This window comes from Triticum urartu, chromosome 7A, assembly GCF_056163025.1.
Source record: "Triticum urartu cultivar PI428250 chromosome 7A, HENAU_Tu73, whole genome shotgun sequence".
Taxonomy (NCBI): Eukaryota; Viridiplantae; Streptophyta; class Magnoliopsida; order Poales; family Poaceae; genus Triticum; species Triticum urartu.
Window position 1 is genome coordinate 702011372 of NC_141879.1, and position 72089 is coordinate 702083460.

A 72089-nucleotide genomic window follows, 5' to 3' on the forward strand; every position below is an offset into this window, starting at 1 on the left:
TCAAATAATTTTACACTAGAGTTGAACTAGCTGTATAGCCTAGTACAAATAATTTTACACTAGAGTTGAACTAGCTCTATAAGCTAGTTCAAATAATTTTACACTAGTGTTGAACTAGCTCTATAGCCTAGTACAAATAATTTTACACTAGAGTTGAACTAGCTTATACAGCTAGTTCAACACTTGTGTAAAATTATTTGTACTAGGCTATGGAGCTAGTTCAACTCTAGTGTAAAATAATTTTAATAGGCTATAGAGCTAGTTCAACTCTAGTGTAAAATTATTTGTACTAGCTTATAGAGCTAGTTCAACTCTAGTGTAAAATTATTTGTACTAGGCTATAGAGCTAGTTCAACTCTAGTGTAAAATTATTTGTACTAGGCTATAGAGCTAGTTCAACACTAGTGTAAAATTATTTGAACTAGCTTATAGAGCTAGTTCAACTCTAGTGTAAAATTATTTGTACTAGGCTATACAGCTAGTTCAACTCTAGTGTAAAATTATTTGAACTAGCTTATAGAGCTAGTTCAACTCTAGTGTAAAATTATTTGTACTTGGCTATAGAGCTAGTTCAACTCTAGTGTAAAATTATTTGTACTAGGCTATAGAGCTAGTTCAACTATAGTGCAAAATTACTTGTACTAGCTTATAGAGCTAGTTCAACTCTAGTGTAAAATTATTTGTACTAGGCTATAGAGCTAGTTAAAGTCTAGTGTAAAATTATTTGAACTAGCTTATAGAGCTAGTTCAACTCTAGTGTAAAATTATTTGTACTAGGCTATAGAGCTAGTTCAACTCTAGTGTAAAATTATTTGAACTAGCTTATAGAGCTAGTTCAACTCTAGTGTAAAATTATTTGTACTAGGCTATAGAGCTTGTTCAACTCTAGTGAAAAATTATTTGAACTAGCTTATAGAGCTAGTTCAACTCTAGTGTAAAATTATTTGTACTAGGCTATAGAGCTAGTTCAACTCTAGTGTAAAATTATTTGAACTAGCTTATAGAGCTAGTTCAACTCTAGTGTAAAATTATTTGTACTAGGCTATAGAGCTAGTTCAACTCTAGTGTAAAATTATTTGTACTAGGCTATAGAGCTAGCTAAACTCTAGTGTAAAATTATTTGAACTAGCTTATACAGCTAGTTCAACTCTTGTGTAAAATTATTTGTACTAGGCTATGGAGCTAGTTCAACTCTAGTGTAAAATAATTTTAATAGGCTATAGAGCTAGTTCAACTCTAGTGTAAAATTATTTGTACTAGCTTATAGAGCTAGTTCAACTCTAGTGTAAAATTATTTGTACTAGGCTATAGAGCTAGTTCAACTCTAGTATAAAATTATTGGTACTAGGCTATAGAGCTGGCTATAGAGCTAGTTCAACTAGAGTTGAACAAGCTCTATAGCTTCCTACAAATAATTTTACACTAGAGTTGAACTAGCTCTATAGCCAAGTACAAATAATTTTACACTAGAGTTGAACTAGCTCTATAAGCTAGTTCAAATAATTTTACACTAGAGTTGAACTAGCTGTATAGCCTAGTACAAATAATTTTACACTAGAGTTGAACTAGCTCTATAAGTTAGTTCAAATAATTTTACACTAGTGTTGAACTAGCTCTATAGCCTAGTACAAATAATTTTACACTAGAGTTGAACTAGCTCTATAAGCTAGTTCAAATAATTTTACACTAGAGTTGAACTAGCTCTATAGCCTAGTACAAATAATTTTACACTAGAGTTGAACTAGCTCTATAAGCTAGTTCAAATAATTTTTCACTAGAGTTGAACAAGCTCTATAGCCTAGTACAAATAATTTTACACTAGAGTTGAACTAGCTCTATAAGCTAGTTCAAATAATTTTACACTAGAGTTGAACTAGCTCTATAGCCTAGTACAAATAATTTTACACTAGAGTTGAACTAGCTCTATAAGCTAGTTCAAATAATCTTACACTAGAGTTTAACTAGCTCTATAGCCTAGTACAAATAATTTTACACTAGAGTTGAACTAGCTCTATAAGCTAGTACAAATAATTTTATACTAGAGTTGAACTAGCTCTATAGCCTAGTACAAATAATTTTACACTAGAGTTGAACTAGCTCTATAAGCTAGTACAAATAATTTTACACTAGAGTTGAACTAGCTCTATAGCCTATTAAAATTATTTTACACTAGAGTTGAACTAGCTCCATAGCCTAGTACAAATAATTTTACACAAGAGTTGAACTAGCTGTATAAGCTAGTTCAAATAATTTTACACTAGAGTTTAGCTAGCTCTATAGCCTAGTACAAATATTTTTACACTAGAGTTGAACTAGCTCTATAGCCTAGTACAAATAATTTTACACTAGAGTTGAACTAGCTCTATAACCTAGTTCAAATAATTTTACACTAGAGTTGAACTAGCTCTATAGCCTAGTACAAATAATTTTACACTAGAGTTGAACTAGCTCTATAAGCTAGTTCAAATAATTTTACACTAGAGTTGAACTAGCTCTATAGCCTATTACAAATAAGTTTACACTAGAGTTGAACTAGCTCTATAAGCTAGTTCAAATAATTTTACACTAGAGTTGAACTAGCTTCATAGCCTAGTACAAATAATTTTACACTAGAGTTGAACTAGCTCTATAGCCTAGTACAAATAATTTTACACTAGAGTTGAACTAGCTCTATAGCCTAGTACAAATAATTTTACACTAGAGTTGAACTAGCTCTATAGCCTAGTACAAATAATTTTACACTAGAGTTGAACTAGCTCTATAGCCTAGTACCAATAATTTTATACTAGAGTTGAACTAGCTCTATAGCCTAGTACAAATAATTTTACACTAGAGTTGAACTAGCTCTATAAGCTAGTACAAATAATTTTACACTAGAGTTGAACTAGCTCTATAGCCTATTAAAATTATTTTACACTAGAGTTGAACTAGCTCCATAGCCTAGTACAAATAATTTTACACTAGAGTTGAACTAGCTCTATAAGCTAGATCAACTAATTTACACTAGAGTTCAACTAGCTGTATAGCCTAGTACAAATAATTTTACACAAGAGTTGAACTAGCTCTATAAGCTAGTTCAAATAATTTTACACTAGAGTTTAGCTAGCTCTATAGCCTAGTACAAATAATTTTACACAAGAGTTGAACTAGCTCTATAGCCTAGTACAAATAATTTTACACTAGAGTTGAACTAGCTCTATAAGCTAGTTCAAATAATTTTACACTAGAGTTGAACTAGCTCTATAGCCTAGTACAAATAATTTTACACTAGAGTTGAACTAGCTCTATAAGCTAGTTCAAATAATTTTACACTAGTGTTGAACTAGCTCTATAGCCTAGTACAAATAATTTTACACTAGAGTTGAACTAGCTCTATAAGCTAGTTCAAATAATTTTACACTAGAGTTGAACTAGCTCTATAGCCTAGTACAAATAATTTTACACTAGAGTTGAACTAGCTCTATAAGCTAGTTCAAATTATTTTTCACTAGAGTTGAACAAGCTCTATAGCCTAGTACAAATAATTTTACACTAGAGTTGAACTAGCTCTATAAGCTAGTTCAAATAATTTTACACTAGAGTTGAACTAGCTCTATAGCCAAGTACAAATAATTTTACACTAGAGTTGAACTAGCTCTATAAGCTAGTTCAAATAATTTTACACTAGAGTTGAACTAGCTCTATAGCCTATTACAAATAAGTTTACACTAGAGTTGAAATAGCTCTATAAGCTAGTACAAATAATTTTACACTAGAGTTGAACTAGCTCTATAGCCTATTAAAATTATTTTACACTAGAGTTGAACTAGCTCCATAGCCTAGTACAAATAATTTTACACAAGAGTTGAACTAGCTGTATAAGCTAGTTCAAATAATTTTACACTAGAGTTGAACTAGCTCTATAGCCTAGTACAAATAATTTTACACTAGAGTTGAACTAGCTCTATAGCCTAGTACCAATAATTTTACACTAGAGTTGAACTAGCTCTATAGCCTAGTACAAATAATTTTACACTAGAGTTGAACTAGCTCTATAAGCTAGTGCAAATAATTTTACACTAGAGTTGAACTAGCTCTATAAGCTAGTTCAAATAATTTTTCACTAGAGTTGAACAAGCTCCATAGCCTAGTACAAATAATTTTACACTAGAGTTGAACTAGCTCTATAAGCTAGTTCAAATAATTTTACACTAGAGTTGAACTAGCTCTATAGCCTAGTACAAATAATTTTACACTAGAGTTGAACTAGCTCTATAAGCTAGTTCAAATAATTTTACACTAGAGTTTAACTAGCTCTATAGCCTAGTACAAATAATTTTACACTAGAGTTGAACTAGCTCTATAGCCTAGTACAAGTAATTTTGCACTAGAGTTGAACTAGCTCTATAAGCTAGTGCAAATAATTTTACACTAGAGTTGAACTAGCTCTATAGCCTAGTACAAATAATTTTACACTAGAGTTGAACTAGCTCTATAAGCTAGTTCAAATAATTTTTCACTAGAGTTGAACTAGCTCTATAGCCTAGTACAAATAATTTTACACTAGAGTTGAACTAGCTCTATAAGCTAGTTCAAATAATTTTACACTAGAGTTGAACTAGCTCTATAGCCTAGTACAAATAATTTAACACTAGAGTTGAACTAGCTCTATAAGCTAGTTCAAATAATTTTACACTAGAGTTTAACTAGCTCTATAGCCTAGTACAAATAATTTTACACTAGAGTTGAACAAGGTCTATAGCCTACTACAAATAATTTTACACTAGAGTTGAACTAGCTCTATAGCTTCGTACAAATAGCTTTACACTAGAGTTGAACTAGCTCTATAGCCTAGTACAAATAATTTTACACTAGAGTTGAACTAGCTCTATAAGCTAGTACAAATAATTTTAGACTAGAGTTGAACTAGCTCTATAGCCTATTAAAATTATTTTACACTAGAGTTGAACGAGCTCCATAGCCTAGTACAAATAATTTTACACTAGAGTTGAACTAGCTCTATAAGCTAGATCAAATAAATTTACACTAGAGTTCAACTAGCTGTATAGCCTAGTACAAATAATTTTACACAAGAGTTGAACTAGCTCTATAAGCTAGTTCAAATAATTTTACACTAGAGTTGAACTAGCTCTATAGCCTAGTACAAATAAGTTTACACTAGAGTTAAACTAGCTCTATAAGCTAGTTCAAATAATTTTACACTAGAGTTGAACCAGCTCTATAGCCTAGTATAAATAATTTTACACTAGAGTTGAACTAGCTGTATAAGCTAGTTCAAATAATTTTACAATAGAGTTTAGCTAGCTCTATAGCCTAGTACAAATAATTTTACACTAGAGTTGAACTAGCTCTATAGCCTAGTACAAATAATTTTACACTAGAGTTGAACTAGCTCTATAAGCTAGTTCAAATAATTTTACACTAGAGTTGAACTAGCTCTATAGCCTAGTACAAATAATTTTACACTAGAGTTGAACTAGCTCTATAAGCTAGTTCAAATAATTTTTCACTAGAGTTGAACTAGCTCTATAGCCTAGTACAAATAATTTTACACTAGAGTTGAACTAGCTCTATAAGCTAGTTCAAATAATTTTACACTAGAGTTGAACTAGCTCTATAGCCTAGTACAAATAATTTTACACTAGAGTTGAACTAGCTCTATAAGCTAGTTCAAATAATTTTACACTAGAGTTTAACTAGCTCTATAGCCTAGTACAAATAATTTTACACTAGAGTTGAACTAGCTCTATAAGCTAGTACAAGTAATTTTGCACTATAGTTGAACTAGCTCTATAGCCTAGTACAAATAATTTTACACTAGAGTTGAACTAGCTCTATAGCCAAGTACAAATAATTTTACACTAGAGTTGAACTAGCTCTATAAGCTAGTTCAAATAATTTTACACTAGAGTTGAACTAGCTGTATAGCCTAGTACAAATAATTTTACACTAGAGTGGAACTAGCTCTCTAAGCTAGTTCAAATAATTTTACACTACAGTTGAACTAGGTCTATAAGCTAGTTCAAATAATTTTACACTAGAGTTGTACCAGCTATATAGCCTAGTACAAATAATTTTACACTAGAGTTGAACTAGCTCTATAGCCAAGTACAAATAATTTTACACTAGAGTTGAACTAGCTCTATAGCCTAGTACAAATAATTTTATACTAGAGTTGAACTAGCTCTATAGCCTAGTACAAATAATTTTACACTAGAGTTGAACTAGCTCTATAAGATAGTACAAATAATTTTACACTAGAGTTGAACTAGCTCTATAAGCTAGTTCAAATAATTTTACACTAGAGTTGAACTAGCTCTATAGCCTAGTACAAATAATTTTACACTAGAGTTGAACTAGCTCTATAAGCTAGTTCAAATAGTTTTTCACTAGAGTTGAACTAGCTCTATAGCCTAGTACAAATAATTTTACACTAGAGTTGAACTAGCTCTATAAGCTAGTTCAAATAATTTTACACTAGAGTTGAACTAGCTCTATAGCCTAGTACAAATAAGTTTACACTAGAGTTGAACTAGCTCTATAAGCTAGTACAAATAATTTTACACTAGAGTGGAACTAGCTCTCTAAGCTAGTTCAAATAATTTTACACTACAGTTGAACTAGGTCTATAAGCTAGTTCAAATAATTTTACACTAGAGTTGTACCAGCTATATAGCCTAGTACAAATAATTTTACACTAGAGTTGAACTAGCTCTATAGCCAAGTATAAATAACTTTACACTAGAGTTGAACTAGCTCTATAGCCTAGTACAAATAATTTTACACTAGAGTTGAACAAGGTCTATAGCCTAGTACAAATAATTTTACACTAGAGTTGAACAAGGTCTATAGCCTAGTACAAATAATTTTACACTAGAGTTGAACTAGCTCTATAGCCTAGTACAAATAATTTTACACTAGAGTTGAACTAGCTCTATAGCCTAGTACAAATAATTTTACACTAGAGTTGAACTAGCTCTATAGCCTAGTACCAATAATTTTATACTAGAGTTGAACTAGCTCTATAGCCTAGTACAAATAATTTTACACTAGAGTTGAACTATCTCTATAAGCTAGTACAAATAATTTTACACTAGAGTTGAACTAGCTCTATAGCCTATTAAAATTATTTTACACTAGAGTTGAACTAGCTCCATAGCCTAGTACAAATAATTTTACACTAGAGTTGAACTAGCTCTATAAGCTAGATCAAATAAATTTACACTAGAGTTCAACTAGCTGTATAGCCTAGTACAAATAATTTTACACAAGAGTTGAACTAGCTCTATAAGCTAGTTCAAATAATTTTACACTAGAGTTGAACTAGCTCTATAGCCTAGTACAAATAAGTTTACACTAGAGTTGAACTAGCTCTATAAGCTAGTTCAAATAATTTTACACTAGAGTTGAACCAGCTCTATAGCCTAGTATAAATAATTTTACACTAGAGTTGAACTAGCTGTATAAGCTAGTTCAAATAATTTTACACTAGAGTTTAGCTAGCTCTATAGCCTACTACAAATAATTTTACACTAGAGTTGAACTAGCTCTATAGCCTAGTACAAATAATTTTACACTAGAGTTGAACTAGCTCTATAAGCTAGTTCAAATAATTTTACACTAGAGTTGAACTAGCTCTATAGCCTAGTACAAATAATTTTACACTAGAGTTGAACTAGCTCTATAAGCTAGTTCAAATAATTTTTCACTAGAGTTGAACTAGCTCTATAGCCTAGTACAAATAATTTTACACTAGAGTTGAACTAGCTCTATAAGCTAGTTCAAATAATTTTACACTAGAGTTTAACTAGCTCTATAGCCTAGTACAAATAATTTTACACTAGAGTTGAACTAGCTCTATAAGCTAATACAAGTAATTTTGCACTATAGTTGAACTAGCTCTATAGCCTAGTACAAATAATTTTACACTAGAGTTGAACTAGCTCTATAGCCAAGTACAAATAATTTTACACTAGAGTTGAACTAGCTTCATAGCCTAGTACAAATAATTTTACACTAGAGTTGAACTAGCTCTATAGCCTAGTACAAATAATTTTACACTAGAGTTGAATTAGCTCTATAGCCTAGTACAAATAATTTTACACTAGAGTTGAACTAGCTCTATAGCCTAGTACAAATAATTTTACACTAGAGTTGAACTAGCTCTATAGCCTAGTACCAATAATTTTATACTAGAGTTGAACTAGCTCTATAGCCTAGTACAAATAATTTTACACTAGAGTTGAACTAGCTCTATAGCCTAGTACAAATAATTTTACACTAGAGTTGAACTAGCTGTATAAGCTAGTTCAAATAATTTTACACTAGAGTTGAACTAGGTGTATATCCTAGTACAAATAATTTTACACTAGAGTTGAACTAGCTCTATAAGCTAGTTCAAATAATTTTACACTAGAGTTGAACTACCTCTATAGCCTATTACAAATAAGTTTACACTAGAGTTGAACTAGCTCTATAAGCTAGTACAAATAATTTTACACTAGAGTGGAACTAGCTCTCTAAGCTAGTTCAAATAATTTTACACTACAGTTGAACTAGGTCTATAAGCTAGTTCAAATAATTTTACACTAGAGTTGTACCAGCTATATAGCCTGGTACAAATAATTTTACACTAGAGTTGAACTCGCTCTATAGCCAAGTACAAATAACTTTATACTAGAGTTGAACTAGCTCTATAAGCTAGTTCAAATAATTTTACACTAGAGTTGAACTAGCTTCATAGCCTAGTACAAATAATTTTACACTAGAGTTGAACTAGCTCTATAGCCTAGTACAAATAATTTTACACTAGAGTTGAACTAGCTCTATAGCCTAGTACAAATAATTTTACACTAGAGTTGAACTAGCTCTATAGCCTAGTACCAATAATTTTATACTAGAGTTGAACTAGCTCTATAGCCTAGTACAAATAATTTTACACTAGAGTTGAACTAGCTCTATGGCCTAGTACAAATAATTTTACACTAGAGTTGAACTAGCTCTATAAGCTAGTTCAAATAATTTTACACTAGAGTTGAACTAGCTCTATAGCCTAGTACAAATAATTTTACACTAGAGTTGAACTAGCTCTATAAGCTAGTTCAAATAATTTTTCACTAGAGTTGAACAAGCTCTATAGCCTAGTACAAATAATTTTACACTAGAGTTGAACTAGCTCTATAAGCTAGTTCAAATAATTTTACACTAGAGTTGAACTAGCTCTATAGCCTAGTACAAATAATTTTACACTAGAGTTGAACTAGCTCTATAAGCTAGTTCAAATAATTTTACACTAGAGTTTAACTAGCTCTATAGCCTAGTACAAATAATTTTACACTAGAGTTGAACTAGCTCTATAAGCTAGTACAAGTAATTTTGCACTATAGTTGAACTAGCTCTATAGCCTAGTACAAATAATTTTACACTAGAGTTGAACTAGCTCTATAGCCAAGTACAAATAATTTTACACTAGAGTTGAACTAGCTCTATAAGCTAGTTCAAATAATTTTACACTAGAGTTGAACTAGCTGTATAGCCTAGTACAAATAATTTTACACTAGAGTTGAACTAGCTCTATAAGCTAGTTTAAATAATTTTACACTAGAGTTGAACTACCTCTATAGCCTAGTACAAATAATTTTACACTAGAGTTGAACTAGCTCTATAAGCTAGTTCAAATAATTTTACACTAGAGTTGAACTAGCTCTATAGCCTAGTACAAATAATTTTACACAAGAGTTGAACTAGCTCTATAAGCTAGTTCAAATAATTTTACACTAGAGTTGAACTAGCTCTATAGCCTAGTACAAATAAGTTTACACTAGAGTTGAACTAGCTCTATAAGCTAGTTCAAATAATTTTACACTAGATTTGAACCAGCTCTATAGCCTAGTATAAATAATTTTACACTAGAGTTGAACTAGCTGTATAAGCTAGTTCAAATAATTTTACACTAGAGTTTAGCTAGCTCTATAGCCTACTACAAATAATTTTACACTAGAGTTGAACTAGCTCAATAGCCTAGTACAAATAATTTTACACTAGAGTTGAACTAGCTCTATAAGCTAGTTCAAATAATTTTACACTAGAGTTGAACTAGCTCTATAGCCTAGTACAAATAATTTTACACTAGAGTTGAACCAGCTCTATAAGCTAGTTCAAATAATTTTTCACTAGAGTTGAACTAGCTCTATAGCCTAGTACAAATAATTTTACACTAGAGTTGAACTAGCTCTATAAGCTAGTTCAAATAATTTTACACTAGAGTTTAACTAGCTCTATAGCCTAGTACAAATAATTTTACACTAGAGTTGAACTAGCTCTATAAGCTAATACAAGTAATTTTGCACTATAGTTGAACTAGCTCTATAGCCTAGTACAAATAATTTTACACTAGAGTTGAACTAGCTCTATAGCCTAGTACAAATAATTTTACACTAGAGTTGAATTAGCTCTATAGCCTAGTACAAATAATTTTACACTAGAGTTGAACTAGCTCTATAGCCTAGTACAAATAATTTTACACTAGAGTTGAACTAGCTCTATAGCCTAGTACCAATAATTTTATACTAGAGTTGAACTAGCTCTATAGCCTAGTACAAATAATTTTACACTAGAGTTGAACTAGCTCTATAGCCTAGTACAAATAATTTTACACTAGAGTTGAACTAGCTGTATAAGCTAGTTCAAATAATTTTACACTAGAGTTGAACTAGGTGTATATCCTAGTACAAATAATTTTACACTAGAGTTGAACTAGCTCTATAAGCTAGTTCAAATAATTTTACACTAGAGTTGAACTACCTCTATAGCCTATTACAAATAAGTTTACACTAGAGTTGAACTAGCTCTATAAGCTAGTACAAATAATTTTACACTAGAGTGGAACTAGCTCTCTAAGCTAGTTCAAATAATTTTACACTACAGTTGAACTAGGTCTATAAGCTAGTTCAAATAATTTTACACTAGAGTTGTACCAGCTATATAGCCTAGTACAAATAATTTTACACTAGAGTTGAACTCGCTCTATAGCCAAGTACAAATAACTTTATACTAGAGTTGAACTAGCTCTATAAGCTAGTTCAAATAATTTTACACTAGAGTTGAACTAGCTTCATAGCCTAGTACAAATAATTTTACACTAGAGTTGAACTAGCTCTATAGCCTAGTACAAATAATTTTACACTAGAGTTGAATTAGCTCTATAGCCTAGTACAAATAATTTTACACTAGAGTTGAACTAGCTCTATAGCCTAGTACAAATAATTTTACACTAGAGTTGAACTAGCTCTATAGCCTAGTACCAATAATTTTATACTAGAGTTGAACTAGCTCTATAGCCTAGTACAAATAATTTTACACTAGAGTTGAACTAGCTCTATGGCCTAGTACAAATAATTTTACACTAGAGTTGAACTAGCTCTATAAGCTAGTTCAAATAATTTTACACTAGAGTTGAACTAGCTCTATAGCCTAGTACAAATAATTTTGCACTAGAGTTGAACTAGCTCTATAAGCTAGTTCAAATAATTTTTCACTAGAGTTGAACAAGCTCTATAGCCTAGTACAAATAATTTTACACTAGAGTTGAACTAGCTCTATAAGCTAGTTCAAATAATTTTACACTAGAGTTGAACTAGCTCTATAGCCTAGTACAAATAATTTTACACTAGAGTTGAACTAGCTCTATAAGCTAGTTCAAATAATTTTACACTAGAGTTTAACTAGCTCTATAGCCTAGTACAAATAATTTTACACTAGAGTTGAACTAGCTCTATAAGCTAGTACAAGTAATTTTGCACTATAGTTGAACTAGCTCTATAGCCTAGTACAAATAATTTTACACTAGAGTTGAACTAGCTCTATAGCCAAGTACAAATAATTTTACACTAGAGTTGAACTAGCTCTATAAGCTAGTTCAAATAATTTTACACTAGAGTTGAACTAGCTGTATAGCCTAGTACAAATAATTTTACACTAGAGTTGAACTAGCTCTATAAGCTAGTTTAAATAATTTTACACTAGAGTTGAACTACCTCTATAGCCTAGTACAAATAATTTTACACTAGAGTTGAACTAGCTCTATAAGCTAGTTCAAATAATTTTACACTAGAGTTGAACTAGCTCTATAGCCTAGTACAAATAATTTTACACAAGAGTTGAACTAGCTCTATAAGCTAGTTCAAATAATTTTACACTAGAGTTGAACTAGCTCTATAGCCTAGTACAAATAAGTTTACACTAGAGTTGAACTAGCTCTATAAGCTAGTTCAAATAATTTTACACTAGATTTGAACCAGCTCTATAGCCTAGTATAAATAATTTTACACTAGAGTTGAACTAGCTGTATAAGCTAGTTCAAATAATTTTACACTAGAGTTTAGCTAGCTCTATAGCCTACTACAAAGAATTTTACACTAGAGTTGAACTAGCTCAATAGCCTAGTACAAATAATTTTACACTAGAGTTGAACTAGCTCTATAAGCTAGTTCAAATAATTTTACACTAGAGTTGAAGTAGCTCTATAGCCTAGTACAAATAATTTTACACTAGAGTTGAACCAGCTCTATAAGCTAGTTCAAATAATTTTTCACTAGAGTTGAACTAGCTCTATAGCCTAGTACAAATAATTTTACACTAGAGTTGAACTAGCTCTATAAGCTAGTTCAAATAATTTTACACTAGAGTTTAACTAGCTCTATAGCCTAGTACAAATAATTTTACACTAGAGTTGAACTAGCTCTATAAGCTAATACAAGTAATTTTGCACTATAGTTGAACTAGCTCTATAGCCTAGTACAAATAATTTTACACTAGAGTTGAACTAGCTCTATAGCCAAGTACAAATAATTTTACACTAGAGTTGAACTAGCTTCATAGCCCAGTACAAATAATTTTACACTAGAGTTGAACTAGCTCTATAGCCTAGTACAAATAATTTTACACTAGAGTTGAATTAGCTCTATAGCCTAGTACAAATAATTTTACACTAGAGTTGAACTAGCTCTATAGCCTAGTACAAATAATTTTACACTAGAGTTGAACTAGCTCTATAGCCTAGTACCAATAATTTTATACTAGAGTTGAACTAGCTCTATAGCCTAGTACAAATAATTTTACACTAGAGTTGAACTAGCTCTATAGCCTAGTACAAATAATTTTACACTAGAGTTGAACTAGCTCTATAAGCTAGTTCAAATAATTTTACACTAGAGTTGAACTAGGTGTATATCCTAGTACAAATAATTTAACACTAGAGTTGAACTAGCTCTATAAGCTAGTTCAAATAATTTTACACTAGAGTTGAACTAGCTCTATAGCCTATTACAAATAAGTTTACACTAGAGTTGAACTAGCTCTATAAGCTAGTACAAATAATTTTACACTAGAGTGGAACTAGCTCTCTAAGCTAGTTCAAATAATTTTACACTACAGTTGAACTAGGTCTATAAGCTAGTTCAAATAATTTTACACTAGAGTTGTACCAGCTATATAGCCTAGTACAAATAATTTTACACTAGAGTTGAACTCGCTCTATAGCCAAGTACAAATAACTTTATACTAGAGTTGAACTAGCTCTATAAGCTAGTTCAAATAATTTTACACTAGAGTTGAACTAGCTTCATAGCCTAGTACAAATAATTTTACACTAGAGTTGAACTAGCTCTATAGCCTAGTACAAATAATTTTACACTAGAGTTGAATTAGCTCTATAGCCTAGTACAAATAATTTTACACTAGAGTTGAACTAGCTCTATAGCCTAGTACAAATAATTTTACGCTAGAGTTGAACTAGCTCTATAGCCTAGTACCAATAATTTTATACTAGAGTTGAACTAGCTCTATAGCCTAGTACAAATAATTTTACACTAGAGTTGAACTAGCTCTATAGCCTAGTACAAATAATTTTACACTAGAGTTGAACTAGCTCTATAAGCTAGTTCAAATAATTTTACACTAGAGTTGAACTAGCTCTATAGCCTAGTACAAATAATTTTACACTAGAGTTGAACTAGCTCTATAAGCTAGTTCAAATAATTTTTCACTAGAGTTGAACAAGCTCTATAGCCTAGTACAAATAATTTTACACTAGAGTTGAACTAGCTCTATAAGCTAGTTCAAATAATTTTACACTAGAGTTGAACTAGCTCTATAGCCTAGTACAAATAATTTTACACTAGAGTTGAACTAGCTCTATAAGCTAGTTCAAATAATTTTACACTAGAGTTTAACTAGCTCTATAGCCTAGTACAAATAATTTTACACTAGAGTTGAACTAGCTCTATAAGCTAGTACAAGTAATTTTGCACTATAGTTGAACTAGCTCTATAGCCTAGTACAAATAATTTTACACTAGAGTTGAACTAGCTCTATAGCCAAGTACAAATAATTTTACACTAGAGTTGAACTAGCTCTATAAGCTAGTTCAAATAATTTTACACTAGAGTTGAACTAGCTGTATAGCCTAGTACAAATAATTTTACACTAGAGTTGAACTAGCTCTATAAGCTAGTTTAAATAATTTTACACTAGAGTTGAACTACCTCTATAGCCTAGTACAAATAATTTTACACTAGAGTTGAACTAGCTCTATAAGCTAGTTCAAATAATTTTACACTAGAGTTGAACTAGCTCTATAGCCTAGTACAAATAATTTTACACAAGAGTTGAACTAGCTCTATAAGCTAGTTCAAATAATTTTACACTAGAGTTGAACTAGCTCTATAGCCTAGTACAAATAAGTTTACACTAGAGTTGAACTAGCTCTATAAGCTAGTTCAAATAATTTTACACTAGATTTGAACCAGCTCTATAGCCTAGTATAAATAATTTTACACTAGAGTTGAACTAGCTGTATAAGCTAGTTCAAATAATTTTACACTAGAGTTTAGCTAGCTCTATAGCCTACTACAAATAATTTTACACTAGAGTTGAACTAGCTCAATAGCCTAGTACAAATAATTTTACACTAGAGTTGAACTAGCTCTATAAGCTAGTTCAAATAATTTTACACTAGAGTTGAACTAGCTCTATAGCCTAGTACAAATAATTTTACACTAGAGTTGAACTAGCTCTATAAGCTAGTTCAAATAATTTTTCACTAGAGTTGAACTAGCTCTATAGCCTAGTACAATTAATTTTACACTAGAGTTGAACTAGCTCTATAAGCTAGTTCAAATAATTTTACACTAGAGTTTAACTAGCTCTATAGCCTAGTACAAATAATTTTACACTAGAGTTGAACTAGCTCTATAAGCTAATACAAGTAATTTTGCACTATAGTTGAACTAGCTCTATAGCCTAGTACAAATAATTTTACACTAGAGTTGAACTAGCTCTATAGCCAAGTACAAATAATTTTACACTAGAGTTGAACTAGCTTCATAGCCCAGTACAAATAATTTTACACTAGAGTTGAACTAGCTCTATAGCCTAGTACAAATAATTTTACACTAGAGTTGAATTAGCTCTATAGCCTAGTACAAATAATTTTACACTAGAGTTGAACTAGCTCTATAGCCTAGTACAAATAATTTTACACTAGAGTTGAACTAGCTCTATAGCCTAGTACCAATAATTTTATACTAGAGTTGAACTAGCTCTATAGCCTAGTACAAATAATTTTACACTAGAGTTGAACTAGCTCTATAGCCTAGTACAAATAATTTTACACTAGAGTTGAACTAGCTCTATAAGCTAGTTCAAATAATTTTACACTAGAGTTGAACTAGGTGTATATCCTAGTACAAATAATTTTACACTAGAGTTGAACTAGCTCTATAAGCTAGTTCAAATAATTTTACACTAGAGTTGAACTAGCTCTATAGCCTATTACAAATAAGTTTACACTAGAGTTGAACTAGCTCTATAAGCTAGTACAAATAATTTTACACTAGAGTGGAACTAGCTCTCTAAGCTAGTTCAAATAATTTTACACTACAGTTGAACTAGGTCTATAAGCTAGTTCAAATAATTTTACACTAGAGTTGTACCAGCTATATAGCCTAGTACAAATAATTTTACACTAGAGTTGAACTCGCTCTATAGCCAAGTACAAATAACTTTATACTAGAGTTGAACTAGCTCTATAAGCTAGTTCAAATAATTTTACACTAGAGTTGAACTAGCTTCATAGCCTAGTACAAATAATTTTACACTAGAGTTGAACTAGCTCTATAGCCTAGTACAAATAATTTTACACTAGAGTTGAATTAGCTCTATAGCCTAGTACAAATAATTTTACACTAGAGTTGAACTAGCTCTATAGCCTAGTACAAATAATTTTACACTGGAGTTGAACTAGCTCTATAGCCTAGTACCAATAATTTTATACTAGAGTTGAACTAGCTCTATAGCCTAGTACAAATAATTTTACACTAGAGTTGAACTAGCTCTATAGCCTAGTACAAATAATTTTACACTAGAGTTGAACTAGCTCTATAAGCTAGTTCAAATAATTTTACACTAGAGTTGAACTAGCTCTATAGCCTAGTACAAATAATTTTACACTAGAGTTGAACTAGCTCTATAAGCTAGTTCAAATAATTTTTCACTAGAGTTGAACAAGCTCTATAGCCTAGTACAAATAATTTTACACTAGAGTTGAACTAGCTCTATAAGCTAGTTCAAATAATTTTACACTAGAGTTGAACTAGCTCTATAGCCTAGTACAAATAATTTTACACTAGAGTTGAACTAGCTCTATAAGCTAGTTCAAATAATTTTACACTAGAGTTTAACTAGCTCTATAGCCTAGTACAAATAATTTTACACTAGAGTTGAACTAGCTCTATAAGCTAGTACAAGTAATTTTGCACTATAGTTGAACTAGCTCTATAGCCTAGTACAAATAATTTTACACTAGAGTTGAACTAGCTCTATAGCCAAGTACAAATAATTTTACACTAGAGTTGAACTAGCTCTATAAGCTAGTTCAAATAATTTTACACTAGAGTTGAACTAGCTGTATAGCCTAGTACAAATAATTTTACACTAGAGTTGAACTAGCTCTATAAGCTAGTTTAAATAATTTTACACTAGAGTTGAACTAGCTCTATAGCCTAGTACCAATAATTTTATACTAGAGTTGAACTAGCTCTATAGCCTAGTACAAATAATTTTACACTAGAGTTGAACTAGCTCTATAGCATAGTACCAATAATTTTATACTAGAGTTGAACTAGCTCTATAGCCTAGTATAAATAATTTTACACTAGAGTTGAACTAGCTGTATAAGCTAGTTCAAATAATTTTACACTAGAGTTTAGCTAGCTCTATAGCCTAGTACAAATAATTTTACACTAGAGTTGAACTAGCTCTATAGCCTAGTACAAATAATTTTACACTAGAGTTGAACTAGCTCTATAAGCTAGTTCAAATAATTTTACACTAGAGTTGAACTAGCTCTATAAGCTAGTTCAAATAATTTTACACTAGAGTTGAACTAGCTCTATAGCCTAGTACAAATAATTTTACACTAGAGTTGAACTAGCTCTATAAGCTAGTTCAAATAATTTTACACTAGAGTTTAACTAGCTCTATAGCCTAGTACAAATAATTTTACACTAGAGTTGAACTAGCTCTATAAGCTAGTACAAGTAATTTTGCACTATAGTTGAACTAGCTCTATAGCCTAGTACAAATAATTTTACACTGGAGTTGAACTAGCTCTATAGCCAAGTACAAATAATTTTACACTAGAGTTGAACTAGCTCTATAAGCTAGTTCAAATTATTTTACACTAGAGTTGAACTAGCTGTATAGCCTAGTACAAATAATTTTACACTAGCGTTGAACTAGCTCTATAGCCTAGTACAAATAATTTTACACTAGAGTTGAATTAGCTCTATAGCCTAGTACAAATAATTTTACACTAGAGTTGAACTAGCTCTATAGCCTAGTACAAATAATTTTACACTGGAGTTGAACTAGCTCTATAGCCTAGTACCAATAATTTTATACTAGAGTTGAACTAGCTCTATAGCCTAGTACAAATAATTTTACACTAGAGTTGAACTAGCTCTATAGCCTAGTACAAATAATTTTACACTAGAGTTGAACTAGCTCTATAAGCTAGTTCAAATAATTTTACACTAGAGTTGAACTAGCTCTATAGCCTAGTACAAATAATTTTACACTAGAGTTGAATTAGCTCTATAGCCTAGTACAAATAAATTTACACTAGAGTTCAACTAGCTGTATAGCCTAGTACAAATAATTTTACACTAGAGTTGAACTAGCTCTATAAGCTAGTTCAAATAATTTTACACTAGAGTTGAACTAGCTCTATAGCCTAGTACAAATAATTTTACACTAGAGTTGAACTAGCTCTATAAGCTAGTTCAAATAATTTTTCACTAGAGTTGAACTAGCTCTATAGCCTAGTACAAATAATTTTACACTAGAGTTGAACTAGCTCTATAAGCTAGTTCAAATAATTTTACACTAGAGTTGAACTAGCTCTATAGCCTAGTAAAAATAATTTAACACTAGAGTTGAACTAGCTCTATAAGCTAGTTCAAATAATTTTACACTAGAGTTTAACTAGCTCTATAGCCTAGTACAAATAATTTTACACTAGAGTTGAACAAGGTATATAGCCTACTACAAATAATTTTACACTAGAGTTGAACTAGCTCTATAGCTTCGTACAAATAGCTTTACACTAGAGTTGAACTAGCTCTATAGCCTAGTACAAATAATTTTACACTAGAGTTGAACTAGCTCTATAGCCTAGTACAAATAATTTTACACTAGAGTTGAACTAGCTCTATAGCCTACTACAAATAATTTTACACTAGAGTTGAACTAGCTCTATAGCCTAGTACAAATAATTTTACACTAGAGTTGAACTAGCTCTATAGCCTAGTACCAATAATTTTATACTAGAGTTGAACTAGCTCTATAGCCTAGTACAAATAATTTTACACTAGAGTTGAACTAGCTCTATAAGCTAGTACAAATAATTTTACACTAGAGTTGAACTAGCTCTATAGCCTATTAAAATTATTTTACACTAGAGTTGAACGAGCTCCATAGCCTAGTAGAAATAATTTTACACTAGAGTTGAACTAGCTCTATAAGCTAGTTCAAATAATTTTACACTAGAGTTGAACTAGCTCTATAGCCTAGTACAAATAAGTTTACACTAGAGTTGAACTAGCTATATAGCCTAGTTCAAATAATTTTACACTAGAGTTGTACCAGCTATATAGCCTAGTACAAATAATTTTACACTAGAGTTGAACTCGCTCTATAGCCAAGTACAAATAACTTTATACTAGAGTTGAACTAGCTCTATAAGCTAGTTCAAATAATTTTACACTAGAGTTGAACTAGCTTCATAGCCTAGTACAAATAATTTTACACTAGAGTTGAACTAGCTCTATAGCCTAGTACAAATAATTTTACACTAGAGTTGAATTAGCTCTATAGCCTAGTACAAATAATTTTACACTAGAGTTGAACTAGCTCTATAGCCTAGTACAAATAATTTTACACTGGAGTTGAACTAGCTCTATAGCCTAGTACCAATAATTTTATACTAGAGTTGAACTAGCTCTATAGCCTAGTACAAATAATTTTACACTAGAGTTGAACTAGCTCTATAGCCTAGTACAAATAATTTTACACTAGAGTTGAACTAGCTCTATAAGCTAGTTCAAATAATTTTACACTAGAGTTGAACTAGCTCTATAGCCTAGTACAAATAATTTTACACTAGAGTTGAACTAGCTCTATAAGCTAGTTCAAATAATTTTTCACTAGAGTTGAACAAGCTCTATAGCCTAGTACAAATAATTTTACACTAGAGTTGAACTAGCTCTATAAGCTAGTTCAAATAATTTTACACTAGAGTTGAACTAGCTCTATAGCCTAGTACAAATAATTTTACACTAGAGTTGAACTAGCTCTATAAGCTAGTTCAAATAATTTTACACTAGAGTTTAACTAGCTCTATAGCCTAGTACAAATAATTTTACACTAGAGTTGAACTAGCTCTATAAGCTAGTACAAGTAATTTTGCACTATAGTTGAACTAGCTCTATAGCCTAGTACAAATAATTTTACACTAGAGTTGAACTAGCTCTATAGCCAAGTACAAATAATTTTACACTAGAGTTGAACTAGCTCTATAAGCTAGTTCAAATAATTTTACACTAGAGTTGAACTAGCTGTATAGCCTAGTACAAATAATTTTACACTAGAGTTGAACTAGCTCTATAAGCTAGTTTAAATAATTTTACACTAGAGTTGAACTAGCTCTATAGCCTAGTACCAATAATTTTATACTAGAGTTGAACTAGCTCTATAGCCTAGTACAAATAATTTTACACTAGAGTTGAACTAGCTCTATAGCATAGTACCAATAATTTTATACTAGAGTTGAACTAGCTCTATAGCCTAGTATAAATAATTTTACACTAGAGTTGAACTAGCTGTATAAGCTAGTTCAAATAATTTTACACTAGAGTTTAGCTAGCTCTATAGCCTAGTACAAATAATTTTACACTAGAGTTGAACTAGCTCTATAGCCTAGTACAAATAATTTTACACTAGAGTTGAACTAGCTCTATAAGCTAGTTCAAATAATTTTACACTAGAGTTGAACTAGCTCTATAAGCTAGTTCAAATAATTTTACACTAGAGTTGAACTAGCTCTATAGCCTAGTACAAATAATTTTACACTAGAGTTGAACTAGCTCTATAAGCTAGTTCAAATAATTTTACACTAGAGTTTAACTAGCTCTATAGCCTAGTACAAATAATTTTACACTAGAGTTGAACTAGCTCTATAAGCTAGTACAAGTAATTTTGCACTATAGTTGAACTAGCTCTATAGCCTAGTACAAATAATTTTACACTGGAGTTGAACTAGCTCTATAGCCAAGTACAAATAATTTTACACTAGAGTTGAACTAGCTCTATAAGCTAGTTCAAATTATTTTACACTAGAGTTGAACTAGCTGTATAGCCTAGTACAAATAATTTTACACTAGCGTTGAACTAGCTCTATAGCCTAGTACAAATAATTTTACACTAGAGTTGAACTAGCTCTATAGCCTAGTACCAATAATTTTATACTAGAGTTGAACTAGCTCTATAGCCTAGTACAAATAATTTTACACTAGAGTTGAACTAGCTCTATAAGCTAGTACAAATAATTTTACACTAGAGTTGAACTAGCTCTATAGCCTATTAAAATTATTTTACACTAGAGTTGAACTAGCTCCATAGCCTAGTACAAATAATTTTACACAAGAGTTGAACTAGCTGTATAAGCTAGTTCAAATAATTTTACACTAGAGTTTAGCTAGCTCTATAGCCTAGTACAAATAATTTTACACTAGAGTTGAACTAGCTCTATAGCCTAGTACAAATAATTTTACACTAGAGTTGAACTAGCTCTATAAGCTAGTTCAAATAATTTTACACTAGAGTTGAACTAGCTCTATAGCCTAGTACAAATAATTTTACACTAGAGTTGAACTAGCTCTATAAGCTAGTTCAAATAATTTTACACTAGAGTTGAACTAGCTCTATAGCCTATTACAAATAAGTTTACACTAGAGTTGAACTAGCTCTATAAGCTAGTTCAAATAATTTTACACTAGAGTTGAACTAGCTTCATAGCCTAGTACAAATAATTTTACACTAGAGTTGAACTAGCTCTATAGCCTAGTACAAATAATTTTACACTAGAGTTGAACTAGCTCTATAGCCTAGTACAAATAATTTTACACTAGAGTTGAACTAGCTCTATAGCCTAGTACAAATAATTTTACACTAGAGTTGAACTAGCTCTATAGCCTAGTACCAATAATTTTATACTAGAGTTGAACTAGCTCTATAGCCTAGTACAAATAATTTTACACTAGAGTTGAACTAGCTCTATAAGCTAGTACAAATAATTTTACACTAGAGTTGAACTAGCTCTATAGCCTATTAAAATTATTTTACACTAGAGTTGAACTAGCTCCATAGCCTAGTACAAATAATTTTACACTAGAGTTGAACTAGCTCTATAAGCTAGATCAAATAAATTTACACTAGAGTTCAACTAGCTGTATAGCCTAGTACAAATAATTTTACACTAGAGTTGAACTAGCTCTATAAGCTAGTTCAAATAATTTTACACTAGAGTTGAACTAGCTCTATAGCCTAGTACAAATAATTTTACACTAGAGTTGAACTAGCTCTATAAGCTAGTTCAAATAATTTTTCACTAGAGTTGAACTAGCTCTATAGCCTAGTACAAATAATTTTACACTAGAGTTGAACTAGCTCTATAAGCTAGTTCAAATAATTTTACACTAGAGTTGAACTAGCTCTATAGCCTAGTAAAAATAATTTAACACTAGAGTTGAACTAGCTCTATAAGCTAGTTCAAATAATTTTACACTAGAGTTTAACTAGCTCTATAGCCTAGTACAAATAATTTTACACTAGAGTTGAACAAGGTATATAGCCTACTACAAATAATTTTACACTAGAGTTGAACTAGCTCTATAGCTTCGTACAAATAGCTTTACACTAGAGTTGAACTAGCTCTATAGCCTAGTACAAATAATTTTACACTAGAGTTGAACTAGCTCTATAGCCTAGTACAAATAATTTTACACTAGAGTTGAACTAGCTCTATAGCCTACTACAAATAATTTTACACTAGAGTTGAACTAGCTCTATAGCCTAGTACAAATAATTTTACACTAGAGTTGAACTAGCTCTATAGCCTAGTACCAATAATTTTATACTAGAGTTGAACTAGCTCTATAGCCTAGTACAAATAATTTTACACTAGAGTTGAACTAGCTCTATAAGCTAGTACAAATAATTTTACACTAGAGTTGAACTAGCTCTATAGCCTATTAAAATTATTTTACACTAGAGTTGAACGAGCTCCATAGCCTAGTAGAAATAATTTTACACTAGAGTTGAACTAGCTCTATAAGCTAGTTCAAATAATTTTACACTAGAGTTGAACTAGCTCTATAGCCTAGTACAAATAAGTTTACACTAGAGTTGAACTAGCTCTATAAGCTAGTTCAAATAATTTTACACTAGAGTTGAACCAGCTCTATAGCCTAGTATAAATAATTTTACACTAGAGTTGAACTAGCTGTATAAGCTAGTTCAAATAATTTTACACTAGAGTTTAGCTAGCTCTATAGCCTAGTACAAATAATTTTACACTAGAGTTGAACTAGCTCTATAGCCTAGTACAAATAATTTTACACTAGAGTTGAACTAGCTCTATAAGCTAGTTCAAATAATTTTACACTAGAGTTGAACTAGCTCTATAAGCTAGTTCAAATAATTTTACACTAGAGTTGAACTAGCTCTATAGCCTAGTACAAATAATTTTACACTAGAGTTGAACTAGCTCTATAAGCTAGTTCAAATAATTTTACACTAGAGTTTAACTAGCTCTATAGCCTAGTACAAATAATTTTACACTAGAGTTGAACTAGCTCTATAAGCTAGTACAAGTAATTTTGCACTATAGTTGAACTAGCTCTATAGCCTAGTACAAATAATTTTACACTGGAGTTGAACTAGCTCTATAGCCAAGTACAAATAATTTTACACTAGAGTTGAACTAGCTCTATAAGCTAGTTCAAATAATTTTACACTAGAGTTGAACTAGCTGTATAGCCTAGTACAAATAATTTTACACTAGCGTTGAACTAGCTCTATAGCCTAGTACAAATAATTTTACACTAGAGTTGAACTAGCTCTATAGCCTAGTACCAATAATTTTATACTAGAGTTGAACTAGCTCTATAGCCTAGTACAAATAATTTTACACTAGAGTTGAACTAGCTCTATAAGCTAGTACAAATAATTTTACACTAGATTTGAACTAGCTCTATAGCCTATTAAAATTATTTTACACTACAGTTGAACTAGCTCCATAGCCTAGTACAAATAATTTTACACAAGAGTTGAACTAGCTGTATAAGCTAGTTCAAATAATTTTACACTAGAGTTTAGCTAGCTCTACAGCCTAGTACAAATAATTTTACACTAGAGTTGAACTAGCTCTATAGCCTAGTACAAATAATTTTACACTAGAGTTGAACTAGCTCTATAAGCTAGTTCAAATAATTTTACACTAGAGTTGAACTAGCTCTATAGCCTAGTACAAATAATTTTACACTAGAGTTGAACTAGCTCTATAAGCTAGTTCAAATAATTTTACACTAGAGTTGAACTAGCTCTATAGCCTATTACAAATAAGTTTACACTAGAGTTGAACTAGCTCTATAAGCTAGTTCAAATAATTTTACACTAGAGTTGAACTAGCTTCATAGCCTAGTACAAATAATTTTACACTAGAGTTGAACTAGCTCTATAGCCTAGTACAAATAATTTTACACTAGAGTTGAACTAGCTCTATAGCCTAGTACAAATAATTTTACACTAGAGTTGAACTAGCTCTATAGCCTAGTACAAATAATTTTACACTAGAGTTGAACTAGCTCTATAGCCTAGTACCAATAATTTTATACTAGAGTTGAACTAGCTCTATAGCCTAGTACAAATAATTTTACACTAGAGTTGAACTAGCTCTATAAGCTAGTACAAATAATTTTACACTAGAATTGAACTAGCTCTATAGCCTATTAAAATTATTTTACAATAGAGTTGAACTAGCTCCATAGCCTAGTACAAATAATTTTACACTAGAGTTGAACTAGCTCTATAAGCTAGATCAAATAAATTTACACTAGAGTTCAACTAGCTGTATAGCCTAGTACAAATAATTTTACACAAGAGTTGAACTAGCTGTATAAGCTAGTTCAAATAATTTTACACTAGAGTTTAGCTAGCTCTATAGCCTAGTACAAATAATTTTACACTAGAGTTGAACTAGCTCTATAGCCTAGTACAAATAATTTTACACTAGAGTTGAACTAGCTCTATAAGCTAGTTCAAATAATTTTACACTAGAGTTGAACTAGCTCTATAGCCTAGTACAAATAATTTTACACTACAGTTGAACTAGCTCTATAAGCTAGTTCAAATAATTTTTCACTAGAGTTGAACTAGCTCTATAGCCTAGTACAAATAATTTTACACTAGAGTTGAACTAGCTCTATAAGCTAGTTCAAATAATTTTACACTAGAGTTGAACTAGCTCTATAAGCTAGTTCAAATAATTTTACACTAGAGTTTAACTAGCTCTATAGCCTAGTACAAATAATTTTACACTAGAGTTGAACAAGGTATATAGCCTACTACAAATAATTTTACACTAGAGTTGAACTAGCTCTATAGCTTCGTACAAATAGCTTTACACTAGAGTTGAACTAGCTCTATAGCCTAGTACAAATAATTTTACACTAGAGTTGAACTAGCTCTATAGCCTAGTACAAATAATTTTACACTAGAGTTGAACTAGCTCTATAGCCTAGTACAAATAATTTTACACTAGAGTTGAACTAGCTCTATAGCCTAGTACAAATAATTTTACACTAGAGTTGAACTAGCTCTATAAGCTAGTTCAAATAATTTTACACTAGAGTTGAACTAGCTCTATAAGCTAGTTCAAATAATTTTACACTAGAGTTGAACTAGCTCTATAGCCTAGTACAAATAATTTTACACTAGAGTTGAACTAGCTCTATAGCCTAGTACCAATAAATTTATACTAGAGTTGAACTAGCTCTATAGCCTAGTACAAATAATTTTACACTAGAGTTGAACTAGCTCTATAAGCTAGTACAAATAATTTTACACTAGAGTTGAACTAGCTCTATAGCCTATTAAAATTATTTTACACTAGAGTTGAACGAGCTCCATAGCCTAGTACAAATAATTTTACACTAGAGTTGAACTAGCTCTATAAGCTAGTTCAAATAATTTTACACTAGAGTTTAACTAGCTCTATAGCCTAGTACAAATAATTTTACACTAGAGTTGAACTAGCTCTATAAGCTAGTACAAGTAATTTTGCACTATAGTTGAACTAGCTCTATAGCCTAGTACAAATAATTTTACACTAGAGTTGAACTAGCTCTATAGCCTATTACAAATAATTTTACACTAGAGTTGAACTAGCTCTATAAGCTAGTTCAAATAATTTTACACTAGAGTGGAACTAGCTGTATAGCCTAGTACAAATAATTTTACACTACAGTTGAACTAGCTCTCTAAGCTAGTTCAAATAATTTTACACTACAGTTGAACTAGGTTTATAATCTAGTTCAAATAATTTTACACTAGAGTTGTACCAGCTATATAGCCTAGTACAAATAATTTTACACTAGAGTTGAACTAGCTCTATAGCCAAGTACAAATAATTTTACACTAGAGTTGAACTAGCTCTATAGCCTAGTACAAATAATTTTATACTAGAGTTGAACTAGCTCTATAGCCTAGTACAAATAATTTTACACTAGAGTTGAACTAGCTCTATAAGCTAGTACAAATAATTTTACACTAGAGTTGAACTAGCTCTATAAGCTAGTTCAAATAATTTTACACTAGAGTTGAACTAGCTCTATAGCCTAGTACAAATAATTTTACACTAGAGTTGAACTAGCTCTATAAGCTAGTTCAAATAATTTTACACTAGAGTTGAACTAGCTCTATAGCCTAGTACAAATAATTTTACACTAGAGTTGAACTAGCTGTATAAGCTAGTTCAAATAATTTTACACTAGAGTTTAACTAGCTCTATAGCCTAGTACAAATAATTTTACACTAGAGTTGAACTAGCTCTATAAGCTAGTACAAGTAATTTTGCACTATAGTTGAACTAGCTCTATAGCCTAGTACAAATAATTTTACACTAGAGTTGAACTAGCTCTATAGCCAAGTACAAATAATTTTACACTAGAGTTGAACTAGCTCTATAAGCTAGTTCAAATAATTTTACACTAGAGTTGAACTAGCTGTATAGCCTAGTACAAATAATTTTACACTAGAGTTGAACTAGCTCTATAAGCTAGTTCAAATAATTTTACACTAGAGTTGAACTAGCTCTATAGCCTATTACAAATAAGTTTACACTAGAGTTGAACTAGCTCTATAAGCTAGTACAAATAATTTTACACTAGAGTGGAACTAGCTCTCTAAGCTAGTTCAAATAATTTTACACTACAGTTGAACTAGGTCTATAAGCTAGTTCAAATAATTTTACACTAGAGTTGTACCAGCTATATAGCCTAGTACAAATAATTTTACACTAGAGTTGAACTAGCTCTGTAGCCAAGTACAAATAATTTTACACTAGAGTTGAACTAGCTCTATAGCCTAGTACAAATAATTTTATACTAGAGTTGAACTAGCTCTATAGCCTAGTACAAATAATTTTACACTAGAGTTGAACTAGCTCTATAAGCTAGTACAAATAATTTTACACTAGAGTTGAACTAGCTCTATAACCTATTAAAATTATTTTACACTAGAGTTGAACTAGCTCCATAGCCTAGTACAAATAATTTTACACTAGAGTTGAACTAGCTCTATAAGCTAGATCAAATAAATTTACACTAGAGTTCAACTAGCTGTATAGCCTAGTACAAATAATTTTACACAAGAGTTGAACTAGCTCTATAAGCTAGTTCAAATAATTTTACACTAGAGTTGAACTAGCTCTATAGCCTAGTACAAATAAGTTTACACTAGAGCTGAACTAGCTCTATAAGCTAGTTCAAATAATTTTACACTAGAGTTGAACCAGCTCTATAGCCTAGTATAAATAATTTTACACTAGAGTTGAACTAGCTGTATAAGCTAGTTCAAATAATTTTACACTAGAGATTAGCTAGCTCTATAGCCTAGTACAAATAATTTTACACTAAAGTTGAACTAGCTCTATAGCCTAGTACAAATAATTTTACACTAGAACTGAACTAGCTCTATAAGCTAGTTCAAATAATTTTACACTAGAGTTGAACTAGCTCTATAGCCTAGTACAAATAATTTTACACAAGAGTTGAACTAGCTCTATAAGCTAGTTCAAATAATTTTTCACTAGAGTTGAACTAGCTCTATAGCCTAGTACAAATAATTTTACACTAGAGTTGAACTAGCTCTATAAGCTAGTTCAAATAATTTTACACTAGAGTTTAACTAGCTCTATAGCCTAGTACAAATAATTTTACACTAGAGTTGAACTAGCTCTATAAGCTAGTACAAGTAATTTTGCACTATAGTTGAACTAGCTCTATAGCCTAGTACAAATAATTTTACACTAGAGTTGAACTAGCTCTATAGCCAAGTACAAATAATTTTACACTAGAGTTGAACTAGCTCTATAAGCTAGTACAAATAATTTTACACTAGAGTTGAACTAGCTGTATAGCCTAGTACAAATAATTTTACACTAGAGTTGAACTAGCTCTATAAGCTAGTTCAAATAATTTTACACTAGAGTTGAACTAGCTCTATAGCCTATTACAAATAAGTTTACACTAGAGTTGAACTAGCTCTATAAGCTAGTACAAATAATTTTACACTAGAGTGGAACTAGCTCTCTAAGCTAGTTCAAATAATTTTACACTACAGTTGAACTAGGTCTATAAGCTAGTTCAAATAATTTTACACTAGAGTTGTACCAGCTATATAGCCTAGTACAAATAATTTTACACTAGAGTTGAACTAGCTCTATAGCCAAGTACAAATAATTTTACACTAGAGTTGAACTAGCTCTATAGCCTAGTACAAATAATTTTATACTAGAGTTGAACTAGCTCTATAGCCTAGTACAAATAATTTTACACTAGAGTTGAACTAGCTCTATAAGCTAGTACAAATAATTTTACACTAGAGTTGAACTAGCTCTATAGCCTATTAAAATTATTTTACACTAGAGTTGAACTAGCTCCATAGCCTAGTACAAATAATTTTACACTAGAGTTGAACTAGCTCTATAAGCTAGATCAAATAAATTTACACTAGAGTTCAACTAGCTGTATAGCCTAGTACAAATAATTTTACACAAGAGTTGAACTAGCTGTATAAGCTAGTTCAAATAATTTTACACTAGAGTTGAACTAGCTCTATAGCCTAGTACAAATAAGTTTACACTAGAGCTGAACTAGCTCTATAAGCTAGTTCAAATAATTTTACACTAGAGTTGAACCAGCTCTATAGCCTAGTATAAATAATTTTACACTAGAGTTGAACTAGCTGTATAAGCTAGTTCAAATAATTTTACACTAGAGTTTAGCTAGCTCTATAGCCTAGTACAAATAATTTTACACTAGAGTTGAACTAGCTGTATAGCCTAGTACAAATAATTTTACACTAGAATTGAACTAGCTCTATAAGCTGGTTCAAATAATTTTACACTAGAGTTGAACTAGCTCTATAGCCTAGTACAAATAATTTTACACTAGAGTTGAACTAGCTCTATAAGCTAGTTCAAATAATTTTTCACTAGAGTTGAACTAGCTCTATAGCCTAGTACAAATAATTTTACACTAGAGTTGAACTAGCTCTATAAGCTAGTTCAAATAATTTTACACTAGAGTTTAACTAGCTCTATAGCCTAGTACAAATAATTTTACACTAGAGTTGAACTAGCTCTATAAGCTAGTACAAGTAATTTTGCACTATAGTTGAACTAGCTCTATAGCCTAGTACAAATAATTTTACACTAGAGTTGAACTAGCTCTATAGCCAAGTACAAATAATTTTACACTAGAGTTGAACTAGCTCTATAAGCTAGTACAAATAATTTTACACTAGAGTTGAACTAGCTGTATAGCCTAGTACAAATAATTTTACACTAGAGTTGAACTAGCTCTATAAGCTAGTTCAAATAATTTTACACTAGAGTTTAACTAGCTCTATAGCCTAGTACAAATAATTTTACACTAGAGTTGAACTAGCTCTATAAGCTAGTACAAGTAATTTTGCACTATAGTTGAACTAGCTCTATAGCCTAGTACAAATAATTTTACACTGGAGTTGAACTAGCTCTATAGCCAAGTACAAATAATTTTACACTAGAGTTGAACTAGCTCTATAAGCTAGTTCAAATAATTTTACAGTAGAGTTGAACTAGCTGTATAGCCTAGTACAAATAATTTTACACTAGCGTTGAACTAGCTCTATAGCCTAGTACAAATAATTTTACACTAGAGTTGAACTAGCTCTATAGCCTAGTACCAATAATTTTATACTAGAGTTGAACTAGCTCTATAGCCTAGTACAAATAATTTTACACTAGAGTTGAACTAGCTCTATAAGCTAGTACAAATAATTTTACACTAGAGTTGAACTAGCTCTATAGCCTATTAAAATTATTTTACACTAGAGTTGAACTAGCTCCATAGCCTAGTACAAATAATTTTACACAAGAGTTGAACTAGCTGCATAAGCTAGTTCAAATAATTTTACACTAGAGTTTAGCTAGCTCTATAGCCTAGTACAAATAATTTTACACTAGAGTTGAACTAGCTCTATAGCCTAGTACAAATAATTTTACACTAGAGTTGAACTAGCTCTATAAGCTAGTTCAAATAATTTTACACTAGAGTTGAACTAGCTCTATAGCCTAGTACAAATAATTTTACACTAGAGTTGAACTAGCTCTATAAGCTAGTTCAAATAATTTTACACTAGAGTTGAACTAGCTCTATAGCCTATTACAAATAAGTTTACACTAGAGTTGAACTAGCTCTATAAGCTAGTTCAAATAATTTTACACTAGAGTTGAACTAGCTTCATAGCCTAGTACAAATAATTTTACACTAGAGTTGAACTAGCTCTATAGCCTAGTACAAATAATTTTACACTAGAGTTGAACTAGCTCTATAGCCTAGTACAAATAATTTTACACTAGAGTTGAACTAGCTCTATAGCCTAGTACAAATAATTTTACACTAGAGTTGAACTAGCTCTATAGCCTAGTACCAATAATTTTATACTAGAGTTGAACTAGCTCTATAGCCTAGTACAAATAATTTTACACTAGAGTTGAACTAGCTCTATAAGCTAGTACAAATAATTTTACACTAGAGTTGAACTAGCTCTATAGCCTATTAAAATTATTTTACACTAGAGTTGAACTAGCTCCATAGCCTAGTACAAATAATTTTACACTAGAGTTGAACTAGCTCTATAAGCTAGATCAAATAAATTTACACTAGAGTTCAACTAGCTGTATAGCCTAGTACAAATAATTTTACACAAGAGTTGAACTAGCTGTATAAGCTAGTTCAAATAATTTTACACTAGAGTTGAACTAGCTCTATAGCCTAGTACAAATAATTTTACACTAGAGTTGAACTAGCTCTATAGCCTAGTACAAATAATTTTACACTAGAGTTGAACTAGCTCTATAGCCTAGTACCAATAATTTTATACTAGAGTTGAACTAGCTCTATAGCCTAGTACAAATAATTTTACACTAGATTTGAACTAGCTCTATAAGCTAGTACAAATAATTTTACACTAGAGTTGAACTAGCTCTATAGCCTATTAAAATTATTTTACACTAGAGTTGAACTAGCTCCATAGCCTAGTACAAATAATTTTACACTAGAGTTGAACTAGCTCTATAAGCTAGATCAAATAAATTTACACTAGAGTTCAACTAGCTGTATAGCCTAGTACAAATAATTTTACACAAGAGTTGAACTAGCTGAATAAGCTAGTTCAAATAATTTTACACTAGAGTTTAGCTAGCTCTATAGCCTAGTACAAATAATTTTACACTAGAGTTGAACTAGCTCTATAGCCTAGTACAAATAATTTTACACTAGAGTTGAACTAGCTCTATAAGCTAGTTCAAATAATTTTACACTAGAGTTGAACTAGCTCTATAGCCTAGTACAAATAATTTTACACTAGAGTTGAACTAGCTCTATAAGCTAGTTCAAATAATTTTTCACTAGAGTTGAACTAGCTCTATAGCCTAGTACAAATAATTTTACACTAGAGTTGAACTAGCTATATAAGCTAGTTCAAATAATTTTACACTAGAGTTGAACTAGCTCTATACCCTAGTAAAAATAATTTAACACTAGAGTTGAACTAGCTCTATAAGCTAGTTCAAATAATTTTACACTAGAGTTTAACTAGCTCTATAGCCTAGTACAAATAATTTTACACTAGAGTTGAACAAGGTATATAGCCTACTACAAATAATTTTACACTAGAGTTGAACTAGCTCTATAGCTTCGTACAAATAGCTTTACACTAGAGTTGAACTAGCTCTATAGCCTAGTACAAATAATTTTACACTAGAGTTGAACTAGCTCTATAGCCTAGTACAAATAATTTTACACTAGAGTTGAACTAGCTCTATAGCCTAGTACAAATAATTTTACACTAGAGTTGAACTAGCTCTATAGCCTAGTACAAATAATTTTACACTAGAGTTGAACTAGCTCTATAGCCTAGTACCAATAATTTTATACTAGAGTTGAACTAGCTCTATAGCCTAGTACAAATAATTTTACACTAGAGTTGAACTAGCTCTATAAGCTAGTACAAATAATTTTACACTAGAGTTGAACTAGCTCTATAGCCTATTAAAATTATTTTACACTAGAGTTGAACGAGCTCCATAGCCTAGTACAAATAATTTTACACTAGAGTTGAACTAGCTGTATAAGCTAGTTCAAATAATTTTACACTAGAGTTTAACTAGCTCTATAGCCTAGTACAAATAATTTTACACTAGAGTTGAACTAGCTCTATAAGCTAGTACAAGTAATTTTGCACTATAGTTGAACTAGCTCTATAGCCTAGTACAAATAATTTTACACTAGAGTTGAACTAGCTCTATAGCCTATTACAAATAATTTTACACTAGAGTTGAACTAGCTCTATAAGCTAGTTCAAATAATTTTACACTAGAGTGGAACTAGCTGTATAGCCTAGTACAAATAATTTTACACTACAGTTGAACTAGCTCTCTAAGCTAGTTCAAATAATTTTACACTACAGTTGAACTAGGTCTATAAGCTAGTTCAAATAATTTTACACTAGAGTTGTACCAGCTATATAGCCTAGTACAAATAATTTTACACTAGAGTTGAACTAGCTCTATAGCCAAGTACAAATAATTTTACACTAGAGTTGAACTAGCTCTATAGCCTAGTACAAATAATTTTATACTAGAGTTGAACTAGCTCTATAGCCTAGTACAAATAATTTTACACTAGAGTTGAACTAGCTCTATAAGCTAGTACAAATAATTTTACACTAGAGTTGAACTAGCTCTATAAGCTAGTTCAAATAATTTTACACTAGAGTTGAACTAGCTCTATAGCCTAGTACAAATAATTTTACACTAGAGTTGAACTAGCTCTATAAGCTAGTTCAAATAATTTTACACTAGAGTTGAACTAGCTCTATAGCCTAGTACAAATAATTTTACACTAGAGTTGAACTAGCTGTATAAGCTAGTTCAAATAATTTTACACTAGAGTTTAACTAGCTCTATAGCCTAGTACAAATAATTTTACACTAGAGTTGAACTAGCTCTATAAGCTAGTACAAGTAATTTTGCACTATAGTTGAACTAGCTCTATAGCCTAGTACAAATAATTTTACACTAGAGTTGAACTAGCTCTATAGCCAAGTACAAATAATTTTACACTAGAGTTGAACTAGCTCTATAAGCTAGTACAAATAATTTTACACTAGAGTTGAACTAGCTGTATAGCCTAGTACAAATAATTTTACACTAGAGTTGAACTAGCTCTATAAGCTAGTTCAAATAATTTTACACTAGAGTTGAACTAGCTCTATAGCCTATTACAAATAAGTTTACACTAGAGTTGAACTAGCTCTATAAGCTAGTACAAATAATTTTACACTAGAGTGGAACTAGCTCTCTAAGCTAGTTCAAATAATTTTACACTACAGTTGAACTAGGTCTATAAGCTAGTTCAAATAATTTTACACTAGAGTTGTACCAGCTATATAGCCTAGTACAAATAATTTTACACTAGAGTTGAACTAGCTCTATAGCCAAGTACAAATAATTTTACACTAGAGTTGAACTAGCTCTATAGCCTAGTACAAATAATTTTATACTAGAGTTGAACTAGCTCTATAGCCTAGTACAAATAATTTTACACTAGAGTTGAACTAGCTCTATAAGCTAGTACAAATAATTTTACACTAGAGTTGAACTAGCTCTATAGCCTATTAAAATTATTTTACACTAGAGTTGAACTAGCTCCATAGCCTAGTACAAATAATTTTACACTAGAGTTGAACTAGCTCTATAAGCTAGATCAAATAAATTTACACTAGAGTTCAACTAGCTGTATAGCCTAGTACAAATAATTTTACACAAGAGTTGAACTAGCTGTATAAGCTAGTTCAAATAATTTTACACTAGAGTTTAGCTAGCTCTATAGCCTAGTACAAATAATTTTACACTAGAGTTGAACTAGCTCTATAGCCTAGTACAAATAATTTTACACTAGAGTTGAACTAGCTCTATAAGCTAGTTCAAATAATTTTACACTAGAGTTGAACTAGCTCTATAGCCTAGTACAAATAATTTTACACTACAGTTGAACTAGCTCTATAAGCTAGTTCAAATAATTTTTCACTAGAGTTGAACTAGCTCTATAGCCTAGTACAAATAATTTTACACTAGAGTTGAACTAGCTCTATAAGCTAGTTCAAATAATTTTACACTAGAGTTGAACTAGCTCTATAGCCTAGTAAAAATAATTTAACACTAGAGTTGAACTAGCTCTATAAGCTAGTTCAAATAATTTTACACTAGAGTTTAACTAGCTCTATAGCCTAGTACAAATAATTTTACACTAGAGTTGAACAAGGTATATAGCCTACTACAAATAATTTTACACTAGAGTTGAACTAGCTCTATAGCTTCGTACAAATAGCTTTACACTAGAGTTGAACTAGCTCTATAGCCTAGTACAAATAATTTTACACTAGAGTTGAACTAGCTCTATAGCCTAGTACAAATAATTTTACACTAGAGTTGAACTAGCTCTATAGCCTAGTACAAATAATTTTACACTAGAGTTGAACTAGCTCTATAGCCTAGTACAAATAATTTTACACTAGAGTTGAACTAGCTCTATAGCCTAGTACCAATAATTTTATACTAGAGTTGAACTAGCTCTATAGCCTAGTACAAATAATTTTACACTAGAGTTGAACTAGCTCTATAAGCTAGTACAAATAATTTTACACTAGAGTTGAACTAGCTCTATAGCCTATTAAAATTATTTTACACTAGAGTTGAACGAGCTCCATAGCCTAGTACAAATAATTTTACACTAGAGTTGAACTAGCTCTATAAGCTAGTTCAAATAATTTTACACTAGAGTTTAACTAGCTCTATAGCCTAGTACAAATAATTTTACACTAGAGTTGAACTAGCTCTATAAGCTAGTACAAGTAATTTTGCACTATAGTTGAACTAGCTCTATAGCCTAGTACAAATAATTTTGCACTAGAGTTGAACTAGCTCTATAGCCTATTACAAATAATTTTACACTAGAGTTGAACTAGCTCTATAAGCTAGTTCAAATAATTTTACACTAGAGTGGAACTAGCTGTATAGCCTAGTACAAATAATTTTACACTACAGTTGAACTAGCTCTCTAAGCTAGTTCAAATAATTTTACACTACAGTTGAACTAGGTCTATAAGCTAGTTCAAATAATTTTACACTAGAGTTGTACCAGCTATATAGCCTAGTACAAATAATTTTACACTAGAGTTGAACTAGCTCTATAGCCAAGTACAAATAATTTTACACTAGAGTTGAACTAGCTCTATAGCCTAGTACAAATAATTTTATACTAGAGTTGAACTAGCTCTATAGCCTAGTACAAATAATTTTACACTAGAGTTGAACTAGCTCTATAAGCTAGTACAAATAATTTTACACTAGAGTTGAGCTAGCTCTATAAGCTAGTTCAAATAATTTTACACTAGAGTTGAACTAGCTCTATAGCCTAGTACAAATAATTTTACACTAGAGTTGAACCAGCTCTATAAGCTACTTCAAATAATTTTACAATAGAGTTGAACCAGCTGTATAGCCTAGTACAAATAATTTTACACTAGAGTTGAACTAGCTCTATAAGCTAGTTCAAATAATTTTACACTAGAGTTGAACTAGCTCTATAGCCTAGTACAAATAATTTTACACTAGAGTTGAACTAGCTGTATAAGCTAGTTCAAATAATTTTACACTAGAGTTTAACTAGCTCTATAGCCTAGTACAAATAATTTTACACTAGAGTTGAACTAGCTCTATAAGCTAGTACAAGTAATTTTGCACTATAGTTGAACTAGCTCTATAGCCTAGTACAAATAATTTTACACTAGAGTTGAACTAGCTCTATAGCCAAGTACAAATAATTTTACACTAGAGTTGAACTAGCTCTATAAGCTAGTACAAATAATTTTACACTAGAGTTGAACTAGCTGTATAGCCTAGTACAAATAATTTTACACTAGAGTTGAACTAGCTCTATAAGCTAGTTCAAATAATTTTACACTAGAGTTGAACTAGCTCTATAGCCTATTACAAATAAGTTTACACTAGAGTTGAACTAGCTCTATAAGCTAGTACAAATAATTTTACACTAGAGTGGAACTAGCTCTCTAAGCTAGTTCAAATAATTTTACACTACAGTTGAACTAGGTCTATAAGCTAGTTCAAATAATTTTACACTAGAGTTGTACCAGCTATATAGCCTAGTACAAATAATTTTACACTAGAGTTGAACTAGCTCTATAGCCAAGTACAAATAATTTTACACTAGAGTTGAACTAGCTCTATAGCCTAGTACAAATAATTTTATACTAGAGTTGAACTAGCTCTATAGCCTAGTACAAATAATTTTACACTAGAGTTGAACTAGCTCTATAAGCTAGTACAAATAATTTTACACTAGAGTTGAACTAGCTCTATAGCCTATTAAAATTATTTTACACTAGAGTTGAACTAGCTCCATAGCCTAGTACAAATAATTTTACACTAGAGTTGAACTAGCTCTATAAGCTAGATCAAATAAATTTACACTAGAGTTCAACTAGCTGTATAGCCTAGTACAAATAATTTTACACAAGAGTTGAACTAGCTGTATAAGCTAGTTCAAATAATTTTACACTAGAGTTTAGCTAGCTCTATAGCCTAGTACAAATAATTTTACACTAGAGTTGAACTAGCTCTATAGCCTAGTACAAATAATTTTACACTAGAGTTGAACTAGCTCTATAAGCTAGTTCAAATAATTTTACACTAGAGTTGAACTAGCTCTATAGCCTAGTACAAATAATTTTACACTACAGTTGAACTAGCTCTATAAGCTAGTTCAAATAATTTTTCACTAGAGTTGAACTAGCTCTATAGCCTAGTACAAATAATTTTACACTAGAGTTGAACTAGCTCTATAAGCTAGTTCAAATAATTTTACACTAGAGTTGAACTAGCTCTATAGCCTAGTAAAAATAATTTAACACTAGAGTTGAACTAGCTCTATAAGCTAGTTCAAATAATTTTACACTAGAGTTTAACTAGCTCTATAGCCTAGTACAAATAATTTTACACTAGAGTTGAACAAGGTATATAGCCTACTACAAATAATTTTACACTAGAGTTGAACTAGCTCTATAGCTTCGTACAAATAGCTTTACACTAGAGTTGAACTAGCTCTATAGCCTAGTATAAATAATTTTACACTAGAGTTGAACTAGCTCTATAGCCTAGTACAAATAATTTTACACTAGAGTTGAACTAGCTCTATAGCCTAGTACAAATAATTTTACACTAGAGTTGAACTAGCTCTATAGCCTAGTACAAATAATTTTACACTAGAGTTGAACTAGCTCTATAGCCTAGTACCAATAATTTTATACTAGAGTTGAACTAGCTCTATAGCCTAGTACAAATAATTTTACACTAGAGTTGAACTAGCTCTATAAGCTAGTACAAATAATTTTACACTAGAGTTGAACTAGCTCTATAGCCTATTAAAATTATTTTACACTAGAGTTGAACGAGCTCCATAGCCTAGTACAAATAATTTTACACTAGAGTTGAACTAGCTCTATAAGCTAGTTCAAATAATTTTACACTAGAGTTTAACTAGCTCTATAGCCTAGTACAAATAATTTTACACTAGAGTTGAACTAGCTCTATAAGCTAGTACAAGTAATTTTGCACTATAGTTGAACTAGCTCTATAGCCTAGTACAAATAATTTTGCACTAGAGTTGAACTAGCTCTATAGCCTATTACAAATAATTTTACACTAGAGTTGAACTAGCTCTATAAGCTAGTTCAAATAATTTTACACTAGAGTGGAACTAGCTGTATAGCCTAGTACAAATAATTTTACACTACAGTTGAACTAGCTCTCTAAGCTAGTTCAAATAATTTTACACTACAGTTGAACTAGGTCTATAAGCTAGTTCAAATAATTTTACACTAGAGTTGTACCAGCTATATAGCCTAGTACAAATAATTTTACACTAGAGTTGAACTAGCTCTATAGCCAAGTACAAATAATTTTACACTAGAGTTGAACTAGCTCTATAGCCTAGTACAAATAATTTTATACTAGAGTTGAACTAGCTCTATAGCCTAGTACAAATAATTTTACACTAGAGTTGAACTAGCTCTATAAGCTAGTACAAATAATTTTACACTAGAGTTGAGCTAGCTCTATAAGCTAGTTCAAATAATTTTACACTAGAGTTGAACTAGCTCTATAGCCTAGTACAAATAATTTTACACTAGAGTTGAACTAGCTCTATAAGCTAGTTCAAATAATTTTACACTAGAGTTGAACTAGCTCTATAGCCTAGTACAAATAATTTTACACTAGAGTTGAACTAGCTGTATAAGCTAGTTCAAATAATTTTACACTAGAGTTTAACTAGCTCTATAGCCTAGTACAAATAATTTTACACTAGAGTTGAACTAGCTCTATAAGCTAGTCCAAGTAATTTTGCACTATAGTTGAACTAGCTCTATAGCCTAGTACAAATAATTTTACACTAGAGTTGAACTAGCTCTATAGCCAAGTACAAATAATTTTACACTAGAGTTGAACTAGCTCTATAAGCTAGTACAAATAATTTTACACTAGAGTTGAACTAGCTGTATAGCCTAGTACAAATAATTTTACACTAGAGTTGAACTAGCTCTATAAGCTAGTTCAAATAATTTTACACTAGAGTTGAACTAGCTCTATAGCCTATTACAAATAAGTTTACACTAGAGTTGAACTAGCTCTATAAGCTAGTACAAATAATTTTACACTAGAGTGGAACTAGCTCTCTAAGCTAGTTCAAATAATTTTACACTACAGTTGAACTAGGTCTATAAGCTAGTTCAAATAATTTTACACTAGAGTTGTACCAGCTATATAGCCTAGTACAAATAATTTTACACTAGAGTTGAACTAGCTCTATAGCCAAGTACAAATAATTTTACACTAGAGTTGAACTAGCTCTATAGCCTAGTACAAATAATTTTATACTAGAGTTGAACTAGCTCTATAGCCTAGTACAAATAATTTTACACTAGAGTTGAACTAGCTCTATAAGCTAGTACAAATAATTTTACACTAGAGTTGAACTAGCTCTATAGCCTATTAAAATTATTTTACACTAGAGTTGAACTAGCTCCATAGCCTAGTACAAATAATTTTACACTAGAGTTGAACTAGCTCTATAAGCTAGATCAAATAAATTTACACTAGAGTTCAACTAGCTGTATAGCCTAGTACAAATAATTTTACACAAGAGTTGAACTAGCTCTATAAGCTAGTTCAAATAATTTTACACTAGAGTTGAACTAGCTCTATAGCCTAGTACAAATAAGTTTACACTAGAGCTGAACTAGCTCTATAAGCTAGTTCAAATAATTTTACACTAGAGTTGAACCAGCTCTATAGCCTAGTATAAATAATTTTACACTAGAGTTGAACTAGCTGTATAAGCTAGTTCAAATAATTTTACACTAGAGTTTAGCTAGCTCTATAGCCTAGTACAAATAATTTTACACTAGAGTTGAACTAGCTCTATAGCCTAGTACAAATAATTTTACACTAGAATTGAACTAGCTCTATAAGCTAGTTCAAATAATTTTACACTAGAGTTGAACTAGCTCTATAGCCTAGTACAAATAATTTTACACAAGAGTTGAACTAGCTCTATAAGCTAGTTCAAATAATTTTTCACTAGAGTTGAACTAGCTCTATAGCCTAGTACAAATAATTTTACACTAGAGTTGAACTAGCTCTATAAGCTAGTTCAAATAATTTTACACTAGAGTTTAACTAGCTCTATAGCCTAGTACAAATAATTTTACACTAGAGTTGAACTAGCTCTATAAGCTAGTACAAGTAATTTTGCACTATAGTTGAACTAGCTCTATAGCCTAGTACAAATAATTTTACACTAGAGTTGAACTAGCTCTATAGCCAAGTACAAATAATTTTACACTAGAGTTGAACTAGCTCTATAAGCTAGTACAAATAATTTTACACTAGAGTTGAACTAGCTGTATAGCCTAGTACAAATAATTTTACACTAGAGTTGAACTAGCTCTATAAGCTAGTTCAAATAATTTTACACTAGAGTTGAACTAGCTCTATAGCCTATTACAAATAAGTTTACACTAGAGTTGAACTAGCTCTATAAGCTAGTACAAATAATTTTACACTAGAGTGGAACTAGCTCTCTAAGCTAGTTCAAATAATTTTACACTACAGTTGAACTAGGTCTATAAGCTAGTTCAAATAATTTTACACTAGAGTTGTACCAGCTATATAGCCTAGTACAAATAATTTTACACTAGAGTTGAACTAGCTCTATAGCCAAGTACAAATAATTTTACACTAGAATTGAACTAGCTCTATAGCCTAGTACAAATAATTTTATACTAGAGTTGAACTAGCTCTATAGCCTAGTACAAATAATTTTACACTAGAGTTGAACTAGCTCTATAAGCTAGTACAAATAATTTTACACTAGAGTTGAACTAGCTCTATAGCCTATTAAAATTATTTTACACTAGAGTTGAACTAGCTCCATAGCCTAGTACAAATAATTTTACACTAGAGTTGAACTAGCTCTATAAGCTAGATCAAATAAATTTACACTAGAGTTCACCTAGCTGTATAGCCTAGTACAAATAATTTTACACAAGAGTTGAACTAGCTCTATAAGCTAGTTCAAATAATTTTACACTAGAGTTGAACTAGCTCTATAGCCTAGTACAAATAAGTTTACACTAGAGCTGAACTAGCTCTATAAGCTAGTTCAAATAATTTTACACTAGAGTTGAACCAGCTCTATAGCCTAGTATAAATAATTTTACACTAGAGTTGAACTAGCTGTATAAGCTAGTTCAAATAATTTTACACTAGAGTTTAGCTAGCTCTATAGCCTAGTACAAATAATTTTACACTAGAGTTGAACTAGCTGTATAGCCTAGTACAAATAATTTTACACTAGAATTGAACTAGCTCTATAAGCTGGTTCAAATAATTTTACACTAGAGTTGAACTAGCTCTATAGCCTAGTACAAATAATTTTACACTAGAGTTGAACTAGCTCTATAAGCTAGTTCAAATAATTTTTCACTAGAGTTGAACTAGCTCTATAGCCTAGTACAAATAATTTTACACTAGAGTTGAACTAGCTCTATAAGCTAGTTCAAATAATTTTACACTAGAGTTTAACTAGCTCTATAGCCTAGTACAAATAATTTTACACTAGAGTTGAACTAGCTCTATAAGCTAGTACAAGTAATTTTGCACTATAGTTGAACTAGCTCTATAGCCTAGTACAAATAATTTTACACTAGAGTTGAACTAGCTCTATAGCCAAGTACAAATAATTTTACACTAGAGTTGAACTAGCTCTATAAGCTAGTACAAATAATTTTACACTAGAGTTGAACTAGCTGTATAGCCTAGTACAAATAATTTTACACTAGAGTTGAACTAGCTCTATAAGCTAGTTCAAATAATTTTACACTAGAGTTTAACTAGCTCTATAGCCTAGTACAAATAATTTTACACAAGAGTTGAACTAGCTCTATAAGCTAGTACAAGTAATTTTGCACTATAGTTGAACTAGCTCTATAGCCTAGTACAAATAATTTTACACTGGAGTTGAACTAGCTCTATAGCCAAGTACAAATAATTTTACACTAGAGTTGAACTAGCTCTATAAGCTAGTTCAAATAATTTTACACTAGAGTTGAACTAGCTGTATAGCCTAGTACAAATAATTTTACACTAGCGTTGAACTAGCTCTATAGCCTAGTACAAATAATTTTACACTAGAGTTGAACTAGCTCTATAGCCTAGTACCAATAATTTTATACTAGAGTTGAACTAGCTCTATACCCTAGTACAAATAATTTTACACTAGAGTTGAACTAGCTCTATAAGCTAGTACAAATAATTTTACACTAGAGTTGAACTAGCTCTATAGCCTATTAAAATTATTTTACACTAGAGTTGAACTAGCTCCATAGCCTAGTACAAATAATTTTACACAAGAGTTGAACTAGCTGTATAAGCTAGTTCAAATAATTTTACACTAGAGTTTAGCTAGCTCTATAGCCTAGTACAAATAATTTTACACTAGAGTTGAACTAGCTCTATAGCCTAGTACAAATAATTTTACACTAGAGTTGAACTAGCTCTATAAGCTAGTTCAAATAATTTTACACTAGAGTTGAACTAGCTCTATAGCCTAGTACAAATAATTTTACACTAGAGTTGAACTAGCTCTATAAGCTAGTTCAAATAATTTTACACTAGAGTTGAACTAGCTCTATAGCCTATTACAAATAAGTTTACACTAGAGTTGAACTAGCTCTATAAGCTAGTTCAAATAATTTTACACTAGAGTTGAACTAGCTTCATAGCCTAGTACAAATAATTTTACACTAGAGTTGAACTAGCTCTATAGCCTAGTACAAATAATTTTACACTAGAGTTGAACTAGCTCTATAGCCTAGTACAAATAATTTTACACTAGAGTTGAACTAGCTCTATAGCCTAGTACAAATAATTTTACACTAGAGTTGAACTAGCTCTATAGCCTAGTACCAATAATTTTATACTAGAGTTGAACTAGCTCTATAGCCTAGTACAAATAATTTTACACTAGAGTTGAACTAGCTCTATAAGCTAGTACAAATAATTTTACACTAGAGTTGAACTAGCTCTATAGCCTATCAAAATTATTTTACACTAGAGTTGAACTAGCTCCATAGCCTAGTACAAATAATTTTACACTAGAGTTGAACTAGCTCTATAAGCTAGATCAAATAAATTTACACTAGAGTTCAACTAGCTGTATAGCCTAGTACAAATAATTTTATACAAGAGTTGAACTAGCTGTATAAGCTAGTTCAAATAATTTTACACTAGAGTTTAGCTAGCTCTATAGCCTAGTACAAATAATTTTACACTAGAGTTGAACTAGCTCTATAGCCTAGTACAAATAATTTTACACTAGAGTTGAACTAGCTCTATAAGCTAGTTCAAATAATTTTACACTGGAGTTGAACTAGCTCTATAGCCTAGTACAAATAATTTTACACTAGAGTTGAACTAGCTCTATAAGCTAGTTCAAATAATTTTTCACTAGAGTTGAACTAGCTCTATAGCCTAGTACAAATAATTTTACACTAGAGTTGAACTAGCTCTATAAGCTAGTTCAAATAATTTTACACTAGAGTTGAACTAGCTCTATAGCCTAGTAAAAATAATTTAACACTAGAGTTGAACTAGCTCTATAAGCTAGTTCAAATAATTTTACACTAGAGTTTAGCTAGCTCTATAGCCTAGTACAAATAATTTTACACTAGAGTTGAACTAGCTGTATAGCCTAGTACAAATAATTTTACACTAGAATTGAACTAGCTCTATAAGCTGGTTCAAATAATTTTACACTAGAGTTGAACTAGCTCTATAGCCTAGTACAAATAATTTTACACTAGAGTTGAACTAGCTCTATAAGCTAGTTCAAATAATTTTTCACTAGAGTTGAACTAGCTCTATAGCCTAGTACAAATAATTTTACACTAGAGTTGAACTAGCTCTATAAGCTAGTTCAAATAATTTTACACTAGAGTTTAACTAGCTCTATAGCCTAGTACAAATAATTTTACACTAGAGTTGAACTAGCTCTATAAGCTAGTACAAGTAATTTTGCACTATAGTTGAACTAGCTCTATAGCCTAGTACAAATAATTTTACACTAGAGTTGAACTAGCTCTATAGCCAAGTACAAATAATTTTACACTAGAGTTGAACTAGCTCTATAAGCTAGTACAAATAATTTTACACTAGAGTTGAACTAGCTGTATAGCCTAGTACAAATAATTTTACACTAGAGTTGAACTAGCTCTATAAGCTAGTTCAAATAATTTTACACTAGAGTTTAACTAGCTCTATAGCCTAGTACAAATAATTTTACACAAGAGTTGAACTAGCTCTATAAGCTAGTACAAGTAATTTTGCACTATAGTTGAACTAGCTCTATAGCCTAGTACAAATAATTTTACACTGGAGTTGAACTAGCTCTATAGCCAAGTACAAATAATTTTACACTAGAGTTGAACTTGCTCTATAAGCTAGTTCAAATAATTTTACACTAGAGTTGAACTAGCTGTATAGCCTAGTACAAATAATTTTACACTAGCGTTGAACTAGCTCTATAGCCTAGTACAAATAATTTTACACTAGAGTTGAACTAGCTCTATAGCCTAGTACCAATAATTTTATACTAGAGTTGAACTAGCTCTATACCCTAGTACAAATAATTTTACACTAGAGTTGAACTAGCTCTATAAGCTAGTACAAATAATTTTACACTAGAGTTGAACTAGCTCTATAGCCTATTAAAATTATTTTACACTAGAGTTGAACTAGCTCCATAGCCTAGTACAAATAATTTTACACAAGAGTTGAACTAGCTGTATAAGCTAGTTCAAATAATTTTACACTAGAGTTTAGCTAGCTCTATAGCCTAGTACAAATAATTTTACACTAGAGTTGAACTAGCTCTATAGCCTAGTACAAATAATTTTACACTAGAGTTGAACTAGCTCTATAAGCTAGTTCAAATAATTTTACACTAGAGTTGAACTAGCTCTATAGCCTAGTACAAATAATTTTACACTAGAGTTGAACTAGCTCTATAAGCTAGTTCAAATAATTTTACACTAGAGTTGAACTAGCTCTATAGCCTATTACAAATAAGTTTACACTAGAGTTGAACTAGCTCTATAAGCTAGTTCAAATAATTTTACACTAGAGTTGAACTAGCTTCATAGCCTAGTACAAATAATTTTACACTAGAGTTGAACTAGCTCTATAGCCTAGTACAAATAATTTTACACTAGAGTTGAACTAGCTCTATAGCCTAGTACAAATAATTTTACACTAGAGTTGAACTAGCTCTATAGCCTAGTACAAATAATTTTACACTAGAGTTGAACTAGCTCTATAGCCTAGTACCAATAATTTTATACTAGAGTTGAACTAGCTCTATAGCCTAGTACAAATAATTTTACACTAGAGTTGAACTAGCTCTATAAGCTAGTACAAATAATTTTACACTAGAGTTGAACTAGCTCTATAGCCTATCAAAATTATTTTACACTAGAGTTGAACTAGCTCCATAGCCTAGTACAAATAATTTTACAGTAGAGTTGAACTAGCTCTATAAGCTAGATCAAATAAATTTACACTAAAGTTCAACTAGCTGTATAGCCTAGTACAAATAATTTTACACAAGAGTTGAACTAGCTGTATAAGCTAGTTGAAATAATTTTACACTAGAGTTTAGCTAGCTCTATAGCCTAGTACAAATAATTTTACACTAGAGTTGAACTAGCTCTATAGCCTAGTACAAATAATTTTACACTAGAGTTGAACTAGCTCTATAAGCTAGTTCAAATAATTTTACACTAGAGTTGAACTAGCTCTATAGCCTAGTACAAATAATTTTACACTAGAGTTGAACTAGCTCTATAAGCTAGTTCAAATAATTTTTCACTAGAGTTGAACTAGCTCTATAGCCTAGTACAAATAATTTTACAGTAGAGTTGAACTAGCTCTATAAGCTAGTTCAAATAATTTTACACTAGAGTTGAACTAGCTCTATAGCCTAGTAAAAATAATTTAACACTAGAGTTGAACTAGCTCTATAAGCTAGTTCAAATAATTTTACACTAGAGTTTAACTAGCTCTATAGCCTAGTACAAATAATTTTACACTAGAGTTGAACAAGGTATATAGCCTACTACAAATAATTTTACACTAGAGTTGAACTAGCTCTATAGCTTCGTACAAATAGCTTTACACTAGAGTTGAACTAGCTCTATAGCCTAGTACCAATAATTTTATACTAGAGTTGAACTAGCTCTATACCCTAGTACAAATAATTTTACACTAGAGTTGAACTAGCTCTATAAGCTAGTACAAATAATTTTACACTAGAGTTGAACTAGCTGTATAGCCTAGTACAAATAATTTTACACTAGAGTTGAACTAGCTCTATAAGCTAGTTCAAATAATTTTACACTAGAGTTTAACTAGCTCTATAGCCTAGTACAAATAATTTTACACAAGAGTTGAACTAGCTCTATAAGCTAGTACAAGTAATTTTGCACTATAGTTGAACTAGCTCTATAGCCTAGTACAAATAATTTTACACTGGAGTTGAACTAGCTCTATAGCCAAGTACAAATAATTTTACACTAGAGTTGAACTAGCTCTATAAGCTAGTTCAAATAATTTTACACTAGAGTTGAACTAGCTGTATAGCCTAGTACAAATAATTTTACACTAGCGTTGAACTAGCTCTATAGCCTAGTACAAATAATTTTACACTAGAGTTGAACTAGCTCTATAGCCTAGTACCAATAATTTTATAGTAGAGTTGAACTAGCTCTATACCCTAGTACAAATAATTTTACACTAGAGTTGAACTAGCTCTATAAGCTAGTACAAATAATTTTACACTAGAGTTGAACTAGCTCTATAGCCTATTAAAATTATTTTACACTAGAGTTGAACTAGCTCCATAGCCTAGTACAAATAATTTTACACAAGAGTTGAACTAGCTGTATAAGCTAGTTCAAATAATTTTACACTAGAGTTTAGCTAGCTCTATAGCCTAGTACAAATAATTTTACACTAGAGTTGAACTAGCTCTATAGCCTAGTACAAATAATTTTACACTAGAGTTGAACTAGCTCTATAAGCTAGTTCAAATAATTTTACACTAGAGTTGAACTAGCTCTATAGCCTAGTACAAATAATTTTACACTAGAGTTGAACTAGCTCTATAAGCTAGTTCAAATAATTTTACACTAGAGTTGAACTAGCTCTATAGCCTATTACAAATAAGTTTACACTAGAGTTGAACTAGCTCTATAAGCTAGTTCAAATAATTTTACACTAGAGTTGAACTAGCTTCATAGCCTAGTACAAATAATTTTACACTAGAGTTGAACTAGCTCTATAGCCTAGTACAAATAATTTTACACTAGAGTTGAACTAGCTCTATAGCCTAGTACAAATAATTTTACACTAGAGTTGAACTAGCTCTATAGCCTAGTACAAATAATTTTACACTAGAGTTGAACTAGCTCTATAGCCTAGTACCAATAATTTTATACTAGAGTTGAACTAGCTCTATAGCCTAGTACAAATAATTTTACACTAGAGTTGAACTAGCTCTATAAGCTAGTACAAATAATTTTACACTAGAGTTGAACTAGCTCTATAGCCTATCAAAATTATTTTACACTAGAGTTGAACTAGCTCCATAGCCTAGTACAAATAATTTTACACTAGAGTTGAACTAGCTCTATAAGCTAGATCAAATAAATTTACACTAGAGTTCAACTAGCTGTATAGCCTAGTACAAATAATTTTACACAAGAGTTGAACTAGCTGTATAAGCTAGTTCAAATAATTTTACACTAGAGTTTAGCTAGCTCTATAGCCTAGTACAAATAATTTTACACTAGAGTTGAACTAGCTCTATAGCCTAGTACAAATAATTTTACACTAGAGTTGAACTAGCTCTATAAGCTAGTTCAAATAATTTTACACTAGAGTTGAACTAGCTCTATAGCCTAGTACAAATAATTTTACACTAGAGTTGAACTAGCTCTATAAGCTAGTTCAAATAATTTTTCACTAGAGTTGAACTAGCTCTATAGCCTAGTACAAATAATTTTACACTAGAGTTGAACTAGCTCTATAAGCTAGTTCAAATAATTTTACACTAGAGTTGAACTAGCTCTATAGCCTAGTAAAAATAATTTAACACTAGAGTTGAACTAGCTCTATAAGCTAGTTCAAATAATTTTACACTAGAGTTTAACTAGCTCTATAGCCTAGTACAAATAATTTTACACTAGAGTTGAACAAGGTATATAGCCTACTACAAATAATTTTACACTAGAGTTGAACTAGCTCTATAGCTTCGTACAAATAGCTTTACACTAGAGTTGAACTAGCTCTATAGCCTAGTACAAATAATTTTACACTAGAGTTGAACTAGCTCTATAGCCTAGTACAAATAATTTTACACTAGAGTTGAACTAGCTCTATAGCCTAGTACAAATAATTTTACACTAGAGTTGAACTAGCTCTATAGCCTAGTACAAATAATTTTACACTAGAGTTGAACTAGCTCTATAGCCTAGTACCAATAATTTTATACTAGAGTTGAACTAGCTCTATAGCCTAGTACAAATAATTTTACACTAGAGTTGAACTTGCTCTATAAGCTAGTACAAATAATTTTACACTAGAGTTGAACTAGCTCTATAGCCTATTAAAATTATTTTACACTAGAGTTGAACGAGCTCCATAGCCTAGTACAAATAATTTTACACTAGAGTTGAACTAGCTCTATAAGCTAGTTCAAATAATTTTACACTAGAGTTTAACTAGCTCTATAGCCTAGTACAAATAATTTTACACTAGAGTTGAACTAGCTCTATAAGCTAGTACAAGTAATTTTGCACTATAGTTGAACTAGCTCTATAGCCTAGTACAAATAATTTTACGCTAGAGTTGAACTAGCTCTATAGCCTATTACAAATAATTTTACACTAGAGTTGAACTAGCTCTATAAGCTAGTTCAAATAATTTTACACTAGAGTGGAACTAGCTGTATAGCCTAGTACAAATAATTTTACACTACAGTTGAACTAGCTCTCTAAGCTAGTTCAAATAATTTTACACTACAGTTGAACTAGGTCTATAAGCTAGTTCAAATAATTTTACACTAGAGTTGTACCAGCTATATAGCCTAGTACAAATAATTTTACACTAGAGTTGAACTAGCTCTATAGCCAAGTACAAATAATTTTACACTAGAGTTGAACTAGCTCTATAGCCTAGTACAAATAATTTTATACTAGAGTTGAACTAGCTCTATAGCCTAGTACAAATAATTTTACACTAGAGTTGAACTAGCTCTATAAGCTAGTACAAATAATTTTACACTAGAGTTGAACTAGCTCTATAAGCTAGTTCAAATAATTTTACACTAGAGTTGAACTAGCTCTATAGCCTAGTACAAATAATTTTACACTAGAGTTGAACTAGCTCTATAAGCTAGTTCAAATGATTTTACACTAGAGTTGAACTAGCTCTATAGCCTAGTACAAATAATTTTACACTAGAGTTGAACTAGCTGTATAAGCTAGTTCAAACAAGTTTACACTAGAGTTTAACTAGCTCTATAGCCTAGTACAAATAATTTTACACTAGAGTTGAACTAGCTCTATAAGCTAGTACAAGTAATTTTGCACTATAGTTGAACTAGCTCTATAGCCTAGTACAAATAATTTTACACTAGAGTTGAACTAGCTCTATAGCCAAGTACAAATAATTTTACACTAGAGTTGAACTAGCTCTATAAGCTAGTTCAAATAATTTTACACTAGAGTTGAACTAGCTGTATAGCCTAGTACAAATAATTTTACACTAGAGTTGAACTAGCTCTATAAGCTAGTTCAAATAATTTTACACTAGAGTTGAACTAGCTCTATAGCCTATTACAAATAAGTTTACACTAGAGTTGAACTAGCTCTATAAGCTAGTACAAATAATTTTACACTAGAGTGGAACTAGCTCTCTAAGCTAGTTCAAATAATTTTACACTACAGTTGAACTAGGTCTATAAGCTAGTTCAAATAATTTTACACTAGAGTTGTACCAGCTATATAGCCTAGTACAAATAATTTTACACTAGAGTTGAACTAGCTCTATAGCCAAGTACAAATAATTTTACACTAGAGTTGAACTAGCTCTATAGCCTAGTACAAATAATTTTATACTAGAGTTGAACTAGCTCTATAGCCTAGTACAAATAATTTTACACTAGAGTTGAACTAGCTCTATAAGCTAGTACAAATAATTTTACACTAGAGTTGAACTAGCTCTATAGCCTATTAAAATTATTTTACACTAGAGTTGAACTAGCTCCATAGCCTAGTACAAATAATTTTACACTAGAGTTGAACTAGCTCTATAAGCTAGATCAAATAAATTTACACTAGAGTTCAACTAGCTGTATAGCCTAGTACAAATAATTTTACACAAGAGTTGAACTAGCTCGATAAGCTAGTTCAAATAATTTTACACTAGAGTTGAACTAGCTCTATAGCCTAGTACAAATAAGTTTACACTAGAGCTGAACTAGCTCTATAAGCTAGTTCAAATAATTTTACACTAGAGTTGAACCAGCTCTATAGCCTAGTATAAATAATTTTACACTAGAGTTGAACTAGCTGTATAAGCTAGTTCAAATAATTTTACACTAGAGTTTAGCTAGCTCTATAGCCTAGTACAAATAATTTTAAACTAGAGTTGAACTAGCTCTATAGCCTAGTACAAATAATTTTACACTAGAATTGAACTAGGTCTATAAGCTAGTTCAAATAATTTTACACTAGAGTTGAACTAGCTCTATAGCCTAGTACAAATAATTTTACACAAGAGTTGAACTAGCTCTATAAGCTAGTTCAAATAATTTTTCACTAGAGTTGAACTAGCTCTATAGCCTAGTACAAATAATTTTACACTAGAGTTGAACTAGCTCTATAAGCTAGTTCAAATAATTTTACACTAGAGTTTAACTAGCTCTATTGCCTAGTACAAATAATTTTACACTAGAGTTGAACTAGCTCTATAAGCTAGTACAAGTAATTTTGCACTATAGTTGAACTAGCTCTATAGCCTAGTACAAATAATTTTACACTAGAGTTGAACTAGCTCTATAGCCAAGTACGAATAATTTTACACTAGAGTTGAACTAGCTCTATAAGCTAGTACAAATAATTTTACACTAGAGTTGAACTAGCTGTATAGCCTAGTACAAATAATTTTACACTAGAGTTGAACTAGCTCTATAAGCTAGTTCAAATAATTTTACACTAGAGTTGAACTAGCTCTATAGCCTATTACAAATAAGTTTACACTAGAGTTGAACTAGCTCTATAAGCTAGTACAAATAATTTTACACTAGAGTGGAACTAGCTCTCTAAGCTAGTTCAAATAATTTTACACTACAGTTGAACTAGGTCTATAAGCTAGTTCAAATAATTTTACACTAGAGTTGTACCAGCTATATAGCCTAGTACAAATAATTTTACACTAGAGTTGAACTAGCTCTATAGCCAAGTACAAATAATTTTACACTAGAGTTGAACTAGCTCTATAGCCTAGTACAAATAATTTTATACTAGAGTTGAACTAGCTCTATAGCCTAGTACAAATAATTTTACACTAGAGTTGAACTAGCTCTATAAGCTAGTACAAATAATTTTACACTAGAGTTGAACTAGCTCTATAGCCTATTAAAATTATTTTACACTAGAGTTGAACTAGCTCCATAGCCTAGTACAAATAATTTTACACTAGAGTTGAACTAGCTCTATAAGCTAGATCAAATAAATTTACACTAGAGTTCAACTAGCTGTATAGCCTAGTACAAATAATTTTACACAAGAGTTGAACTAGCTCTATAAGCTAGTTCAAATAATTTTACACTAGAGTTGAACTAGGTCTATAGCCTAGTACAAATAAGTTTACACTAGAGCTGAACTAGCTCTATAAGCTAGTTCAAATAATTTTACACTAGAGTTGAACCAGCTCTATAGCCTAGTATAAATAATTTTACACTAGAGTTGAACTAGCTGTATAAGCTAGTTCAAATAATTTTGCACTAGAGTTTAGCTAGCTCTATAGCCTAGTACAAATAATTTTACACTAGAGTTGAACTAGCTGTATAGCCTAGTACAAATAATTTTACACTAGAATTGAACTAGCTCTATAAGCTGGTTCAAATAATTTTACACTAGAGTTGAAGTAGCTCTATAGCCTAGTACAAATAATTTTACACTAGAGTTGAACTAGCTCTCTAAGCTAGTTCAAATAATTTTTCACTAGAGTTGAACTAGCTCTATAGCCTAGTACAAATAATTTTACACTAGAGTTGAACTAGCTCTATAAGCTAGTTCAAATAATTTTACACTAGAGTTGAACTAGCTCTATAAGCTAGTACAAGTAATTTTGCACTATAGTTGAACTAGCTCTATAGCCTAGTACAAATAATTTTACACTAGAGTTGAACTAGCTCTATAGCCAAGTACAAATAATTTTACACTAGAGTTGAACTAGCTCTATAAGCTAGTACAAATAATTTTACACTAGAGTTGAACTAGCTGTATAGCCTAGTACAAATAATTTTACACTAGAGTTGAACTAGCTCTATAAGCTAGTTCAAATAATTTTACACTAGAGTTGAACTAGCTCTATAGCCTATTACAAATAAGTTTACACTAGAGTTGAACTAGCTCTATAAGCTAGTACAAATAATTTTACACTAGAGTGGAACTAGCTCTCTAAGCTAGTTCAAATAATTTTACACTACAGTTGAACTAGGTCTATAAGCTAGTTCAAATAATTTTACACTAGAGTTGTACCAGCTATATAGCCTAGTACAAATAATTTTACACTAGAGTTGAACTAGCTCTATAGCCAAGTACAAATAATTTTACACTAGAGTTGAACTAGCTCTATAGCCTAGTACAAATAATTTTATACTAGAGTTGAACTAGCTCTATAGCCTAGTACAAATAATTTTACACTAGAGTTGAACTAGCTCTATAAGCTAGTACAAATAATTTTACACTAGAGTTGAACTAGCTCTATAGCCTATTAAAATTATTTTACACTAGAGTTGAACTAGCTCCATAGCCTAGTACAAATAATTTTACACTAGAGTTGAACTAGCTCTATAAGCTAGATCAAATAAATTTACACTAGAGTTCAACTAGCTGTATAGCCTAGTACAAATAATTTTACACAAGAGTTGAACTAGCTCTATAAGCTAGTTCAAATAATTTTGCACTAGAGTTGAACTAGCTCTATAAGCTAGTTCAAATAATTTTACACTAGAGTTGAACTAGGTCTATAGCCTAGTACAAATAAGTTTACACTAGAGCTGAACTAGCTCTATAAGCTAGTTCAAATAATTTTACACTAGAGTTGAACCAGCTCTATAGCCTAGTATAAATAATTTTACACTAGAGTTGAACTAGCTGTATAAGCTAGTTCAAATAATTTTGCACTAGAGTTTAGCTAGCTCTATAGCCTAGTACAAATAATTTTACACTAGAGTTGAACTAGCTGTATAGCCTAGTACAAATAATTTTACACTAGAATTGAACTAGCTCTATAAGCTGGTTCAAATAATTTTACACTAGAGTTGAAGTAGCTCTATAGCCTAGTACAAATAATTTTACACTAGAGTTGAACTAGCTCTCTAAGCTAGTTCAAATAATTTTTCACTAGAGTTGAACTAGCTCTATAGCCTAGTACAAATAATTTTACACTAGAGTTGAACTAGCTCTATAAGCTAGTTCAAATAATTTTACACTAGAGTTGAACTAGCTCTATAAGCTAGTACAAGTAATTTTGCACTATAGTTGAACTAGCTCTATAGCCTAGTACAAATAATTTTACACTAGAGTTGAACTAGCTCTATAGCCAAGTACAAATAATTTTACACTAGAGTTGAACTAGCTCTATAAGCTAGTACAAATAATTTTACACTAGAGTTGAACTAGCTCTATAGCCTATTAAAATTATTTTACACTAGAGTTGAACTAGCTCCATAGCCTAGTACAAATAATTTTACACTAGAGTTGAACTAGCTCTATAAGCTAGATCAAATAAATTTACACTAGAGTTCAACTAGCTGTATAGCCTAGTACAAATAATTTTACACAAGAGTTGAACTAGCTCTATAAGCTAGTTCAAATAATTTTACACTAGAGTTGAACTAGGTCTATAGCCTAGTACAAATAAGTTTACACTAGAGCTGAACTAGCTCTATAAGCTAGTTCAAATAATTTTACACTAGAGTTGAACCAGCTCTATAGCCTAGTATAAATAATTTTACACTAGAGTTGAACTAGCTGTATAAGCTAGTTCAAATAATTTTGCACTAGAGTTTAGCTAGCTCTATAGCCTAGTACAAATAATTTTACACTAGAGTTGAACTAGCTGTATAGCCTAGTACAAATAATTTTACACTAGAATTGAACTAGCTCTATAAGCTGGTTCAAATAATTTTACACTAGAGTTGAAGTAGCTCTATAGCCTAGTACAAATAATTTTACACTAGAGTTGAACTAGCTCTCTAAGCTAGTTCAAATAATTTTTCACTAGAGTTGAACTAGCTCTATAGCCTAGTACAAATAATTTTACACTAGAGTTGAACTAGCTCTATAAGCTAGTTCAAATAATTTTACACTAGAGTTGAACTAGCTCTATAAGCTAGTACAAGTAATTTTGCACTATAGTTGAACTAGCTCTATAGCCTAGTACAAATAATTTTACACTAGAGTTGAACTAGCTCTATAGCCAAGTACAAATAATTTTACACTAGAGTTGAACTAGCTCTATAAGCTAGTACAAATAATTTTACACTAGAGTTGAACTAGCTGTATAGCCTAGTACAAATAATTTTACACTAGAGTTGAACTAGCTCTATAAGCTAGTTCAAATAATTTTACACTAGAGTTGAACTAGCTCTATAGCCTATTACAAATAAGTTTACACTAGAGTTGAACTAGCTCTATAAGCTAGTACAAATAATTTTACACTAGAGTGGAACTAGCTCTCTAAGCTAGTTCAAATAATTTTACACTACAGTTGAACTAGGTCTATAAGCTAGTTCAAATAATTTTACACTAGAGTTGTACCAGCTATATAGCCTAGTACAAATAATTTTACACTAGAGTTGAACTAGCTCTATAGCCAAGTACAAATAATTTTACACTAGAGTTGAACTAGCTCTATAGCCTAGTACAAATAATTTTATACTAGAGTTGAACTAGCTCTATAGCCTAGTACAAATAATTTTACACTAGAGTTGAACTAGCTCTATAAGCTAGTACAAATAATTTTACACTAGAGTTGAACTAGCTCTATAGCCTATTAAAATTATTTTACACTAGAGTTGAACTAGCTCCATAGCCTAGTACAAATAATTTTACACTAGAGTTGAACTAGCTCTATAAGCTAGATCAAATAAATTTACACTAGAGTTCAACTAGCTGTATAGCCTAGTACAAATAATTTTACACAAGAGTTGAACTAGCTCTATAAGCTAGTTCAAATAATTTTGCACTAGAGTTGAACTAGCTCTATAAGCTAGTTCAAATAATTTTACACTAGAGTTGAACTAGGTCTATAGCCTAGTACAAATAAGTTTACACTAGAGCTGAACTAGCTCTATAAGCTAGTTCAAATAATTTTACACTAGAGTTGAACCAGCTCTATAGCCTAGTATAAATAATTTTACACTAGAGTTGAACTAGCTGTATAAGCTAGTTCAAATAATTTTGCACTAGAGTTTAGCTAGCTCTATAGCCTAGTACAAATAATTTTACACTAGAGTTGAACTAGCTGTATAGCCTAGTACAAATAATTTTACACTAGAATTGAACTAGCTCTATAAGCTGGTTCAAATAATTTTACACTAGAGTTGAAGTAGCTCTATAGCCTAGTACAAATAATTTTACACTAGAGTTGAACTAGCTCTCTAAGCTAGTTCAAATAATTTTTCACTAGAGTTGAACTAGCTCTATAGCCTAGTACAAATAATTTTACACTAGAGTTGAACTAGCTCTATAAGCTAGTTCAAATAATTTTACACTAGAGTTGAACTAGCTCTATAAGCTAGTACAAGTAATTTTGCACTATAGTTGAACTAGCTCTATAGCCTAGTACAAATAATTTTACACTAGAGTTGAACTAGCTCTATAGCCAAGTACAAATAATTTTACACTAGAGTTGAACTAGCTCTATAAGCTAGTACAAATAATTTTACACTAGAGTTGAACTAGCTGTATAGCCTAGTACAAATAATTTTACACTAGAGTTGAACTAGCTCTATAAGCTAGTTCAAATAATTTTACACTAGAGTTGAACTAGCTCTATAGCCTATTACAAATAAGTTTACACTAGAGTTGAACTAGCTCTATAAGCTAGTACAAATAATTTTACACTAGAGTGGAACTAGCTCTCTAAGCTAGTTCAAATAATTTTACACTACAGTTGAACTAGGTCTATAAGCTAGTTCAAATAATTTTACACTAGAGTTGTACCAGCTATATAGCCTAGTACAAATAATTTTACACTAGAGTTGAACTAGCTCTATAGCCAAGTACAAATAATTTTACACTAGAGTTGAACTAGCTCTATAGCCTAGTACAAATAATTTTATACTAGAGTTGAACTAGCTCTATAGCCTAGTACAAATAATTTTACACTAGAGTTGAACTAGCTCTATAAGCTAGTACAAATAATTTTACACTAGAGTTGAACTAGCTCTATAGCCTATTAAAATTATTTTACACTAGAGTTGAACTAGCTCCATAGCCTAGTACAAATAATTTTACACTAGAGTTGAACTAGCTCTATAAGCTAGATCAAATAAATTTACACTAGAGTTCAACTAGCTGTATAGCCTAGTACAAATAATTTTACACAAGAGTTGAACTAGCTCTATAAGCTAGTTCAAATAATTTTGCACTAGAGTTGAACTAGCTCTATAGCCTAGTACAAATAAGTTTACACTAGAGCTGAACTAGCTCTATAAGCTAGTTCAAATAATTTTACACTAGAGTTGAACCAGCTCTATAGCCTAGTATAAATAATTTTACACTAGAGTTGAACTAGCTGTATAAGCTAGTTCAAATAATTTTACACTAGAGTTTAGCTAGCTCTATAGCCTAGTACAAATAATTTTACACTAGAGTTGAACTAGCTCTATAGCCTAGTACAAATAATTTTACACTAGAATTGAACTAGCTCTATAAGCTAGTTCAAATAATTTTACACTAGAGTTGAACTAGCTCTATAGCCTAGTACAAATAATTTTACACTAGAGTTGAACTAGCTCTATAAGCTAGTTCAAATAATTTTTCACTAGAGTTGAACTAGCTCTATAGCCTAGTACAAATAATTTTACACTAGAGTTGAACTAGCTCTATAAGCTAGTTCAAATAATTTTACACTAGAGTTTAACTAGCTCTATAGCCTAGTACAAATAATTTTACACTAGAGTTGAACTAGCTCTATAAGCTAGTACAAGTAATTTTGCACTATAGTTGAACTAGCTCTATAGCCTAGTACAAATAATTTTACACTAGAGTTGAACTAGCTCTATAGCCAAGTACAAATAATTTTACACTAGAGTTGAACTAGCTCTATAAGCTAGTTCAAATAATTTTACACTAGAGTTGAACTAGCTGTATAGCCTAGTACAAATAATTTTACACTAGAGTTGAACTAGCTCTATAAGCTAGTTCAAATAATTTTACACTAGAGTTGAACTAGCTCTATAGCCAATTACAAATAAGTTTACACTAGAGTTGAACTAGCTCTATGAGCTAGTACAAATAATTTTACACTAGAGTGGAACTAGCTCTCTAAGCTAGTTCAAATAATTTTACACTACAGTTGAACTAGGTCTATAAGCTAGTTCAAATAATTTTACACTAGAGTTGTACCAGCTATATAGCCTAGTACAAATAATTTTACACTAGAGTTGAACTAGCTCTATAGCCAAGTACAAATAATTTTACACTAGAGTTGAACTAGCTCTATAGCCTAGTACAAATAATTTTATACTAGAGTTGAACTAGCTCTATAGCCTAGTACAAATAATTTTACACTAGAGTTGAACTAGCTCTATAAGCTAGTACAAATAATTTTACACTAGAGTTGAACTAGCTCTATAGCCTATTAAAATTATTTTACACTAGAGTTGAACTAGCTCCATAGCCTAGTACAAATAATTTTACACTAGAGTTGAACTAGCTCTATAAGCTAGATCAAATAAATTTACACTAGAGTTCAACTAGCTGTATAGCCTAGTACAAATAATTTTACACAAGAGTTGAACTAGCTCTATAAGCTAGTTCAAATAATTTTACACTAGAGTTGAACTAGCTCTATAGCCTAGTACAAATAAGTTTACACTAGAGTTGAACTAGCTCTATAAGCTAGTTCAAATAATTTTACACTAGAGTTGAACCAGCTCTATAGCCTAGTATAAATAATTTTACACTAGAGTTGAACTAGCTGTATAAGCTAGTTCAAATAATTTTACACTAGAGTTTAGCTAGCTCTATAGCCTAGTACAAATAATTTTACACTAGAGTTGAACTAGCTCTATAGCCTAGTACAAATAATTTTACACTAGAGTTGAACTAGCTCTATAAGCTAGTTCAAATAATTTTACACTAGAGTTGAACTAGCTCTATAGCCTAGTACAAATAATTTTACACTAGAGTTGAACTAGCTCTATAAGCTAGTTCAAATAATTTTTCACTAGAGTTGAACTAGCTCTATAGCCTAGTACAAATAATTTAACACTAGAGTTGAACTAGCTCTATAAGCTAGTTCAAATAATTTTACACTAGAGTTTAACTAGCTCTATAGCCTAGTACAAATAATTTTACACTAGAGTTGAACTAGCTCTATAAGCTAGTACAAGTAATTTTGCACTATAGTTGAACTAGCTCTATAGCCTAGTACAAATAATTTTACACTAGAGTTGAACTAGCTCTATAGCCAAGTACAAATAATTTTACACTAGAGTTGAACTAGCTCTATAAGCTAGTTCAAATAATTTTACACTAGAGTTGAACTAGCTGTATAGCCTAGTACAAATAATTTTACACTAGAGTTGAACTAGCTCTATAAGCTAGTTCAAATAATTTTACACTAGAGTTGAACTAGCTCTATAGCCTATTACAAATAAGTTTACACTAGAGTTGAACTAGCTCTATAAGCTAGTACAAATAACTTTACACTAGAGTGGAACTAGCTCTCTAAGCTAGTTCAAATAATTTTACACTACAGTTGAACTAGGTCTATAAGCTAGTTCAAATAATGTTACACTAGAGTTGTACCAGCTATATAGCCTAGTACAAATAATTTTACACTAGAGTTGAACTAGCTCTATAGCCAAGTACAAATAATTTTACACTAGAGTTGAACTAGCTCTATAGCCTAGTACAAATAATTTTATACTAGAGTTGAACTAGCTCTATAGCCTAGTACAAATAATTTTACACTAGAGTTGAACTAGCTCTATAAGCTAGTACAAATAATTTTACACTTGAGTTGAACTAGCTCTATAGCCTATTAAAATTATTTTACACTAGAGTTGAACTAGCTCCATAGCCTAGTACAAATAATTTTACACTAGAGTTGAACTAGCTCTATAAGCTAGATCAAATAAATTTACACTAGAGTTCAACTAGCTGTATAGCCTAGTTCAAATAATTTTACACAAGAGTTGAACTAGCTCTATAAGCTAGTTCAAATAATTTTACGCTAGAGTTGAACTAGCTCTATAGCCTAGTACAAATAAGTTTACACTAGAGTTGAACTAGCTCTATAAGCTAGTTCAAATAATTTTACACTAGAGTTGAACCAGCTCTATAGCCTAGTATAAATAATTTTACACTAGAGTTGAACTAGCTGTATAAGCTAGTTCAAATAATTTTACACTAGAGTTTAGCTAGCTCTATAGCCTAGTACAAATAATTTTACACTAGAGTTGAACTAGCTCTATAGCCTAGTACAAATAATTTTACACTAGAGTTGAACTAGCTCTATAAGCTAGTTCAAATAATTTTACACTAGAGTTGAACTAGCTCTATAGCCTAGTACAAATAATTTTACACTAGAGTTGAACTAGCTCTATAAGCTAGTACAAGTAATTTTGCACTATAGTTGAACTAGCTCTATAGCCTAATACAAATAATTTTACACTAGAGTTGAACTAGCTCTATAAGCTAGTTCAAATAATTTTACACTAGAGTTGAACTAGCTCTATAGCCTAGTACAAATAATTTTACACTAGAGTTGAACTAGCTCTATAAGCTAGTTCAAATAATTTTACACTAGAGTTTAACTAGCTCTATAGCCTAGTACAAATAATTTTACACTAGAGTTGAACAAGGTCTATAGCCTAGTACAAATAATTTTACACTAGAGTTGAACTAGCTCTATAGCTTCGTACAAATAGCTTTACACTAGAGTTGAACTAGCTCTATAGCCTAGTACAAATAATTTTACACTAGAGTTGAACTAGCTCTATAGCCTAGTACAAATAATTTTACACTAGAGTTGAACTAGCTCTATAGCCTAGTACCAATAATTTTATACTAGAGTTGAACTAGCTCTATAGCCTAGTACAAATAATTTTACACTAGACTTGAACTAGCTCTATAAGCTAGTACAAATAATTTTACGCTAGAGTTGAACTAGCTCTATAGCCTATTAAAATTATTTTACACTAGAGTTGAACTAGCTCCATAGCCTAGTACAAATAATTTTACACTAGAGTTGAACTAGCTCTATAAGCTAGATCAAATAAATTTACACTAGAGTTCAACTAGCTGTATAGCCTAGTACAAATAATTTTACACAAGAGTTGAACTAGCTCTATAAGCTAGTTCAAATAATTTTACACTAGAGTTGAACTAGCTCTATAGCCTAGTACAAATAAGTTTACACTAGAGTTGAACTAGCTCTATAAGCTAGTTCAAATAATTTTACACTAGAGTAGAACCAGCTCTATAGCCTAGTATAAATAATTTTACACTAGAGTTGAACTAGCTGTATAAGCTAGTTCAAATAATTTTACAATAGAGTTTAGCTAGCTCTATAGCCTAGTACAAATAATTTTACACTAGAGTTGAACTAGCTCTATAGCCTAGTACAAATAATTTTACACTAGAGTTGAACTAGCTCTATAAGCTAGTTCAAATAATTTTACACTAGAGTTGAACTAGCTCTATAGCCTAGTACAAATAATTTTACACTAGAGTTGAACTAGCTCTATAAGCTAGTTCAAATAATTTTTCACTAGAGTTGAACTAGCTCTATAGCCTAGTACAAATAATTTTACACTAGAGTTGAACTAGCTCTATAAGCTAGTTCAAATAATTTTACACTAAAGTTGAACTAGCTGTATAGCCTAGTACAAATAATTTTACACTAGAGTTGAACTAGCTCTATAAGCTAGTTCAAATAATTTTACACTAGAGTTGAACTAGCTCTATAGCCTAGTACAAATAATTTTACACTAGAGTTGAACTAGCTCTATAAGCTAGTTCAAATAATTTTACACTAGAGTTGAACTAGCTCTATAGCCTAGTACAAATAAGTTTACACTAGAGTTGAACTAGCTCTATAAGCTAGTTCAAATAATTTTACACTAGAGTTGAACCAGCTCTATAGCCTAGTATAAATAATTTTACACTAGAGTTGAACTAGCTGTATAGCCTAGTACAAATAATTTTACAATAGAGTTTAGCTAGCTCTATAGCCTAGTACAAATAATTTTACACTAGAGTTGAACTAGCTCTATAGCCTAGTACAAATAATTTTACACTAGAGTTGAACTAGCTCTATAAGCTAGTTCAAATAATTTTACACTAGAGTTGAACTAGCTCTATAGCCTAGTACAAATAAGTTTACACTAGAGTTGAACTAGCTCTATAAGCTAGTTCAAATAATTTTATACTAGAGTTGAACCAGCTCTATAGCCTAGTATAAATAATTTTACACTAGAGTTGAACTAGCTGTATAAGCTAGTTCAAATAATTTTACAATAGAGTTTAGCTAGCTCTATAGCCTAGTACAAATAATTTTACACTAGAGTTGAACTAGCTCTATAGCCTAGTACAAATAATTTTACACTAGAGTTGAACTAGCTCTATAAGCTAGTTCAAATAATTTTACACTAGAGTTGAACTAGCTCTATAGCCTAGTACAAATAATTTTACACTAGAGTTGAACTAGCTCTATAAGCTAGTTCAAATAATTTTTCACTAGAGTTGAACTAGCTCTATAGCCTAGTACAAATAATTTTACACTAGAGTTGAACTAGCTCTATAAGCTAGTTCAAATAATTTTACACTAGAGTTGAACTAGCTCTATAGCCTAGTACAAATAATTTTACACTAGAGTTGAACTAGCTGTATAAGCTAGTTCAAATAATTTTACACTAGAGTTTAACTAGCTCTATAGCCTAGTACAAATAATTTTACACTAGAGTTGAACTAGCTCTATAGCCTAGTACAAATAATTTTACACTAGAGTTGAACTAGCTCTATAGCCAAGTACAAATAATTTTACACTAGAGTTGAACTAGCTCTATAAGCTAGTTCAAATAATTTTACACTAGAGTGGAACTAGCTGTATAGCCTAGTACAAATAATTTTACACTAGAGTTGAACTAGCTCTATAAGCTAGTTCAAATAATTTTACACTAGAGTTGAACTAGCTCTATAGCCTATTACAAATAAGTTTACACTAGAGTTGAACTAGCTCTATAAGCTAGTACAAATAATTTTACACTAGAGTGGAACTAGCTCTCTAAGCTAGTTCAAATAATTTTACACTACAGTTGAACAAGGTCTATAAGCTAGTTCAAATAATTTTACACTAGAGTTGTACCAGCTATATAGCCTAGTACAAATAATTTTACACTAGAGTTGAACTAGCTCTATAGCCAAGTACAAATAATTTTACACTAGAGTTGAACTAGCTCTATAGCCTAGTACAAATAATTTTACACTAGAGTTGAACTAGCTCTATAAGCTAGTTCAAATAATTTTACACTAGAGTTGAACTAGCTCTATAGCCTAGTACAAATAATTTTACACTAGAGTTGAACTAGCTCTATAAGCTAGTTCAAATAATTTTACACTAGAGTTGAACTAGCTCTATAGCCTAGTACAAATAATTTTACACTAGAGTTGAACTAGCTCTATAAGCTAGTTCAAATAATTTTACACTAGAGTTGAACTAGGTGTATATCCTAGTACAAATAATTTTACACTAGAGTTGAACTAGCTGTATAAGCTAGTTCAAATAATTTTACACTAGAGTTTAGCTAGCTCTATAGCCTAGTACAAATAATTTTACACTAGAGTTGAACTAGCTCTATAGCCTAGTACAAATAATTTTACACTAGAGTTGAACTAGCTCTATAAGCTAGTTCAAATAATTTTACACTAGAGTTGAACTAGCTCTATAGCCTAGTACAAATAATTTTACACTAGAGTTGAACTAGCTCTATAAGCTAGTTCAAATAATTTTTCACTAGAGTTGAACTAGCTCTATAGCCTAGTACAAATAATTTTACACTAGAGTTGAACTAGCTCTATAAGCTAGTTCAAATAATTTTACACTAGAGTTTAACTAGCTCTATAGCCTAGTACAAATAATTTTACACTAGAGTTGAACTAGCTCTATAAGCTAGTACAAGTAATTTTGCACTATAGTTGAACTAGCTCTATAGCCTAGTACAAATAATTTTACACTAGAGTTGAACTAGCTCTATAGCCAAGTACAAATAATTTTACACTAGAGTTGAACTAGCTCTATAAGCTAGTTCAAATAATTTTACACTAGAGTTGAACTAGCTGTATAGCCTAGTACAAATAATTTTACACTAGAGTTGAACTAGCTCTATAAGCTAGTTCAAATAATTTTACACTAGAGTTGAACTAGCTCTATAGCCTATTACAAATAAGTTTACACTAGAGTTGAACTAGCTCTATAAGCTAGTACAAATAATTTTACACTAGAGTGGAACTAGCTCTCTAAGCTAGTTCAAATAATTTTACACTACAGTTGAACTAGGTCTATAAGCTAGTTCAAATAATGTTACACTAGAGTTGTACCAGCTATATAGCCTAGTACAAATAATTTTACACTAGAGTTGAACTAGCTCTATAGCCAAGTACAAATAATTTTACACTAGAGTTGAACTAGCTCTATAGCCTAGTACAAATAATTTTATACTAGAGTTGAACTAGCTCTATAGCCTAGTACAAATAATTTTACACTAGAGTTGAACTAGCTCTATAAGCTAGTACAAATAATTTTACACTTGAGTTGAACTAGCTCTATAGCCTATTAAAATTATTTTACACTAGAGTTGAACTAGCTCCATAGCCTAGTACAAATAATTTTACACTAGAGTTGAACTAGCTCTATAAGCTAGATCAAATAAATTTACACTAGAGTTCAACTAGCTGTATAGCCTAGTTCAAATAATTTTACACAAGAGTTGAACTAGCTCTATAAGCTAGTTCAAATAATTTTACACTAGAGTTGAACTAGCTCTATAGCCTAGTACAAATAAGTTTACACTAGAGTTGAACTAGCTCTATAAGCTAGTTCAAATAATTTTACACTAGAGTTGAACCAGCTCTATAGCCTAGTATAAATAATTTTACACTAGAGTTGAACTAGCTGTATAAGCTAGTTCAAATAATTTTACACTAGAGTTTAGCTAGCTCTATAGCCTAGTACAAATAATTTTACACTAGAGTTGAACTAGCTGTATAGCCTAGTACAAATAATTTTACACTAGAATTGAACTAGCTCTATAAGCTGGTTCAAATAATTTTACACTAGAGTTGAAGTAGCTCTATAGCCTAGTACAAATAATTTTACACTAGAGTTGAACTAGCTCTCTAAGCTAGTTCAAATAATTTTTCACTAGAGTTGAACTAGCTCTATAGCCTAGTACAAATAATTTTACACTAGAGTTGAACTAGCTCTATAAGCTAGTTCAAATAATTTTACACTAGAGTTGAACTAGCTCTATAAGCTAGTACAAGTAATTTTGCACTATAGTTGAACTAGCTCTATAGCCTAGTACAAATAATTTTACACTAGAGTTGAACTAGCTCTATAGCCAAGTACAAATAATTTTACACTAGAGTTGAACTAGCTCTATAAGCTAGTACAAATAATTTTACACTAGAGTTGAACTAGCTGTATAGCCTAGTACAAATAATTTTACACTAGAGTTGAACTAGCTCTATAAGCTAGTTCAAATAATTTTACACTAGAGTTGAACTAGCTCTATAGCCTATTACAAATAAGTTTACACTAGAGTTGAACTAGCTCTATAAGCTAGTACAAATAATTTTACACTAGAGTGGAACTAGCTCTCTAAGCTAGTTCAAATAATTTTACACTACAGTTGAACTAGGTCTATAAGCTAGTTCAAATAATTTTACACTAGAGTTGTACCAGCTATATAGCCTAGTACAAATAATTTTACACTAGAGTTGAACTAGCTCTATAGCCAAGTACAAATAATTTTACACTAGAGTTGAACTAGCTCTATAGCCTAGTACAAATAATTTTATACTAGAGTTGAACTAGCTCTATAGCCTAGTACAAATAATTTTACACTAGAGTTGAACTAGCTCTATAAGCTAGTACAAATAATTTTACACTAGAGTTGAACTAGCTCTATAGCCTATTAAAATTATTTTACACTAGAGTTGAACTAGCTCCATAGCCTAGTACAAATAATTTTACACTAGAGTTGAACTAGCTCTATAAGCTAGATCAAATAAATTTACACTAGAGTTCAACTAGCTGTATAGCCTAGTACAAATAATTTTACACAAGAGTTGAACTAGCTCTATAAGCTAGTTCAAATAATTTTGCACTAGAGTTGAACTAGCTCTATAGCCTAGTACAAATAAGTTTACACTAGAGCTGAACTAGCTCTATAAGCTAGTTCAAATAATTTTACACTAGAGTTGAACCAGCTCTATAGCCTAGTATAAATAATTTTACACTAGAGTTGAACTAGCTGTATAAGCTAGTTCAAATAATTTTACACTAGAGTTTAGCTAGCTCTATAGCCTAGTACAAATAATTTTACACTAGAGTTGAACTAGCTCTATAGCCTAGTACAAATAATTTTACACTAGAATTGAACTAGCTCTATAAGCTAGTTCAAATAATTTTACACTAGAGTTGAACTAGCTCTATAGCCTAGTACAAATAATTTTACACTAGAGTTGAACTAGCTCTATAAGCTAGTTCAAATAATTTTTCACTAGAGTTGAACTAGCTCTATAGCCTAGTACAAATAATTTTACACTAGAGTTGAACTAGCTCTATAAGCTAGTTCAAATAATTTTACACTAGAGTTTAACTAGCTCTATAGCCTAGTACAAATAATTTTACACTAGAGTTGAACTAGCTCTATAAGCTAGTACAAGTAATTTTGCACTATAGTTGAACTAGCTCTATAGCCTAGTACAAATAATTTTACACTAGAGTTGAACTAGCTCTATAGCCAAGTACAAATAATTTTACACTAGAGTTGAACTAGCTCTATAAGCTAGTTCAAATAATTTTACACTAGAGTTGAACTAGCTGTATAGCCTAGTACAAATAATTTTACACTAGAGTTGAACTAGCTCTATAAGCTAGTTCAAATAATTTTACACTAGAGTTGAACTAGCTCTATAGCCAATTACAAATAAGTTTACACTAGAGTTGAACTAGCTCTATGAGCTAGTACAAATAATTTTACACTAGAGTGGAACTAGCTCTCTAAGCTAGTTCAAATAATTTTACACTACAGTTGAACTAGGTCTATAAGCTAGTTCAAATAATTTTACACTAGAGTTGTACCAGCTATATAGCCTAGTACAAATAATTTTACACTAGAGTTGAACTAGCTCTATAGCCAAGTACAAATAATTTTACACTAGAGTTGAACTAGCTCTATAGCCTAGTACAAATAATTTTATACTAGAGTTGAACTAGCTCTATAGCCTAGTACAAATAATTTTACACTAGAGTTGAACTAGCTCTATAAGCTAGTACAAATAATTTTACACTAGAGTTGAACTAGCTCTATAGCCTATTAAAATTATTTTACACTAGAGTTGAACTAGCTCCATAGCCTAGTACAAATAATTTTACACTAGAGTTGAACTAGCTCTATAAGCTAGATCAAATAAATTTACACTAGAGTTTAACTAGCTGTATAGCCTAGTACAAATAATTTTACACAAGAGTTGAACTAGCTCTATAAGCTAGTTCAAATAATTTTACACTAGAGTTGAACTAGCTCTATAGCCTAGTACAAATAAGTTTACACTAGAGTTGAACTAGCTCTATAAGCTAGTTCAAATAATTTTACACTAGAGTTGAACCAGCTCTATAGCCTAGTATAAATAATTTTACACTAGAGTTGAACTAGCTGTATAAGCTAGTTCAAATAATTTTACACTAGAGTTTAGCTAGCTCTATAGCCTAGTACAAATAATTTTACACTAGAGTTGAACTAGCTCTATAGCCTAGTACAAATAATTTTACACTAGAGTTGAACTAGCTCTATAAGCTAGTTCAAATAATTTTACACTAGAGTTGAACTAGCTCTATAGCCTAGTACAAATAATTTTACACTAGAGTTGAACTAGCTCTATAAGCTAGTTCAAATAATTTTTCACTAGAGTTGAACTAGCTCTATAGCCTAGTACAAATAATTTAACACTAGAGTTGAACTAGCTCTATAAGCTAGTTCAAATAATTTTACACTAGAGTTTAACTAGCTCTATAGCCTAGTACAAATAATTTTACACTAGAGTTGAACTAGCTCTATAAGCTAGTACAAGTAATTTTGCACTATAGTTGAACTAGCTCTATAGCCTAGTACAAATAATTTTACACTAGAGTTGAACTAGCTCTATAGCCAAGTACAAATAATTTTACACTAGAGTTGAACTAGCTCTATAAGCTAGTTCAAATAATTTTACACTAGAGTTGAACTAGCTGTATAGCCTAGTACAAATAATTTTACACTAGAGTTGAACTAGCTCTATAAGCTAGTTCAAATAATTTTACACTAGAGTTGAACTAGCTCTATAGCCTATTACAAATAAGTTTACACTAGAGTTGAACTAGCTCTATAAGCTAGTACAAATAACTTTACACTAGAGTGGAACTAGCTCTCTAAGCTAGTTCAAATAATTTTACACTACAGTTGAACTAGGTCTATAAGCTAGTTCAAATAATGTTACACTAGAGTTGTACCAGCTATATAGCCTAGTACAAATAATTTTACACTAGAGTTGAACTAGCTCTATAGCCAAGTACAAATAATTTTACACTAGAGTTGAACTAGCTCTATAGCCTAGTACAAATAATTTTATACTAGAGTTGAACTAGCTCTATAGCCTAGTACAAATAATTTTACACTAGAGTTGAACTAGCTCTATAAGCTAGTACAAATAATTTTACACTTGAGTTGAACTAGCTCTATAGCCTATTAAAATTATTTTACACTAGAGTTGAACTAGCTCCATAGCCTAGTACAAATAATTTTACACTAGAGTTGAACTAGCTCTATAAGCTAGATCAAATAAATTTACACTAGAGTTCAACTAGCTGTATAGCCTAGTTCAAATAATTTTACACAAGAGTTGAACTAGCTCTATAAGCTAGTTCAAATAATTTTACGCTAGAGTTGAACTAGCTCTATAGCCTAGTACAAATAAGTTTACACTAGAGTTGAACTAGCTCTATAAGCTAGTTCAAATAATTTTACACTAGAGTTGAACCAGCTCTATAGCCTAGTATAAATAATTTTACACTAGAGTTGAACTAGCTGTATAAGCTAGTTCAAATAATTTTACACTAGAGTTTAGCTAGCTCTATAGCCTAGTACAAATAATTTTACACTAGAGTTGAACTAGCTCTATAGCCTAGTACAAATAATTTTACACTAGAGTTGAACTAGCTCTATAAGCTAGTTCAAATAATTTTACACTAGAGTTGAACTAGCTCTATAGCCTAGTACAAATAATTTTACACTAGAGTTGAACTAGCTCTATAAGCTAGTACAAGTAATTTTGCACTATAGTTGAACTAGCTCTATAGCCTAATACAAATAATTTTACACTAGAGTTGAACTAGCTCTATAAGCTAGTTCAAATAATTTTACACTAGAGTTGAACTAGCTCTATAGCCTAGTACAAATAATTTTACACTAGAGTTGAACTAGCTCTATAAGCTAGTTCAAATAATTTTACACTAGAGTTTAACTAGCTCTATAGCCTAGTACAAATAATTTTACACTAGAGTTGAACAAGGTCTATAGCCTAGTACAAATAATTTTACACTAGAGTTGAACTAGCTCTATAGCTTCGTACAAATAGCTTTACACTAGAGTTGAACTAGCTCTATAGCCTAGTACAAATAATTTTACACTAGAGTTGAACTAGCTCTATAGCCTAGTACAAATAATTTTACACTAGAGTTGAACTAGCTCTATAGCCTAGTACCAATAATTTTATACTAGAGTTGAACTAGCTCTATAGCCTAGTACAAATAATTTTACACTAGACTTGAACTAGCTCTATAAGCTAGTACAAATAATTTTACGCTAGAGTTGAACTAGCTCTATAGCCTATTAAAATTATTTTACACTAGAGTTGAACTAGCTCCATAGCCTAGTACAAATAATTTTACACTAGAGTTGAACTAGCTCTATAAGCTAGATCAAATAAATTTACACTAGAGTTCAACTAGCTGTATAGCCTAGTACAAATAATTTTACACAAGAGTTGAACTAGCTCTATAAGCTAGTTCAAATAATTTTACACTAGAGTTGAACTAGCTCTATAGCCTAGTACAAATAAGTTTACACTAGAGTTGAACTAGCTCTATAAGCTAGTTCAAATAATTTTACACTAGAGTAGAACCAGCTCTATAGCCTAGTATAAATAATTTTACACTAGAGTTGAACTAGCTGTATAAGCTAGTTCAAATAATTTTACAATAGAGTTTAGCTAGCTCTATAGCCTAGTACAAATAATTTTACACTAGAGTTGAACTAGCTCTATAGCCTAGTACAAATAATTTTACACTAGAGTTGAACTAGCTCTATAAGCTAGTTCAAATAATTTTACACTAGAGTTGAACTAGCTCTATAGCCTAGTACAAATAATTTTACACTAGAGTTGAACTAGCTCTATAAGCTAGTTCAAATAATTTTTCACTAGAGTTGAACTAGCTCTATAGCCTAGTACAAATAATTTTACACTAGAGTTGAACTAGCTCTATAAGCTAGTTCAAATAATTTTACACTAGAGTTGAACTAGCTGTATAGCCTAGTACAAATAATTTTACACTAGAGTTGAACTAGCTCTATAAGCTAGTTCAAATAATTTTACACTAGAGTTGAACTAGCTCTATAGCCTAGTACAAATAATTTTACACTAGAGTTGAACTAGCTCTATAAGCTAGTTCAAATAATTTTACACTAGAGTTGAACTAGCTCTATAGCCTAGTACAAATAAGTTTACACTAGAGTTGAACTAGCTCTATAAGCTAGTTCAAATAATTTTACACTAGAGTTGAACCAGCTCTATAGCCTAGTATAAATAATTTTACACTAGAGTTGAACTAGCTGTATAGCCTAGTACAAATAATTTTACAATAGAGTTTAGCTAGCTCTATAGCCTAGTACAAATAATTTTACACTAGAGTTGAACTAGCTCTATAGCCTAGTACAAATAATTTTACACTAGAGTTGAACTAGCTCTATAAGCTAGTTCAAATAATTTTACACTAGAGTTGAACTAGCTCTATAGCCTAGTACAAATAAGTTTACACTAGAGTTGAACTAGCTCTATAAGCTAGTTCAAATAATTTTATACTAGAGTTGAACCAGCTCTATAGCCTAGTATAAATAATTTTACACTAGAGTTGAACTAGCTGTATAAGCTAGTTCAAATAATTTTACAATAGAGTTTAGCTAGCTCTATAGCCTAGTACAAATAATTTTACACTAGAGTTGAACTAGCTCTATAGCCTAGTACAAATAATTTTACACTAGAGTTGAACTAGCTCTATAAGCTAGTTCAAATAATTTTACACTAGAGTTGAACTAGCTCTATAGCCTAGTACAAATAATTTTACACTAGAGTTGAACTAGCTCTATAAGCTAGTTCAAATAATTTTTCACTAGAGTTGAACTAGCTCTATAGCCTAGTACAAATAATTTTACACTAGAGTTGAACTAGCTCTATAAGCTAGTTCAAATAATTTTACACTAGAGTTGAACTAGCTCTATAGCCTAGTACAAATAATTTTACACTAGAGTTGAACTAGCTGTATAAGCTAGTTCAAATAATTTTACACTAGAGTTTAACTAGCTCTATAGCCTAGTACAAATAATTTTACACTAGAGTTGAACTAGCTCTATAGCCTAGTACAAATAATTTTACACTAGAGTTGAACTAGCTCTATAGCCAAGTACAAATAATTTTACACTAGAGTTGAACTAGCTCTATAAGCTAGTTCAAATAATTTTACACTAGAGTGGAACTAGCTGTATAGCCTAGTACAAATAATTTTACACTAGAGTTGAACTAGCTCTATAAGCTAGTTCAAATAATTTTACACTAGAGTTGAACTAGCTCTATAGCCTATTACAAATAAGTTTACACTAGAGTTGAACTAGCTCTATAAGCTAGTACAAATAATTTTACACTAGAGTGGAACTAGCTCTCTAAGCTAGTTCAAATAATTTTACACTACAGTTGAACAAGGTCTATAAGCTAGTTCAAATAATTTTACACTAGAGTTGTACCAGCTATATAGCCTAGTACAAATAATTTTACACTAGAGTTGAACTAGCTCTATAGCCAAGTACAAATAATTTTACACTAGA